This window comes from Gracilinanus agilis, chromosome 1, assembly GCF_016433145.1.
Source record: "Gracilinanus agilis isolate LMUSP501 chromosome 1, AgileGrace, whole genome shotgun sequence".
NCBI classification, from domain to species: domain Eukaryota; kingdom Metazoa; phylum Chordata; class Mammalia; order Didelphimorphia; family Didelphidae; genus Gracilinanus; species Gracilinanus agilis.
This window is the reverse complement of record NC_058130.1, coordinates 391083737-391153610: the sequence shown is the minus strand read 5'-3', so window position 1 is coordinate 391153610 and position 69874 is coordinate 391083737. Positions and strand designations below refer to the sequence as shown.

Here is a 69874-nt window from a genome sequence, read left to right as displayed (position 1 = left end):
AGGAAGGAAGGAAGGAAGGAGGAAAGAAGGAAGGGAGGGAGGGAGGAAGGAAGGAATGAAGGAAGGAAATAAAGCAGATGGTTAATTCAGAGGAACAATTTTATTTTTGTAAATTCCAGCACCAGGAAGTTCTATGTACATGGACTCCCCATTTTCTCTTTCTGAAGCCTGAAGGCAAACCAAGATGCTATGTCAATTACAGAGAAATCAATGAAGATACTGTTCAGGAGTCCGTTTCACCATTCAGTGCGGATGATATCCTTCACTTTCTAGCACTGATTCATTTACTTTCAGCCTCTCTGGGGGCTGCTGACATATTGCTATCTCTGAAGAATCTGAAGCAAAATCTGCCTTTGTTTTTTCCTACAACTTGTTCCACTGCACAGTTGGTTAGACCAGACACTGCACAGCCCCAGAAATCCCACTCTCCTTCATAGGGATGAGAGTCAGGACTTCCCAGAGCAACTTTTGGAAGGAGGCCAACTAAACTGGTCCTTGGAACCTTTCCAAATGACACCTCCAGTAAAGTATGTCTCCCAGGCATCCAGTGCCCAAATATTTCTTTGAATCACTCATCCATCATCCACTTGGGCTCACCCTCCCTAGAAGGTCCAGTGCTACAGATCTTTTCTGATCCCTGCTTTCCCCCTTCAAATGTATCTATCCTGTGTTCCATTCCCTCAGGCCCTGTCTCTGATGAACTGATCCATGCTAGTATGTTGTTCTTTCCTCCTAATGATTCCTTGTGTCATGCTCTTCACATAGTTTGCATTTTAGCAGGTAATCTAAGACACAGAACAGCTAAAACTCAATAGCATTACTCTGATGGTGAAATTTTCAGGCACTAGAACTAGGCCAGTGAAGGATATATTTGAGGATGATGTTATTCATAGGTGAAGTAAATTGTAGCTGGTATGATTTGAAGAATGACAAAGAGATTCCCTACTCAAAAAAATCCCTTCTTTGCTGGCATCTTATTGGTAGATATTATTTAATTCCATAGGGTTAAACATCACCTCATTTCATTCCCCTTTGAAAATTCAAGTCCTCCTAGAATACCTAATAATATCAGTGCCTTAATATGAATGAATATGAGGCTATATCCTGTGGGTCCCTTTTTGGTGACAGGAACCTCTGTTTAGTGAGAAAAGGAGAAGTTGTTAAAAAAAAAAAAAAAAGGATGTAAAGGAACAGAAAAAGGATGCAAAGACAGTGGGGTAGAATCCAACCAAAGAATTTTTTTCCAGTTTTACCATATTGCCTGTGGTTTGTCCTGGGTGGAATATGAAATTTTTCCCCATGCTCATCAATTAGGGCCATAGTAAAAAACTTAGTACTAATGGGTTCCCCAAAATAGTTACTTGGCATATAAAATGGGAGATCTCTATCTCTCTCTGTCTCTATGTCTTTCTCTTTCAGTATAGTATGTCTCTTTCTGTCAGTCTATCTTTCTTTTCCTCCCCTCCATCCCACCCCTCTTTTGTCCTCCACATCTCATCTCCTCACTTGCCTGCTAAGCTGTCAATCAGTGTCAGGTTAACCAGAGACAATTTTAATTGGTTGTTCCTGACCTCATACTCATAAATAATTTAGTCCCTCAATGACAAGAGGAATTAAGAAAACTGAAGTATACTAAATGTATCTTCCTGCTTCTTGGCCTCTGTTCATTCAACCCAAGTTTAGAGAATTATATGAAGTTGATAGCCTGGAAATCCCAGAATTCTCAGCCCATTACTTCCCCTTTCACCACTTCATAAGTAAGTGGGGAGCAAGAAATTTCACCCTGGAGCCAAAACTACCTCAGATGCCTGAGCATGTTATAATGCTTCTCTCCAAACAGATCAACAACACAGACCATTTTCCCCTTTACCCAGGCACCAACTGAGCCAAGAATACTGGATGCAATGAATATGATACACGGCTTCCATAACATGAAGATGAATCTAGATGCATTGGGTTTTCCTTCCCTTTTTTCTAGGTCCCCTATAGTCTTAGGGGCTGGTGCCCAGATCTTGGAAATCTTTCCCTGATCTGTGCCCAGAGTGCAAATGACACCAAAGTACAATGTTGCTTGGCAGAAGGAGAGAGAAGCAGAAATTTCACCCTTAGGAATCAGCAGCCAATAAAGGCTGTAGACAGGATTGGGTTTCCTCAGTGAAGTAGGGTCAGACTCTGTTACTGCTGCTTGTCTCCATATTGCCCATATTCATGCGTTCTTAACCCCTCTTCTCCCAATTATTTTGCATATATTTTCTCTTGATTTATTTATTTTCATGTTGTTTTCCCCAGTACAATATCAGCTCTTAGAGGACAGGAACTATTTTCATTTTAGTCTTTGTATCTTCCACGTCTAGTAAAGTGCCTGCCATACGTTAAAAGCTTAATACAAAATTGTTGAATTTAATTGAATCTTCTGTTTCTTTACCAAGCAAGTGATATACAAGATAGGAGCAGATACTACCTCCCAGAGTTTAATGCAATGAATGTAATACTTTCATTAGCTACAGACAGTATAGTGCCTGGCAGACAGTAGGTGCTTAATAAATGCTTATTGCTTGCCTAAGAAAAGTCTATTCTCTGTACATTACTTTAGAGGACTATGGCCAGGCATCCAGGGAAGTGGACTTAAATAAGAGAACAGGGACCATTCTGGATTCTCTAGAGAAGAAAGGGGACAATAACTGCATTCAATGCTCTCTGCCTTTTTGCCAGACATAGTAATAGTGGCAGGTATGTGACACAGTTGACGGAGCACTGGGCCTGCAACCAGAAAGACCCATGTTCAAATCTGACCTCAGACATATACTAGCTGTATGATTCTGGGGAAATTTCTTAATGCTGTTTGCTTCATTTTCCTCATGAATAAAATAAGCTGGAGAAGGACATGGCAAACCACTCCAGTATCTCTGCCAAGAAAACCCTAAATGGGGTCACAAAAGAGTCTGGCACAACTGAAAAATGACTACAGTACAACAACTAGTAATAGCATGTCACACTACATCGTGTTTAAAAAATTTTTTTAAATTCATTTACCTGAAATAAATAAATAATAATTTGCCTGAGGTGAAATAAATATTATTGTCCCTGTTTTACATATGAAGAAACTGAGACTCAGAGAAATTGATAACTCACTTGATAGCACACAGCTGCTATATATTAAAGGCAGGATTAAAACCCAATCTTCTGGTTCCAGGTCCAGTGCTCTACCCACTATTTCATCTGACTGTACCTACGATGACCACTGCTAGGCCCACCCTATCAGTACTGTTGAAGGTAAACCAGACTAAAACTATTATTTGTAAACCATCTTATATATTGCCTCTTTTGAGTGCCAACCATGGTGCCTTATTTGATAAATATTTGTGGAATAAATGAATGAATTATAGACATCCCTCCCCAACATGTATGTACAGATGAAATCTGATTAAAAAAACATCAGAGCAAATTTTGAGGGAGAAAGGAAGTAAAAGTTGTCATAAATGGGTAACATGCTAATTGAGAGGGTGCAAGGTTGGGATAGGGCACTGCCATTGTCAATTAAGCATCTATCAACCAATCAATCAACATTTATATGACTCATATTGTGTGCTGGGATTGTGTGTATATGAGCCTTGAGTCATTTTTTTAAACTTCATTTGGTTATACCACCTCCTACTATTATCTTCAGCTCAGATAATTATTTATTTCCTCTACAACACTTCAGGACAATTAATGTATAACACCCAAGGAATCCTGTTTCCCTGAGTCAAGAAGGTTTAGGTTCATTTTGGAAAGTAATTTGGAATCATGTCCTAAGAATCACTAACTGTGTATAGTGTATACCCTTTGGCCCAGCAACACTACTACTAGGTCTATAATCCTAATGAGATTAGAGAAAGAGGGAAAAGATCAAGATGTACAAAAATATTCAATGTAATTCTTTTTTTAATGTCAAAGAATTGAAAATTAATTAAATTACTGAGGTATTTACAAATTGAATGATGGCTATGAATGTAATGGAATACTATTTTGCTGTAAGAAATGAGAAAGAGGACAGTTTTCAGAGAAACATGGTCAGACTTGTATGAACTGATGCAGAGCTAAGTGAGTAAAGTAAAAAAAAAACCTGCATTGTAAAGATGAACAACTTTGAAAGATTTAAGAACTTTGATCAGTCACACTAACCATTAATAACAATGGCCAACCATGATTCCAGAGCATTCATTAAGAAGAATGTTACCTACCTACTGACTGAGGGATGATGGACTCAGTGAGTAGAATGAGGCATACCTAGGGAAGGGTTTTGCTTCACCAGGTATATTTATTACAAAGATTTTATTTTTCATTCTTTTTTCCAATATGGAGTGGGTAGGAGAAAAAATGGATTTTTATTCTTCAGAAAAACCTAAAATTTAATTAAAAAAAGATTTGGATTCAAAGCCTAGCTCTGCCATTATTTAACTTCCTATCAAATTTTGAGTATGTCTCTTCCCACTTTCATCATCTGTGAAAAAGAAGATTAAACAAAATGATCTCTAAGGTCCTTTCTAGATCTAACACTCTTAAGATTTTACTCACCTTCCATGAGGACAACAAAAAGTTAGGGATAATAAATTATATTAGTGTAGGATTTTAAGTTTCACCAAGCAGCATAACTAACCTGTTGCTATTATTGTTATCATTATGTTGTCATTTTTCAGTTGTGTCTGACTCTTCGTGTCCCCATTTTGAGTTTCTTGGCAAAAGATGCTGCAGTGGTTTGCCATTTCCTTCTCCTGCTCATTTTACATAAGAGAAAATTTAGGTAAACAATGTTAAGACTTACTTAATAGTTACTTATCCATCTTATATAAGATGACCTCAAAAAGTCTAAGGATGGGCTCTAAACATCTCTCATATCTGTAATAAAACAATGGTACTATAGTCCAGGATGTACATAAAACATTTGTCACTGTTGTTCAGTCACTTCAGTCCTGTCCAACACTTCATGACCTCATTTGGAGTTTTCATGGCAAAGATCTTGGAGTGGTTTATTATTTCCTTCTCCAGTCCATTTTAGAGATGAAAAAACAGAGTTAAGTGACTTGCCCAGAGTCACACAGTTATCAAGTGTCTGAGGCCAAATTTCAACTCAAGTCTTCCTGACTCCAGGCCTGGTGCTCTATCCATTGCACCACTAGTTGCTTGCATCAATCTTTTTCTGTTTTCAGCTTATTTCACTTAACATGGTAATGAGTTTCATAAGTAGCCTGTACAAATAATACACAAAAAAGACCACTTAACAAATTGGGTACCTTGGTACAATCCTGAATAGCTCACAGCTATGAGAATTTTCAATGAATCTGAATTCTTTAAAAAGGTCAGCCTGGTTTAATCATCAAAATAGGAAGTAAGGTAGGGTGAGAGATTTAAATGCATTCAGTCAACTGTGGATGTATATTTGGAGGTGCATTATTAGAGAAACATGTGTGCTAAGGGAGAATGTTGTTTTTTCATGGAAAGTACCTATACCTCTTAGACCACAAGAACCCTGGAACTGAGTTCAGGAATAGAAGCAAAATATAGAAGTGAATATAAGAATATGGCAGAAAGGGTACTCTTTTGGTAATGAAACAACCTAGGTTTGGATAATAATTCTGTCTGGATAAGTCTCTTAACCTTATTCTGCTTCAGATCCTTCATCTATAAAATGAAGGAGTTGGAAGAAATAACTGCTGTGGTCCTTTCCAACTTTAAATCTATGCCCTTACAACTTAGAAATGCCTGCACTGTGTGGTGGATCCTAGGGAAGGTGCAGTGAAGTTCGAGACATGGATCTGTCTCTCAAGAAGGTAGTCTAGGGAGTCTAGGAAGTTTCATGAGGTTGAGTATTTCCATTTGGGGGCATTTGGAGAAAGGATAGCTGTTTACACATCTCTATGTTTTCTTAAATGCCCATTATACCCTTATGGAATATACAATTACTGAGACAATTTCACAAGTTTTCAGTGAGTGACAACTTGTTAATCCTCTAGACATGAAAATTCCTTTATAACAAAGGCAAGGGTGTATTTTTGGTACTTTTTTTTGTTGTTGAGTGTTTTGCTTTATACTTTTTTTCCAAAACAAAATTTGCCAAGCCCAGGAGCCTGAATGTGGAAGGAGTGAGTAGTGTTGTCTTACTATGAGATGCTGGAGCTATCCACAATGTAGGTGCTGATGGCTTTGTTTTTTAAGTAGGGATAATATTCAAAAAGGATGAGAGAATCTTTATTAAAATCAAATGCGTTGGTGTTATGCAAACCCTGTCTCTGTCTTCTTTTCCTCCTCATCTTATTATTTCCTTCCTCCTCCCCCCTCCCAAGATAGAAGTTTTTTGAACTTTTTCCGTGTACTGTAAAAGGTTGCTCTAATAATGGTTGAAGTCTGGACACATTCTCAGTGTAATGTTTTTAATATGCATAAAATCAAATATATAGGATTATAAAGGAAACAAATTATAATGAAATTCAGTTATCAAAATATTTTTGCAAACAAATTCACAGATCCTAAGCTAAGAACCTTTGCTCAAATCCCATCCACTTCCTTCCTCTTCTTATCTCTCTCCTGGGACATAGTTTACCTTGCCTGGATAGCAGCAATGGAGATGATCAACCAAGCTGGCATTGCCCTACTCTACCTCAACCATATGATTTCTCCCTTGGGGGCCCAGAGAACTGATGAGTTATACCACTGTAAAAACAAATACTAGAATTAGTATGATTGGCCTTTGGCACAATATCATAGATTTCATTCTATTCTGAGTCATTAAAGAAGAGACAGAAGCAACTCAGAGTGATCTGGAGAAATAATTATGTGAGCTAACATTGCCATTTAGTCAAAAAATTATTTGAACCCTATCTGAACACAGTTATTGGTGTCAATGTTAGCTTTCTATCAATCATCTATGTATTTTAGTTAGCATTTGAGTTTTTATAGCAAAATCTCTTTCTGACATACTGGAACACATTTCAATGTCTTGTAAATTATTTCTACCCCTACTGATTAAGTTTCTGACAAAAAAGGGTGTCTTTGGAACACATCCTCCCCATTAACAGAGATATTACTGTGTTGGGAAAGCCATTTAGGAAACTGCCAACCACCACAAAGTTTTCCATCCCCAGTGAACAATTTTCCACTTGGATTTCACATAAACTTTGATCAAACTGATAATCACTAATAGTTGAGAAGGACTGTAAAAAAAGGAATTTTTCCCAATCCGGTTCAAGGGTTTGAGTTTATTTGAACTAGATTGGAGAGTTGAGCAGATTGTAATTCTATGATTCTCAAAGGTACCTTAGTCATATACCCTCTCCTTATCTCCTCTTCCCCCAACTATAAAACAGACTTCATATTTATGTTCCTTCCTGGCTTTGGTGAAAGTGGAAATTGACTTGGAATGAGTATCTCTCCATGGCAATCACAGAATTGTGTACCCGGGGAAGAGGAGTTCCCAGAATCCTACCACTAGGAGTTCCTGGATACATACCATAGATCCACCAGACCCTTATTATTGGAAAATCAATCAGATCTTGCCCTGAATCCGACCACTCTGTAATCACTGGAAGCTTTCAGAACCCCAGCTAGTTCCTGAGATTCTAAATTTACACAACACTCAATAACCTAAGAAAGCAGCAACAAGACCAGCTCAGAACTTTCTTCTGAGTATGTTCCTCACCCAAGCCCAGTCCCCAGTGTCTTCAGACCTCTCTATAACAAACTTGGCTGGACAAATGACTCATTCCCAATTTCTGGATTTTCCTATCAGGATTCAATCTAGTGCATTTTCTAGATTTGTTTAGAGAAGATTTCTGGAAGGGAGCTTAGCCATAGTATTTTCTACTACTCCATCATCATGGCTTCACCTCTAAGCTAATTTTTTAAACAACCAACAAGTTGGCATCTACTATGTGCCAAAGCTAGTTTTAATAACAATGGAGGAAACTGAATCTTCAGGATATCATATCCATATCAAACTACATGATCAATCATATGGTTTTCTTCAGTGTTTCTTCAGTGTTTCTGCAACCACAATTCTTTCTCTGGTTGTGTATAGCATTCTTTCTCATAAGTTCCTCTCAAGTGTCCTGGGTCATTTCACTGCTACTAGTAGAAAAGACTATTACATTCAATTGTGCCATAATGCATCAGTTTCTGTGTACAATGTTTTCCTGGTTCTGCTCCTATTTCCTGGAGGTTGTTCCAGTTCATTATTTCTTTTAGCACAATAGTATTCCATCACCATCATATATCACAATTTCTTCAGTCATTTCCCCAATTGATGGACACCCCCTCATTTTCCAGTTTTTTTGCCACCACAAAGAACATGGCTATAAATATTTTTGTATAAGCATTTTTCCTTTTTATCTCTTTGGGATACAAACCCAACAGTGATATGGCTGTGTCAAAAGTTAGGTATTCTTTTAAAGCCCTTTGCGCATAGTTCCAAATTGCCTTCCAGTATAGTTGGACCTTTGACTTTTCAAAAACAAGCAAACTGGACATATTGTGGAAGATGTCTAGGGCAAAGAAAAAGTAAAAGTATCTATCCTACCCTTTCCCATAATCTCACACTCTTAGATTTTGACTTTGGGTTTACTCTCCAATTGCTTTATATACTAGAAAACCATCACAGTTAAAGTACCACAAAAACATACCTGGCCATGTTATTTCACCAGAAACAGGAGCATGTGTGTATCATTCTGCAATATGTCATTATCAGAAATTCCTAGAAAGTAATGGAAAAAAATTCCACCTTCTTCCTTGAATCTTGTGCTATGAGACTTTTGGCATCTACTGTTCATTACCCTCTACTAACATCCTCTGTTGTTTATTGCTTCCATGTCCAGATAAGGAGAAATCAGGCTGAGTTGAAAGTAGAAATGCACTGGAATTAGAAAATGAATACAAAGCTTTTGGACAACCAGACAACAATTATGGTCAGAAATATACTGAACTTCTTTGGCTGAACAATCATCTAAAACTGCAGATAATTTTATTATTTTCTAAATTGGTCAAAAACAAATTCTGTCTTTAGTTGATAGAGGGATTTTACTGTCTATATAAAGTAGAGGTAAAATGTAGTAATAGCAGCAGCAGCAGCAGCAAATCCAGTAAAAGTTCAATCAATCCATCATCCCTATGGTGTGGGAGGGGGAAAAAGTAATGGAAAAATAAAGAGACGTCAGTTACAGTGACGTGACAATGACATTAATATCCAGCATTTATAGAGTGCTTTAAGTTTGCAAATCCCTCTACATATATTATCTCATTGGACCTCACAATGACTTGGTGAGGTAGATACTATTATTATCCCCACTTTAAAGATGAGGAAATGAAGGCTGAGAGTCTAAATGACTTGTCTATGGTCTCAGAACTGTTAAATGTCTGAAACAGGATTCAAATTCAGGTCTTCCTGACTCCAAGTCCAAAGCCCTATCCACATGCCCCAAGGCTTCCTAAACTGTCAGATCTTTTTGAGCCCTAAGATCACTATGTGAAGACCTCAGTGTCCCTAAATTACCAACCAATTGGGCTCTGGATATTCAGTTGTCTTAAGAATCTAGCCAATAGGCTTCAGTTGCATCTATGAATCTAAGAAATAGATGAGATGATGTAGGCTAGCCCTATTCAGGTGATCAGTTTGACATGGAGGACAGCAGAATGAGTGGTGCTCCTTATTCTGGTACCATAAAACAAAGAAAAGTTCATTGGTATAAATCTGAAATATCAACATTTTGCCTGCTTATTTTTTTTACTTTCAGTCTTATTCATGCATTTTATATTTAAATTATATACATTTGCAGATTACTCTTGCTTTTTGAGTTTCTTGTAACAAAGTAAAGCAGTTGAGTAAACTAATCATAAATGCAATTATGTCATCTGAAAGTTCAAGCAACACATTTCACATCTGAAGCATATCCCTCACCTTTCACTTTAAAAAAAAAGTTAACAGAAACCTATTTTCTCTCCTTCTTTATTCCCATTGCTTTCAAAAAGAAAGGACTCAGGGGGCAGCTGGGTAGCTCAGTGGATCGAGAGCCAGGCCTAGAGACAGGAGGTCCTAGGTTCAAATCCGGCCTCAGACACTTCCCAGCTGTGTGACCCTGGGCAAGTCATTTGACCCCCATTGCCTACCCTTACCAATCTTCCACCTATAAGTCAATACACAGAAGTTAAGGGTTTAAAATAAAAAAAAAAAAAGAAAGGACTCAAAATTAAAAATGTAATAAAAAAGAAAGGACTCTAGGAAGGAAGAGTAAAAAAAGCAAATTTCTTATAACAAATATACGTAGTAAAATGGCTATGTACAGACATATGTATGCATATATATGTATACTATATATATATATACATATATATATATAATGTGTGTGTATACACATAGATGTTTCTTAGTCCACACCCTAAATCTATCACCTCTCTGTCTTCAATGGGTAGTCCTCTGCTTAAAATGTTTTTATAGAGATGGTATTGCCAACTAAGGAGGGCAAACCACAAGAATGCATTAAAACTGAGGTACATGCAATATTTTTGTTAGGTGCCCAGTACACATCTTAACAAGATTGCACACAATCTTACCAATTATAGGCAAGGGCTTCATACTGTCTTTTGCCAGTGATAGCCTCAGCTCCAAGTAATGAAACAATGTATTGCAGATCAATGCAGGGCAATCATAAGAAATAACTTAATTCCTAAACCCATATTAGATTAAATGAAAGCAGAAATTGATGAGTTCCTTAACTTAGAAGAGAGGAAAAACTGAAGGCCAAAAGACACTGAAAATCTTCATCTGAACTCCTGAAGACCTGTTTAATAATGAAACAGATGGCAAAAATAATATCGATATCCAAACTGATTTTGAAAAGCAATTGAACATACTTAGAATGGAATTCCGAAAGGCCCTTTTTGATCTTCTGTTATAAACAAGCCAACCATGCCCAAATAATGCAATTCAGAAAAGGTGGATAGGTGCTACAGCTATTTTGAATGAATGAATTTTTCCACAATACTTGACAGACAATGTAAAAATTCCAAACCTACATACCATAGTATATGCTTTAGACTTTGTCAGAGAATGAACCATCAGAGAAAAGGAAGAGCTCTCTAGAAATGCCTTTTTTAAAAGGGATGAAATTAAACCATTGCATAAGAAAGAGAAGACAGTGGAATATCTGCATACAGACATTGGTGAATTATAGAAATATCTAGTGGGGACTTAACAGTAGAAAATCTGACCACTAGGTTCTCAACTGAAGACAACAAAAAGAACATATCAGGAATTTCTGATAATGAATCATTGAAAGCAAAGGTCAAGAGGCCAAAATGAATACAAAGAATAAAAGCAATGAAAAGAAGAAAAGAACAGTTCAATATCAATAAAAAGTAAATAATAGAGTGTTGACAAACAGAAATTAAAGGAAAGAGAATCCTTAAAGAAGAGAGACATGAAAAATTTGTGGTCATCTACATGATCAAATCAATTAACATGCATTTCTCAAGTATTTACCTATGCACAAAGCACAGTCACTGCTTTCATAGAGTTTACATCTAATGGAGAGATTTCTGTACTTATGAATATCTGTAAAAATATACAAAATTATTTCAAGGCAATTTTGAGAAAGGTATCCTTATAGCTAGGGGAAAATGAGCCAGGCAAGAGTTTATAAAAAACATTACCTTTTAAGCTGAGTATTGGGTACTAGACGGCAGCTAAGTGGCATACTGAATAGAGTACCTGGCCTGATCAGGAAGACTCATCTTCCTGAGTTACAAGCTTGCCCCAGTACTTATGTGTGACCCTGATCAAGTTGTTTAACCCTGTTTGCCTCAGTTTCCTCATCTGTAAAATAAACTGGAGAAGAAACTAGTAAACCTCTCCAGCATCTCTGCTAAGAACCCCCAAACAGGGTCGCAAAGAGACATGACTAAAAAAATGCCTGAACAACAACACTGAAGACAACAAAATATTCTAAGAGGCAAAAATGAGAAGGGAGTGTATTCCAAGTACGGAGAACAAGTACAGAGGCACAGAGACAGAGAGACTGGAGAGGTGGAATATTTTGTGTATGAAACAAGCAGCCCAGTATGGCTCTCACATCGAGATCAAAGAGGGAACAAACAAGAAAATGGAAAGGTATAAATGGTCCAGGTTGTGAATTTTAAAACATTAAATTGAAGAGTTCACATTTGATCCCAGAGGCAATAGTGAACTGCTGGAGTTTGAGGAATGGGAGAAGGGTTGACATGATTAGACCTGCACTTTAGCAAAATCACTTTGGTAGCTGGATGGAGGATGGATTGAAGCGCAGAGAGCCTTGAGGCAGAGAGGTGAACAAATTGTCATATTCCAGGTGAGAAGTGATGAGAGCTTGAATTAGGGTCATGGCTGTGTGAGTAGAAAGGAGGGGACATTTGAGCAGTTTTGTGGAACAAATGGCCAAATTATGTAGATGTGTTTTCAGAAATAGAGGAGTTTATGGAAAAGATTCAGAATCAGGTCTTTGTGACCAGAAATTGCAGAATGATTATTATTAAGCTACCTGGATTTATTGATCAATGCAAATTAAGCAAAGAAGTGGTAGAAACCGTGCAACATCACTGAAGGTTGCAAAAATAGAGAATCTACTGCATTCATAGAAAGACATTCTCAAGAAGCCAGAATTATAGCACAGAATATTGCTGTCATTTATAAAGCAATAGACATATATAAAGCCCCAAATATCCTGAAATGACCAACATCTAAGGTATACTTGAACCAGAGCAAAAATCCAAAAGAATTATTGCCCACAAGCACTAGCCAGGCACGATACTGAGCAAGCCAAAACAAACAAGAAAATTTTTAGAGGTCACTATACTCATTCGATATCCAAACTTCATGGAATAAAAAGCTTTCAATAAATAGGAAACTAGAAGAAACTAAAACCACAGGGGAAGAAGATGCCACCCATATGATCCTTTTTGTTCTGTCTACTACTGGTATTACCAAGAAGCTTTTAATAAGTCTATAGATGATCTTTATTCCAACACTTCTAGTCATTTACCAAAAAGTAGTGATTTTCTCCAATTGCACGCTAGGACCCAGAACATTAAGAACAGAGTTCTTGCTTTATGACCATTTTAATCTGAAAAATAACATGCTTATATTGACTTGAATCCGCCAGTCAGTCAATGAACATTTAAGTACCCACTCTGTGCCAAGGTCTGTGCTAAGTACTGAAGATATGAAGAAAGAAAGTCCCTGTTCAGAAAAAGCTCTGTGTCAAATAAAGAAATATCATACCAACAACTATATATAGACAAAATACATACAGGATAAATTGGAAACAATCAAACAGGAATTAGAATTAAGGGGACATGGGAAAAACTTCCTGTAGAAGGTAAGATTTTAGCTGAGATGTAAAGGAAACCAGGAAAACCAAGGTTGGATTTGAGGAAGGAGAGCACTCCAGCCAGAGAAAATGTGTGAAGTTGGGAGGATTGTCTTGTTTGAGGAAGAGCAAGGAGGTCAGTGTTACTAGATGGTAGAATATTTAGAGGGCTACAGAGTGTAAGAAAACTGGAAAGGGGATGAAGGACTTTGAATACCAATCAGAGAAATTTCTGTTTCATCCTGAAGGTGAAAGGGACCCACTAGAGTCTATTATGTAGAGAAGGTGACATGGTCAGACCTGAGCTTCAGAAAGATGACTCTGACAGCCAAATGGCAGGTGGACTGGAATGCAGAATGACTTGTGGCTAGAAGATCAGGCAGCAAGCTATTGCAATAATCCAGTTGTGAGGTGATGAGGGCCTGTACCAAGGTTGGGAGAAGTGTCAGAGAAAAGAAAAGGGCATGTGTAAGAGACATTAAGAAGGTAAAAATGACATGTCTTGGCAAAAGATTGGATAGATCTAAAAGAGCAAGCAATTAAAGATGGCACACAGGCTGCAAGTCTGGGAAGATGTTGGTACCTTCAACAGTATTAGAGAATTTAGAAAGAGGGGAGGGATTAGGGGAAAAGATAGTAAGTTCAATTTTAGACATACTGAATTTAAGATGTTTATGAGACATCTAATTTGAAATGTCTAATAGGCAGTTAGAGATTCAAGACTGGAGATCAGTAGGGAGATTAGGACTAGAAAGGTAAATTTGAGAGTATTTATCCCCATGAAGATGAATTAATTAGTCTTAGATATTTTACTTGTGCTTTACATAGCTGCCATTAGGAAAATGCTGGTGGGTGGGGGTGTTTATATATGTGTGCTGGGGGAGGAAGGGCTTTCAGGAAACAGATAAATGAGGAGCAGGGACTTAACCCAAGATATAATCACTTATACTTTCCCCACAAAAATATAATTCTTCATTTTAAAAGTATCAATTAATTAACTTGTGCTTTTGTCTGATAAATAACATGTCATTAAACCGTTATAAACTCTAATTGGCTTAATATTTCCTTTCTATGATGCCAACAGAAAAGCCCGATCACCTCTGAGGTTGCCCACAAACTATTTCAAGCACTTGACCCTTTCTATTCCAGTCTGATCCCAACTGCTTTTTAGAAGAAAATTGCTCATTACTTCCTTTACACCCCCTGTTAATCTGTAAGCATTAAATTGCGTTATTTCTCTCCACTGAGTCTGTAATAATTATAATAATGTAACAGCAATAACAACTTGCATTAAATAGAGCGTTGAGGCTTACAAAAAACACAGCTCAAAAAATTCTGACATCAGAAAAGCTTCAAGTTTCAGTCTCTCCCTTTGTCTCTCTCTACCTGTCTTTTCTTCTATTTCTGTCATCCTCTCTCTGTGGCACCAGCTTTCTCTTTCTGTCTGTCATCTGTCTTTCTGTCTCTGTCTCTCTATGTGCCTCTGTCTTTGTGTGTGTCTCTTACATACATACATACACACACACAAATCCCTTCACAAAACGGAGGCATTTAAGTTCTCAATTGGCTGCTAGTCCATCATTCAGAACTATTTCTTTCTGGTGAATGGCTAAAACATTTCATATTTTTTTTGTTTTGGGGTTTTTTTAGGATCAAACTTTTATTTCTCAGCTATCAAATAAAACGAAGTTCATGTCTTTTCATGGGAATGTACTTATACTTATATATGCCCACTTAGAAAGAGCAGTTTTCCTTACAGTTATGGCTGACCACAGAGTATGGTACAGATGGAGAATAAAGGAAATAAGAAGGTAGAAGTTCCTTGGCCCTAGACCATAAGGAGCATCAAATTCATTTCTTAAAGGAAAGATGCCAACCTTTTTATCCTAGAAAAATCTCACCACCGACCACTTTTTCTTGGCTCTTAGAAAATACAATTCAATATCATAGGGCTCAAAAGTGCATTTTGTTGGGGGGAGGGAGTACAGCTAGGTGGCTCAGTGGATTGAGAGCCAGGCCTAGAGATGGGAGGTCCTGGGTTGAAAGCTGGCCTCAGGCACTTCCTACTTGTGTGGCTCTGAGCAAGTCACTTAACCCCTATGTCTAGCCCTTCTCACTCTTCTGCATAGGAACCAATACACAATGCTAATTCTAAGATGGTAGGCAAGGGTTTAAAAAAATTAAGTGCATTGTCTGGTGAACTTCAAAACAAACAAAAAAAAACTCAGAAACAAGAGCAGTATTTGAATAAATTTCTCAAAACATTATTTTGGGAAGATGCTAAAACCAAGGTGTGGTCAATAGCAAGATAAGACCGACTAGGCCTGACCAGTACCCACAAAAGTAGAAACGAATCTTGGAAAGTCAGAGCAGCAAGAATAGAGTAAGAGGAAGTAAAGTCAAGAGAATACAGCCTGGCCTGCACCAATCTGGCAGCAGGACAAAAGCTGTTGTTAGAGAGGTCCAGCTGAAGGAATAAGGAACCCAAACACTGGCACTGGGTAGTCGGGACAGAATTTTCCTTCTTTGAAGACTGGAAGCATTCTTCCCATCCCAAGAGAACTGGGGCGTTTGGCAGAAAACCAAGGGAGTGACTCAGACTATAGGGGAATAAGACAGGTGCCCATTGATTGAAATTGGGAATAATTTCAACAATTTTAATGTTTAACATTTGAAATTTCAACAGTTTCAATCTTACACAACAATGTGTAAGTCCAGTTACTGAAAATAGTGCTGGAAAGTCAAACTGGCACCAGAAGAAGGAATAACTCAATGCAGAACAAGCAAACTAATGACTCATTCAATAAGCATTTATTAAGCACCTACTATGTGCCATGCTCCTTATATTTTTCCTTTCTTAGAAACAGATTGGTCCCAGGAAATGAGGGCAGGTAAGGATCAGAAAGCTTCAAAGGGCAGGATGCCAAGCCAGTCATTGCAGGCAGTCCCTACTGTTTCCTCAGTGAAAATGGTGCCCACCAATAAATAAATGAGCTGCCCTTCAGTTTTTCTTCTTAAATAATACTAAATGATGTTACATTCAGATAGTGTTTTAATAATATTGTTATAATTTCCCCAACAAACCAGAACTATTCCTGCAAATAAAGATACATAGTTAACAAAGTTGCAGAAACGGAAGCATCCTACAAGGCCCAACTGAAATATCACCCCTTCCAAAGAAGCCCTTTCTGACTACTCCATCCTAAATGCCACAAATGGAAAGAAAAAGAACTTTAAGATAAAGAGTAAGATTAGAACCTTTTTTTTTAGAAAATCGTTCAGCTGACAGTATATAGGTAATGTACTATAGCTACCTCTAAGGCACAGATGATTTCTCATACTCAAATTCAGGGCAATAAAGAAATACAATAAGGCAGATGAATGCTTTAAATTGAAATCATAATGTTTTCAGTGGCTTCTCCACTCATTCAATAAGCATTTATTAAGCACCTACTATGTGCCATGCACCTTGGTTTCTAGAAAAGTAAATGCCCTCAAAAACTTGGGGGAAAAATGTCTTCGACATAAGAAATTCCCAGGGACAGCCTAAAAGATTAATATAATTAAATAAAAAATAGCTTCTTCAAACATTTCCCTTGCATTGGTCCCCAAGTCATCTTGAGGTAGTCTTCCCTGATCCCCCCCAAGTGTTGCCATTCTTTCTCTCAAATATTCATACCTAGAACAATTTAATATTTCATCTTTTCCCTTTTACTCCCTACCTTGTCTAATTTTTTAAAATGTGTACTTGCTCTATCATCTCAGTATCTCTACCCTCCTTGAGGGTAAACAAAGGCTTTCATTTTTGGCTGTATATCTGCAATGCTTAGCAGAGTAGCTTACATACAACAGATGTGCTTAAAAGTCTATTGAACTGAAGTAATATATTTTAATTTTAATAAAGGCATCATGAAGATACAATCCTTCATGTGACATAACTAAGCATTACTTTTGGGCTGTCACTCTTTTTGTTTTTCAGCCTCCCATATCTACTTATTGCCTGCAAGCTGCTTAATCTGTCATTCAAAGCTTTCCATAATCTAGACCCAAACTACACCTCTAGTCTTGTCTCCCATCATCCCCCTATGAATTCTGCTTAAATTGGTCGTCTTTTCCCCAAAGTACCATTTACACCCTTTCCCAATAAAAGGTAGGGAGAATTTTGGATTTTGACTCCAAAAACCTGAACCAAAAGCTGATATCTGCTACTTACTATCTGGATATACCATTTCTCTCTCAACAGTTTCCTAATCATAAAACAAGTTAATTGGACTAGATGGAAGTACTTCTAGGACACTTCTCAGCTCTATATTCTGTGATCCTTCACTATTCCCTCCACCAGTAATAACCTTTTCCATCCTCTCAAGCCCTAGAAATTCTATTCATTCTACAAGGCCCAAGTGAAATATCCCTTCCAATAAGCCCTTTCTGACTACTCCATCCTAAAGTGTTCATTCCCTCCTCTGAACTTTTCATACCTCTATTCTCTCTACTAATCATCTGACATCTGTCATAGACTGCTCTGTGCAATTGTCAATCTATGCATATCTGCCTCCTTGAACAGATTGTGAGTTCCTTGCAGGGAACTATTGCTATTCTGTGCTATTCTGTGAAAAGGGGTCAATCTGAAGTGTGAAGATTTGTCTTTCGAGTCCTTTCACTTTGATTTTCTCTATTTTGTGACTATAGCTGTCATTTAATCTCTCTTGTCATATTTTCTCATCTGCAAAATAAAAGAGTTCACCTATCTGCCTGGTAGGGCCTCTTCCTGTGCTAAAATTCTCTCAATCTGAGGAACCAAGTATTATGCTTATTAGCATTCCCCAGAGAATTCAATATACTATAAACATAAAAGATGCTCAACAAATGAAGGAGTGATGCTAATAGTAGGACTTTTTTTTAGCATACTAATAGATTATTAGAGTAGACAGAGCATGGATAAGAGACCTGTTAATAGATTAGGAATCAGAAACATGGTTTCTAGTCAAAGTCATTCCAGCTTGATAAGACCTGCCAGAGTCCTAGCATAACCTTCAAGAATTTACTGTCACCCCCCTGTTATTATATGTTATTGTGAGAAGAGTCCAATAGAGGCAAAGTCCTCCACTTAATTCTTGCAAAAAGACAATGTATTTGTTTTTAGAATATAGCCCAAACAATAACATGTGCATTAAAGAAATACATTAAAAATAAACCTTCATTTTTTCATTTATTAAAATTATATTTCTTGGATTCCACTGCTCTCCACAGCTGTAAAAGTACACAAAGTGACAAACTGAGTAGCTTTCAGAATTACAAAATTTTAGACCTGGAAGGGACTTTAGAGAGGATCTAGTCCGGCTCACTCATGTTCTAGAAGAGAAAGCTGGAGCTCAGAGGTTTGAAGTATGTTGTTCAGGATCACATGATAAAAGTGTTTTGACTCTGCAGGCCAAAATTCTTCCCACTACACATTCTTATGTAGATTCATTGTGGTGTGAGCATTATTATTAATTTTTATTTCTCCTGCTTATATTTAAAATTTTCTCAATGCCTTTTTCTTTTCCAGAAGAAAACCTATGTTAAAATTTGAGCTTCAGTTATCATACCAGTAATGTGGGACTATGTGGGACTAAAATGCCATGGGAAAATCATTTAGGAAAATAAGAGAGAATCAGAAGCCTGTGGAGAAAGAAACATTTTATTGTGATAGTCTTATCCCATTTCCTACATCTTGATATCTGAGGCAAGAAATTCCTTATTCTGTTCTTGAAAATGTAGAGATTCATTTACTTACTATGTGACCCTTGTCAAGTCACTTACTCCCTAAGTTTCCTTATCTATAAAATGCAGGAATTGTATTCATGAACTCTAAAGTCTCTTCCAGCTCAGAACCTAGGATCCCATCACCATATTTTATATGCTATTCAACACCATCAAGGTGCCTTTTAAAAAATATTTACTGAGAATCTGTGCACTGGGGCTTATGGGAAACAGAGATGAAGCCCTCAAAGAGCTTATAGTCTAGTTGGGGAGGTAAGACATAAATAACAATGCCGAAAGTTATAATGTGATGAGTTCCCTAAGAGAGATACAAACAAGGTATTATGGGAATTCTGAAGAGAGCACTTCTGCCTGAAATACCTTAGATTGCTTTATTGGAAGAAGGCCTTTACAGCCAAATTCTCATCTCCAGCACTCTTATATTAGTGCTAATTGACCAAAATTGGAAGGTAAGACAAAGAATCCAGCTAGTGTGCCAAAGGTCTTGGGCTTAGTGCAAAGGGATGGATAATCCCTAGAGTTAAAGGTAATGTGCAAGGACTTCTGAACCCTCAAATGTTCAATTAAAAGTGATTTAAAGTATGCACATGTCTTTGACTCCTGAGATAGAGGGTTTAGTAAAAGAGAAAAGGAACAAAACTAGAGAAACCAAGAATGAAATCACTGCTCTGGCTCAGGACTTTGGTAGTACCAATCTTCAGTTCAGACCCTGTAGTAAGGTATTGCCCAGTGGGGATGAAAAGAAGTACAAACTAAGATCCCCACCCTTAAGTAAAAGGAAAAGTTCACTAACTTTACTATTTTACCACTATTTTATGTTCTAAGGTGCTGAATGTTTGTTTCTGTTAATGGGGAGGGGAACACCAGTTATTTGGCCAGTGGGAGAGTTGGCTGAAGCTAGCCCACACCATAGAGGGGACAGGATAGGCTCTGGCTAGGCACTTTGGTGGGGGCAGAATAACAGTAGTAGTTGGCTGTCCACTTTTCCGGGGCTGGGGGCATGGGTTACTGGGTGGTGTGTGGGTGATTTGCTCTTGGTGGATACAGAAGCTTTTAAGTGCATGCCTCACTAATACTATTCTCATTACATATATGGGAAGAGCACAGCTGGTGTTTATCCTCAGAGGCAGCAAATCCTGTTATTTATCTCTCTATTCTGCGATTTATTTATAAAGTTATGAATGGTCCATTAAACTAAGTTTGGGTGTCTGTCTCCCCACATTCATCCTCCTTCTAGCTTTATCCAGCCTGGTCGTGAACAGCCCAGTGCTGTGGACTGATGCATTTTTTCCTTAATTCCTCTCTCTTAGCCCCCTCCTTTTCCCTTCCTCGCCATCCGCCCCCCCCCCAAGGTTATTTGGGAGATTAGAGTTCATTAATTAAATCCTGTGCCTAGATCGAACTGTAACATTATTCCAATCACATTTATCTTGCATCCGCGGAGAGGGATGGCAGCCCCACTGGAAACGCGCGGTGTAGAATGAGCAGGCAGCGGAGAGGAGACGTAGAACGCAGCCAGCTGCCATTTCGACACCGCAGCTCCAGCCTTCCATTTTATTTTTAATTCTTCATTGTCCTGGCTCTCCCTTTCCTTGGGGGTTCGGATTCTCTGTCTACCCACCCCCATCCTTTCGCTATTCCCCCAGCTCAGAGCCCTCCCCCCCAATCACGCAACACACACACACACACACACACACACACACGCACCCCCACGCTCGCCACCGCCGCCCCCCCTTCCCCAAGCAGCCGTTTGCAACTCAATGGACCGATTTCTTGGGTTTCACTGACTCACGCCTTCCCCAAGATGAGAAATTGCAAAATGGCCCGGGTGGTTAGTGCACTGGGGCTGGTCATGCTCAGCGTCGCCTTGCTGATTTTATCTCTGATCAGCTATGTGTCCTTGAAAAAGGATAACATCTTCACCACTCCCAAGTACGCCAGCCCGAGGGTGCCCCGAATGTATATGTTCCACGCGGGATTTAGGTAAGTGTGGCCATTTATTTTTCTCACTCTCTTTCCTCTGGTTTATTTATTATTTTATGGTTGGGGAATTGGGAAAGGGAAGGTTTGGAGCTTGGTGGTGGCGGGGAACATAACATGAGCAAGGTATTTTGGCATCTCAGAGACACTTTCGCCTAGATAACTGCGTGATCATCATCGCTGTTTATTATTTACGGGGGTGGGGGAACCTACCCCGAACTCCTGGCCAAATCGATCTGATTGCCTTTCTCTGAGTTTTAAGTAGCCATGTCCCCTTCCCTCTCCCCGAAATAGGATGGTGGTGATGAGGGAATGAGAATTGCTGCGAGGGAACGAGGGTTGCTACTTGGAAGGGAAAGAGATGATTATGTGTGCCTTGTGAGAGCATTCTCCCTACCCCTGGTCTGCAGGGTTCGACATGGCTGTGGTGACGGTCAGTCCAGGGGCGATTAAATGGCGCAGGCGCTTTGCTTATCCCCCTCTCCTTTACTCCCCCGCCTCCCTACAGAAATTATGGAGGGGTTTGTTCGAAGGGCTCCCTTAGGGTTTCTTCTCTCTACCCTTCCTCTGTTAGAAAACCCCCTTCGGGACTACAACCCAAAGTCCTGCAGTCCTTCTTCCTTCCCATCACCTCCCAGTAAGCAGCCCACAGGCTGGAAATAGACATCCCCAACCCCAGATACCCAGTCCAAGTCAGTAGGGACAGGACCTGCTCCTTAGCTCTTTAGCTTAGCTCCTTCCTTATCCAACAGTTTTTGCTTTTCCTAGGTATTCTGGCGACTCACACCTCCGCTCTCAGACCCCTCATTTTTTCGTGTGTGTGTGTGTGTGTGTGTGTGTGTGTGTGTGTGTGTGTGTGTGGTGGGGGAGGGGTGATCTTGCACAGTAAACAGGCCCTGTAGATAATTTGGGGGAGGGGGATGAAGGGAACAAAATCCTGTGGCCAGAACCTGGCCATTAGATGTAGATGTTGCGCCTGAGGGAAAGCTTTGCCCAATGCCCTCAACCCATAAGATTCCCAGACCTGGATTAGGCGCTAGGAAACCTTTCCCGCCCAATCCCTCAAGTAGCTCAGGGCTGCTCCCAGACCTCCACAGAGTCTGTGGAAGTTGAGGATATGGGCCTCTTTTGTGAAGGAGTCAGGAAATAGTGAGTTAAACCAGAAACAGATTCGAGATGGAAGAGGTTAAGGAAGGGGACCACCCTTTGCCCCCTCCCCCATCTGCACTCTCCTCTGCCTTTCCCTTCCAAAAACAATTAAGTCAGGCCCTGGAGTGTTGAAGTTGTTTGGATTTCTGCCTGGTTTTGTGGGCTGTCGCCTGTCCGTGGTGCTGACTCCTTGAGTTACACTGGCTAGGTGCATGCTTTATATTTAGTTGCTTCCTTCAGCCCGGTCCCCCGTTCTCTATGCTTGACGGCCATTTTATGATTTTCCCAGTAGCAACGAGGATATTAAGGGTGTGTTTGTTTTTACTCATATTATCTTTTTTTAAAAATTAAACTAAAGAAAGTCAAAGGAGAGGGGACTGTGACAAGAGTAAGGAGGAGACTTTTTAGCTCGGTGTCGATTGGATCAGCTCCGTTGAACTTTAATGGCCTTCTGGCTCTAATAGCAGAGGCTGATTATTTTGCTTATGTACTCATGATTCTTTCCAGGTCACAATTTGCACTGAAGTTTCTAGACCCATCATTTGTACCCATTACGAATTCTCTGACCCAGGAACTTCAGGAGAAACCTTCTAAGTGGACATTTAACCGGACAGCTTTTTTACAGCAAAGGTAGGATAGGAGGAAAGCACAAAAGTACAAAAAGAAGTGTTTCTGAATACAAGAGTTTGAAACAATCATTTCCCCTGCTGTTAGGACACGTGTAGTGTTTTTCCTTGGCCTGTACAAAGTAACAACTTATAATTAACACGAATACTGTGTGTGCCCTCATAAACTGAAAACAATGGCATCAGAATGCTAAACAGAGGAAAGGGGCTTTATAATTTACACCAAATTCAATGAAATGTTATTTTAAATATTCTCTTTCTAATATGACCTTACATTAAAATCACAGCTTAAGATCAAAGTACTAACGAAATAGCATCTAAACAATCAAAAACTCCAAACAATATTTTAGTCATAAGGTATGACATCCAAAGTAGTTCCAAGACAAATTTGAGGGTAGGAGAATCCCACATTAAATTCATAAAATAACATTTATTGTCTTGCTGAAATGTAATTTACATTACATGTATTGTTTAAAATGAAAAGATAATTTTTCTGATTCACCACATAAAATTAGCAAGTAAAACTAACAAATATATGTGTATACATATATACACTTGTATGTTCATGTATATATGTACTATGCATGTATGCCATCTGATTTCCTTTAAAAATTAGACCCTTGTAGCTTTTAACATATGGGAAAGTGAATTCTGGGTTATTCTTATTAGTGATACCTTACATCAGTCATCTCATACTTATTGAAGAAATAATCAAGAGAAAGATTGCAGAATTTATTTAAAATCATTTATTCAAGATAGAACTTAAATCTTCAGTACTTCTAGCCTTCCTAAGCTGAGCTGCATCTTTAATGAGATTATTATACTGCCAAATGGAATGTGAGCCATCTAGTGTGCTCATTAGGGGTGTGGAGACTTGTTTTCACAAAGCCTTAAATCTAGGAAACAGTGAATAATGTTTATAGCACCTACACAGCTCGGGCATGTATTTTTAACATATTGACCAGAACAATATTCCATCAGAAACAATATAGGAGATTCAATTAAACTCCTCAGTGACATCATGCATTGTCCTAAACTAAAGCATCAACCTGGGTTACTGTGATCTTAAAAACTCAATACATAGATATTGAATAATAAAATATATTCTGTAACAAAAATTCCTCCACAAACCAGAGATGAGTTTCTATCCAATGTTTTTGGCTAATAACCCAGAAAACTTTAATGGGAGGTACTAATTTTCAGCTAGCTAGGTTCTATACCAATTACTCATCATATTTCTGATGTAATACAAGTGTTCTCTCCATGTGATTTTTAAGCTTAAAAAAATATCTTTTTCTGTAAAAACTGTCATAGAAATCCATTACTTAAGTAGATAACATAAAAATGAACAAATAACAGAATATCTTTTCCCTTTGCCTTTGTGAAATTACTTTGAGAAGCACTAGGTTCTGGATCACATATTTCCCCTTATACAGATTTATAATTTGATAAATATAATAAAGCTAACATAATCAAATGAAGTGCCTAGAGATGTTTTCTATAGCATCTATTTTCACTTCTGTTCTTAAAATTAGTAACAGTAGGGATTCAAAGCAATTGAGTATTGGGGTTTTTTCTCATTTTATTTTTCAGTTAACAAGCATTTATTTTCTCTACCTTTAACTCTTGCACTTAAAAGAAAAACAAAATCCTTTTAACAAGTATGCATAAAGCAGGTTGAATTTCCACATTGTCCATGTTCATGTCATTGTGCATCTTGAATCTATCTATTCTCTTTCAGAATGTGGGTAGTGTGGATTATCACCAGACCATTGTAATTATGGTTCGTCACTGCATTAATCAGAGATCTCAAGTCTTTTAAATGTGTTCGTTGACTGGATATTTGTGTGGATATGACCATAAAGTAACAGGTTACTTGACTTTCTTAAGTACTTTGAATGATTGAGCAGTAGAGGATTTTTTCCTCAAAAATCATCATAAAAGCCAAATATTTAACCTATTTTCCCATTATATAATAATTATTTTTTCTGAATTTCAATTTTCTTCAGATAAGTTTTGTTTCTATAAATCAAAGAACAATATTCCCTAATTCTCTCTTTCATTATTCAGAAGTTCCTGATGAGATTATCATCTCATTTTCATTAAATATTCAACTATTCCCTCTGCTATTACCATTTTAATATTTCAATAACATATAATACTGTACTGAGGCTCTCAGATATTTGGCACTATTTTAGAAAAAAAGGAGTAGGTAATTGATATGCCTTGTACACTGATATCCAATAGCAAAAAAGCAGTCCCATGTAACAAAGACCGGGTTCCCAACTTAAATGAGTAACATGATTACCCAATGACAGATAGTAGCTATATCCTACTGGTTATTTTCTGGCACAGATTGGGCCTGGGTCATCTTTTCATTATCTATGTCCTCAATATCAAGTAGAGAAAAGGTATACAATAACAGTAGTTAGCATATTGTTTGCCCCAAATTTTATCATTGAGAAGGGAAGCCTCAGTTAGAACACTGGACCCAAAGACTAACACAATCCTATAATATGATGCTGGTGTCTTTCCAAAGACTGTGATAGCAATCAATAGTTTTTTTCCCATTGGTTTGAGATTCTTATTTTCTGAATGAAACAGTAGCTTAAAAGAAATAAGATTGAAAAATCAATTGTTTTGAATGGGATATGTATAATGAATTTCTTTTTATTTTAGGAAAGAGATTCTTCAACATGTCGATGTAATAAAAAATTTTTCTTTGACCAAGAATAGTGTTCGGATTGGACAGCTGATGCACTATGACTATTCCAGCCATAAATACGTTTTCTCTATTAGCAATAACTTCCGATCACTGCTTCCAGATGTGTCACCCATTGTGAATAAGCATTATAATATTTGTACTGTGGTTGGAAATAGTGGGATCCTGACAGGGAGCCAGTGTGGACAAGAAATAGATAAATCTGATTTTGTTTTCCGTTGCAATTTTGCCCCCACCGAGGCATTCCAAAAAGATGTTGGAAGGAAAACCAACCTTACCACCTTCAATCCTAGCATCCTGGAAAAGTATTACAACAATCTTTTGACCATTCAGGATCGTAACAACTTTTTCCTCAGTTTAAAAAAACTTGATGGGGCAATCCTCTGGATCCCTGCATTTTTCTTCCATACTTCAACAACTGTCACCAGGACGCTAGTTGATTTCTTTGTCGAGCACAGAGGTCAGTTAAAGGTCCAATTGGCTTGGCCTGGAAATATAATGCAGCATGTCAACAGGTGTGTATATTTTCCTGCATCTAATCCATCTTTTATTCAGATAGCAAATTAATCATTTGATCTATTGGGGAAGGGCCATTCATAATTAGCCATGGATAGCTTACACAAATGGTTGTTTGATTAACTTGTAATTATTGAAATCATTTTAGCTCATCCCCAACTTTGAGCCACTAAGCACCAATGGACAGATTGGTGACTTATTTCCATCGCCTTTCTCTACTCAATCCCTTTTCATTCTCAAAAGCCTTAAGATTGATAAAAAAAAAAATCCTAAATTTAAGGAACAGGAAGCCTCTTCCTCCGAAAATCTTTTTTTTATAAATGACAGTCAAGGGGCAGCTGGGTAGCTCAGTGGATTGAGAACCAGGCCTAGAGATGGGAGGTCCTGGGTTCAAGTCTGGCCTCAGACACTTCCCAGCTGTGTGACCCTGGGCAAGTCACTTGACTCCCATTGCCCACCCTTACCACTCTTCTGCCTTGGAGCCAATACACAGTATTGGCTCCAAGACAGAAGGTAAGGGTTTAAAAAAATGGCAGTCAATTCAACGTGTCAAAATACATGTTTTGAATGTATTTCTCCATTTTATCCAGTTAGTTGGGTGTGGCATCGACAAAGTGTGGGTGAAGCAAAAAATCCTGGAGAACCTATAAATTTTATAATTAACTTCAATATAATTGAGAGTTAGATTTAAACACAGGCAAAGAATGTATTGCTGACCCTCTTCTAACTCCACACTGCTTCTCCCATTAATGCCAAGGATGAAAAACTTTGTCTAAGTCAACATTCTCCAGGTACTGTTCCTAAATGAGAATAACTTATATGTGAACCCTTGTAGAAGAGAAGCCATAGTTTTGGTTTTAATGAATATTTGAATAATCATTTCATGTAGCTTCTCAATCTCTTTCCAAGATTTCTACCTGCATTCACAAATACCTACACCTTATAAGCTATATGAGTAAGCCTAATAGGAATAAGGTGTTGATTAATTCATTAAACATAATCCATTTTCAAGTCATTTACTATACTAGTGCCAGAAGCACTAGATTTGGAAAGGTCGATGTTTTGTAATAACATTGTCTTTATATTAACTAGAGAGAAAAAATATTAAGAGGTAAACCAACTAATTCTCTATTGAACTAAATAAATGAAAACATCCAAAGTGGTTATGAAGAACTACATGAATATATCTTCCTTTCCTAGGCAGAAGGATTTTGTTCATTCTAAATTACCTAAAAAATTGCCTCAATTTTCTGCTTGTCCTTCTTAATTGACTTGTAAATGTCTAATGTCCTACTTAAATATAACAGTTCATTCACATTGTGAGGCAGAATAGGAGATTAAGAGAAAAGGGACACTGAACATTTCAGTCCGCACAAAAGATACCCTACCTCTGGTACCCTGAGAGTTTTTTAATTGAGGGTACACTTAGCTGTCAGAGTCTAGCTCTCGTTAGCTTCAATGACCTCAGTGAAAGATGGAAAGCAAATCAAGGTCTTTAGTTGTAGTTATTAATATTTATGTAAAATCTTTGATTCTAAGATGGAAATAAAAGGGTAAATCTTCTGACACCATAGGTAGTATGTAAAACATCTCAAGGACTCAGGAACTCCAACAGAAAGACTATGTTATATTCTGGCTGAATTCTCTATAAGGTGTTTTAATGTAGTCCCATAGTAGCCCGGTCATCCCCAAAGTAAACACACTGATTTGACAAAATAGAATTTTGTCCACTGTAAATTCAAATTCACAAATAAAATGAGTACAAGAGTCACAGCCTAAAATTTAAAAATACAACTGAGGAATGAAATAGACGTAATTTAGCATTTTCCCTAAATTTAGAGGAATGTTGGTAAGCAGTATTTGCATCCTTGTTTATTAATGGCAACTGCTACTGGTCAGAAGATTTCCTGCTCCTGTCCATAACCACCACTTTCACAAATATTTCTTGGCTTGTCCAAACAATCTGGAAACAATAGCCAGGAGCCAGAATCTTTCTAGAACCAAGAGATTTAATGCATACATGTATGTATGTGTGCATACATATACATGTTTACACACATAAGCTTATTACAGTATGTAAATGTATATAGAAATATGTGCTTGTGTGTGTGTGTATTCCCATGTTACAGCAGAGAGTCAGGTGGCAAAGTGACAGGAGTCCTGCCAGCTTTCTGTCAAGTTTCAGCTACTATGAAGAATACATGAGAAGGAACTAACTAGACTCATCGAACGTAAGAAAATGCTAGAATGACCCTTTTGTATTAGGAGCACATGCATCCTTAGAGATGGATAATGTTCTATTCATTCATTCATTCATTCATCTATTCAACAACATTTTATTAAGTGCCTACTAGGTGAAAAGCATGGGGATGAGGGGATATAGGAGAAGAAGTCTGGAGTAAAAGTCAGGAAGACCTAGGCTTCAATTTTGCCTCTGACACTTAATCTTTGTGTAAGCTTGGGAATGTTACTTGACCTTTATGTTCTCCAAGTAACTCCCTGGGACTTGGCTTCTAACTCATATTGCTAGCTATCGATGAGTTGCCTTCAGAATTCATATTGAGCTCTGTCTCCTGCACGAGACCTTTCCTAATCCACCCCTTGCCCAGTTGCTAGTGCTCTCACTATAAAAATTTCCTTGTATTTTAAAATATATTTTTTCTATAGATGTATGTGCATACATGCCTCATTGGATAGAATGCAAGCTTCTTGAGAACAGGAACCATTTTATTTTCATCTTTTTATAATGCCTGGCACAGAACAGACACCAAAGACTTGTGGATGAACTGATTGCTCAGCACTGGTGGAGAGAGTGACTATGCCTGTAGTACCTCACCATGACAATATCAAATATTTGATAATAACAACAACAACAAGCATTTGTATGATGCTTTTAAAGTCCCAAAGGCACTTTATATTTGTTCTCAGTTGATCTCACAATAACCCTGTGAGATAGATTTTTATTCTGATCCCTGTTTTATGGCTAAGAAAAAACGAGGACAAAAGAGGTCATGTGACTTTGCCCTGGGGTTACACAAATAGTTAGTGTCTAAGGTCTTCCTGACTTGAAGCCTAGCACTCTATCCACCACACTACCTCATTGCTTCAGATATGGGCAAAACACTGTGTTAGGCATTACTGGCTTGCCATAGTGCTCTGCACATAGCAAGCAGTTAATAAAGGAAATGTAAAAAAGATGTTTATTTGCCTTCTCATCCACTAAGTCATAGAAGTCATTCTTTTGAAAGATCCTACGACATGGGATCTTAAAACACTTCCAGGACAGAAAACTTCATATTCTAATATGAATAGCCGACCTTCCACTCTCTGAAATCCACCTGTCATCTAACGAAGCTGAGGTATATTGGCCTGTCACGTTGAGACTTAAAGCCTCCATCTCTAAATCTGCATGTGCTTATTATTCTACAGGTACTGGAAAAACAAACGGTTGACACCCAAACGACTGAGCACAGGTATTCTTATGTACACCCTTGCATCTGCAATGTGTGAAGAGATCCACTTGTATGGATTTTGGCCATTTGGATTTGACCCCAACACTCGGGAAGATCTTCCTTACCATTACTATGACAAAAAAGGAACCAAATTTACGACCAAGTGGCAGGAATCCCACCAACTTCCTGCTGAGTTTCAGCTATTATACAGAATGCATGAGGAGGGACTGACCAAACTGACTCTGTCACATTGTGCCTAAGAACTTCAAACTCAAAGTGCCAAATGATTGTTTTAAAAGTGCCCCAAACCAAATTGAATATTCTTCAAAAGTAGAGCCCTTTTAGGGCCATATGTTTACTAAAACTATTTTCCACAGCTTAAAAAGTCAAGATGTTCTCTATTGCCCTGCCCACTGGTCTGCAAGGATCTTAGCACATTTAGCAAGACCAACAAAAACTACACTTTTTTGAGCTGTAAGAACCTTTAAGGAATTGATGAAAGAAATTTTGCATTTATAGCTATGCTATTAAATATATGTTTTAAAGTATTTTCATATTGATATTTTAGCAGCAGAGAAACTGCTATCCATTTGGAGCATTCCATGCTAAGTAGAACTAGAGATGGTGCTTTCCTGAGCTCTGTTCAGCCTCTAGGCAGAGCTGAGACAAGGCACCTAAGGAGAGATTTGAAAATGACTCCCCTCATTCCTTCACTGGAGAATTACAGCCCTCCACCCCCATTCTCCATCTTATTGTGTACCAAGAACTTGGAACCACCAGGGTAATACATGGGATTACTTTACACAAAATAAACACCTGCATATCATGGAGAGCAGAGTTTTCTGTGATTCCAGGTATATGCATATATAAAAACTGATATAAAACAATTTACCTTTGTGCCCCTCCCTTCCCTTTATGTTCCCCCCTCAATGGGCCCCTTTCCTACCAAGATCCACAATTTCTAGTGCTAATTTAAGGGAGATCTCTGTTTAACATTATGTTCAGACTCTTTAAATTGGTAATAGAAAAAAAAAACAAACTGATTTTCATAGCCTACCTAATTCCCTCTCTCTTTGCTGTGTGGGATTTTCCTTTGCTTATTTAATTGCCTTTTCCACTGTGGGTTGTATGTTTGCTTGATGCATTCATGACATTGAGTAACTTTGATGCTTCCATCCAATTTCTTTTCAAACTGAATAAATTATAATACATTTATGTTACTTTATTTTTCTACAGAAAACTCTTACTAGAAGCTCACGACCTGGATTCCACTGCAGGTCAAATCACTCTCAAACTGAACTGGCATACAGCATGTCTCTCACTATTTAGTACACAGGAAACTAAAGTCATGAGTGGCTTTTTGTACATGGTTGGCCACTAGCATAATGTCAATCAATTCCTTAAGGAAGGGTCCAAGAGCATTTAAATGTGGGCTCCATTCATTTTAAGCCAAACTGGATAGTGGTTCTGAGAGGTTCTCAGAACATAGTCACAGTTGTATTTGGAATTTAGGCCACCTTAGAAATACAAGATTATTTATTAGCACACAATTGGTCCAATGACCAATTCAACCTAAACTGCTTTGTCACAGGAACTGCCTTCCTCAGAGGCAAGAAGGCCATTCGGATGATGTTGTCTAGAACAATAGAGCCTTTTGGGATTGTCTGATGCCTCTCCCAAGGCCATCTCAGGCCTGGGTCCTGAATATGCAGTGTTCAAACTAATGTCAGTTCTATGTACTCTAGTTGACATGGCTATCATCTCATAGGTGACTGTTTTGTCCCAAGAGAAGTATGAATTCCTGGTCTTTCTTTTCCAAGAGATGTGTGAGTTCTGAGTCTTATACTCCTCTTTCCAATAGATCCAAATCATATCTATTATAGCTATAATTTATTAATTTTCCAGGAAGAAAAGCAATTGAGTAATTCAGGCAATCCCAGGATCTTGGACAAAATTATCTTTCTGTGTAATGCTGTATAAACTCTACCATGGATTTGACCCTCCAATTTTTTCATTATTTCAAACTGAGGCATAAAAATCATCATCACTCTCGATCACTGGCTTCTATCTGAATGGATCTTAGTCCTTTGAGTCTGAGCAGCAATCTGGTCAAGTGGAAGTTAAATTTTAATATGATATTTCTTCCTTCTTTCTGAGTGCCAATCAAGCACATTTATAATCTATACAGGGGAGACAGTTCACTCTTTCCTATAAATCGCATCTAAATCTTTTGCATTCTCTAGCCTACAATGTTAAAAATATGAATCAAAAATAATTGCTGAGATGGGAGAATCAAATCAGGGCCCCTCTTTAATGTGTAGGTTCTATCTAAAAAGAATTCCAAGTTTATCTATGAAAGTTACTGCACATACACTGCCTGAGCCTAGAGAAATAAGCTGTTTGGGTTTTGTTTCCTCTAGAGAACTACCCAAAGCCATTATGATCAAACCCCTTTTTGCTTGAGATAGAAATTCACCAATAAGTGTCTGAGAACAAGATGACTTTATTGAGAGAAATATAATTATATATTTACATAACAACATACATTTTTATGGAGATAATATAAATGACAATCACCTGACTAGTTGAGAAGAAAAAATGGTTAGATGTTTCAGGATAAGAAACAACAAGAACAAAAACTTCTTTTGAAAAAATATCCATGCTTTTTTTCTATCTTGACATACAGTTTAGTGAACTATAGAACCATTCCAGGAAGCTGGCAGAGATTTAGCCTGTTATTTTATCTGTCTTGTTCAAATTGGTGTCTCCCTTACCACATTCTATGGGCCAAGTTTCACTGTGCAGCCAAGATTGACAGGAGACTTCTCCTACATTCCAAAATGCACAGTCCTTTAGTATATGAATAAGGGAAAAGAATCAATTCTCACATGGGCCAGAAGATTTTGATACTGATGTTTTGAACTCCAGTATGGCCAAAAGACTTTTTGACATAAACTTAAATTGCATATACAGGAAGCTACATTGGTCAGAATTAGTAAGAAATCTAATCCTGACCATAATCAATTGGCAATCACTGTAGAGTGGGTCATTTAAATGTTTTAAGAGATTTACTTTGGGGAAATGTAAAATATTCTATAAGATTCTGGAAACGTTCATTTCAACCATGGTCCCATCATTCTCTCAAATTAAACTACTGATGGAATTGTATCAGTTCAACTAGACATCAAAATGTAGATGGAAAGGCTACAGTCATAGAATTCTAGGACCAGAAAGGGCTTGAGAAAACAAGTAGACCAGAAGATCTTAAACTGACAGCTAAGTCTTTGTTTTTAGAATTTTGTTAATGTATTTCATATAATTAGTTTCCTTGGCAATCCTTTTTCCCCTACATTTAAAATCATTCTAAGAAGGAGTCTGTAGGCTTCACCAGCATCTCACAAAAATCTTAAGAATCCCTGAACTAGACTACTCTGTGTCTGGGAAAGACTATTCTAGCTATTCCAGAAAAACAATTATCTACTCTCTTAAAACCCCATAAAGAAAAATATTTCATCGTGTTCCTTTCTGCTTTCTTCATAGCTTTGTTTCAGGAAGTATGTCTTGGTGTCCTCTCAACCTTCTTCCATCCCTAAAATTTAATCACTAACCTCTTGAACTGTATATAGACTATGACAACAAAGAAAAGCTGTTCATCACCACAAAAATAATGTCCTTTTATTTATTTAAAGACTTACAAAACCTGGGTCTAACCAACTATATACAAGTCATTCAAATCCCAGAATACAATGGCTACAAAAAGATCCTACTTGGGAATTTTGGAAAGGAACACTAAGGGCCAGTCCTTCAGGGTCCCTGATTATTTCTCAGTTTACATATATTGAATTTACAATGAGACAGATAAGAGAGATTTTTCAATCCCTATCAATTTGGGGTAGCTATTTACACTCAGATTTTGTACTTCCTTTGCCTTCTTTATCCAAGACTAAGTCACTCCTGTTATTCAATCTTTTCCTTTTTAAAGAACCCACTTCCAGATCCTGGGTCAGACTCTACCATAGATCCACCAAGATTTTTTTTTATCTGATGCTAATACAACTACTTAATTCAGGCCAAAAAATAAACAAATCAATGAAACTGGCATTCAGTACATAAAGCAGGCAAATAATTTATTGTATTTTTTTCCATTTCAATAAGTCCTTTGAGTTGACATGGGGATAAAGTCATAGACCGAGAATCTGGATAGAGTTCTTAGTATGTACTATCAAAATATTCATTCCATTAAAACCCAACAAACACATAGCTTAAAAACTCTTTTTTTTGATCAGCCAATGCATTTATTATGTCATCTTCAGCACAATATTTGCAAATCTTGGTAGAATAATACAAAGTCTAGTGTGATTGTTGTACCATTTCTCAAATCAACCCAAGTATATAGCACCAGACTACTGTGCTAACAAGGGTACACAATGAAGAGAGGGATATGCTGGGACTTTATTGTACTCAAGACAATTAAGAACCCACTGAATGTATGAAGAGTAAGCTAATGTTCATTCTGGAGACAAGACAACTAGATTTTTCTCTTTATAATTTACCGATGGCTGATAGATTCATACTGGTAGATGAAAAAGCATTTCCAATGTCTTTAGGATGGACAAACATTAGATGTCATCTCTGCTAACAAAGAGATACTAAAGATGCACAAAGAGGGCAAAGAATATCTTAAAATCATAAAGTATTTAAGGTTAAAGGATCTTAGATATCTTCTAGTCAACTCCATCATTTTATGTATGAGGAAAATGAAGCCAGTAGGGGTGATTTGATTTGCCCACAGTCAAATAGCTAGTTAATGTAGTGTTGCAGTAATTCCAGCTGGAACAAGTATTGAGATATCTTCCCTTCCAACATGAAGAGAGGAAAAGCCTTTTATTATGTAAAAAAAAGCACAGGACCAATGAAAGATGACCTTGGTTTAAATCTCTGAAATATAAGAAACAAGAGGAGAATGAGACTTCACTGCTGTTTTTGTGTTGGTATTTTTAATTTTTCTGCAAAACAGTACTATAGGAGAACTGTAAAAGTTGAACTTTTGAATATGATTCATTTATATTTTGATCAGTTTCCTAAAGAAAGAATTGCCTAGCAGTATTCTGTGCACTTTCCACTGTGAAAATATTCTTTTATTGAACAGTGTTGAACATTTCTAGTATAGTTTTCCAGGTACACAAGAGCAGAGACACATATGTAATTTCTTTGAGAGTCAATCACGCTCTGTACTGAAAGAAAAAATAGGCAAATTAGGTAAATTACTATTGTAGAAAAATATTTGTTTGTTACAATTTCAATTGAAAGCTGAGGACTTAATTCTCTGTTCATTTTAATAAAGCTTTGCTATAATTTTAGTAATACATGTGAATAATATGGATGGTGAAAACTGAACATGGTTTTGTGCTGACATCACTATATGCTACTGCCAGTGGCACCTCTCAAGGGTAAGAAATTACTCTTATCAATGCCATTCATGTTGTAAATTTTTTTCTGGAATATATGTTGAATTGACAAAGAGAAATGTGTAATTCACACTTCCTTAATCTACTTGTTGCATTATTATTTGCTTTTGACAAATGAAACTATGAGTGTAGGCTCCATTGTACAAAATATTCTGAATGTGTAGGCCCTGTCCAATGGATCATCAGGAGGGGTATTGGCTGTGTCTACATAGAAAGAGTAACCAGGCTGCAGCACTGCAAATCCTGAGAGGCCAGTGCAACATAGGCAGTCTGATTAATCAATTTGGATGCTCTGCAGCCAGATCAATCCCAAAGTGACCTGGCTCAATCATGACAATGGCTAAAGCAGCCAATTCTGCCTTCTTTACTCAGGTCCTTCCACAGAAATAGACTTTAAAATGCAGAATGTTTCACAATGTTCTTGTCAAAGGGAATTTGTAATTCTTAGTTTTTATATGGCTACTTATTATTGAAAGTTTTTATGTTAAAATAGATTTTGTTTTACCTTTACTAATGCCCCATCATTTGTTGACCTTGCAACAGAATACCAGTGAGAAATGTCATAGAATAACTAATTTCATGCTAAGAGAGGACAAGAACCATGTCTCAATGATATGTGTAACTCCCTCAGCACACTGCTTTATATATATGTGGGACTTAATGGATAAGTCAATATGAAGTAATGAATTATAGTCCTTCACTGAACCATTCGACAACAAATTTCTTTACTATTTTAACATTGTGTCTATATACAGACATATAATTCATGAGTTTTAAATTTTTAGTTAGTAAATTGCCAGCTAAATTAAAATTGTCAAAACATTTAGCAATATAGATCCACCAAAATAACGCAACTATTTTGACTGTGTGTGTTTTCTGAACTGACCTGTCACTAATGGACTCATAAACAATTTGGAATTGGTTCAATTCTGCCTGAATAAGTGTATGTTTAAAAATGGCCCAAACGTGCTCTATAACTCTAATGTGTTTGTTCTTGACCTTGTATTTCCTTCATAGGTTTGAAAGTATTTTCCAAATGCTTAATGAAGCTTCCAGGTAAGAGGAAAATATCTTTAGGCTTCTGATGAAAGGGTAAATTGAGATTTGTGGAAGCTAAGTAGTTCATAAAATCATAAGATTTTAGAGTTAAAAGAGACAAAAGGAACCATTTAGACCAAACCCCTCAATTTACAGATGAGAAGCTACGGCTCAAAGGTTAAAAACTTTGCTAAAGTCATACAGACAGCTAGTAGCAAAGCCAGGACTGCAAATGAAATTTCATTAAGTTAAATCCGCGACATGATGCTATCTCATAATCTTATGCTAAAGACACAATAATTTTAGTGTAGAGTTAGTAATGGTAGGTTCAATGGCAGATTCTTCACTGTGATTCTATTACACGGTCATCAACATAAAAATGGGCTTTGTGAGGACAAAAGTATCTACTGAAATATCTCCATAAGTAGCCACCTAAAAAAAGAAAAAAAGGAAAGATGCCCAATAATTCTATCTCCTTGAATTCAATGCAATTTTAAGTTGCAAGTCAGTCACAGAGCCTAGAATCAGCTTTCCAAAACATTATTCCTCATTGTGCAAGAATATTCCTTAAAAATAAAAGTCCCGGTATCAGAACAGAGACTTTCAGAAAGGTGAGTTCAAGAAGCTTAAACAGAAACAGGGTAATCCTAATACAGGGTAAATGTGGTCTTCGTTTGTATTAATTAAGTTGTACATGCAAAATAACTTACTTCTTTGAATTGGTCCTAAGGAAACCGAATGTTAGATGAAACAATAATATGGAAAACAGGTAGTTCCAGAAGGGAAAAAAATGCTTAAAAATGGTAGTTGCCTAAATAACATTATAATATGGGGTTTAACCTAGTGGTAGTATATGGTTATGATGTATATATAATGAGGTTTTCATCAAATGAGAGATAGTGTGGCAAGGTGGAAAGTGCCATGAATTTGGAGTCAAGAGACCTAAAATGGAATTTCACCTCAGATACTTCCTAACATGTATATGTGATCAAGATCAAATTACTTAACCCTCTGAGCCTCAGTTTCTTGAACTGTAAGATATACCACCTGATTCATTATGTAAATGTGAGTTGTTATTAAATGAGGTTGTCCAGAACAATGTTATGTGAGTGAGGCCTGACTGGAGAAAATAATAAATATCTTTAATTTCCATTTTTAACAACTTTGTTGGACAGTCCTGTTAAAGCCATGAACATGCAAAAGCCCATCTTCACCAGAGTCACTAGAGGCTTCATTACTTCCCCTAAACCAAATTCCAGGGACAATTCCCATCAATTTGTGTGTGCGTATGTGTGTATACTATACATATATGTATATATATATATGTTTATATGGTATGTATGTATGTATTGAAACAATTTCAAATAAATGCATATGAGCCAAGAAGAAACTGGTAAAGGAACTAGGAGCATCACCATCCTGTTCTTGGCTTTCTCCATAGTCCTTTTCTGATTCTTCAGTCTCTTCATCCAAAATTGACAAAACGTTATAAAGTCTTAGTTAACTACCAAAAATGGCATCCCTTTGAAATCTGAATATGTCAATTGGCTCCAAAACAGAAGCGGTATTCATTAGGCTAAAGATCTTACTGTCTTCAGATGAGTTTTGGTCAAGTTACTCCTTTGGATTGATGGGTCACTTTCTAGTCTAAAAGAATGGCATTTCCTAATTAAAATTCTTCCCTTTCACTGCCAGACACAACCAACGTAAGAAACCACAGCATAGTAAATGAGAGTCGTATTTGGACTATGCTTCTGCATGCTTCTGCATGATTTTTCTTTCATCTGCATATATTCATCTCTAATTTTCCTCCACTCCAATGGTCTTTTTTTCCCTCCTCACTCCCCCCATGGAGATTAAATACTTACCTATGAAAGAAAAATCCAGAGGCATCTAGAAAAGAGAGCCCTGAAAGGAATACAAAGAAAATTCAGCCCACAAGCAATACTTTCAACCTCATGACCAGGTTCTCCATCCTTCTAGGTTCCAATTTGGACTCAGCATCCTTCATTTTTCCTACTCTGTGGAAAGCCACATTAAATGAAGACCATTCTGGATGAAGCAAGTTGTTTATTGAAACATACAATGTTGAAAAGGCACCATTTGGTGACTCATCATCATTAGCTTTCCTTAGAGATGGGTTCATTTTGTCATCTTCAATGGAACCTGAATTTGTCATAGCAGCTCTCTAGACCCTGGATAATATGACAACTAGTCCCTATCTATCTCTTTTTTTCTGCTAGTATGGAAAGGAACAGCTTCTACATACATATGTCCAGATTCCCTATTGAGCATTTAGAAAGAGACATCCTGGCAACTTAGGAACATAAACTCAATTTTTCAAATTGAAAAAAAATTTTAAGTGAAACTCATTCATAAACTTGTTTTAATTAAATGTTTGTGGAAAGCAATGCTAGCAATATCACATAATTCCTGAGATATGATGACTGGCCAGATTTCTCATTCTGTGTATTTTAGATCAGCACAAATGAAGTTAAAGTTTTTAAAAAAGATTTAACATGATTTCTGTGCTTGTATAAATAGAGAGTATTGGATTCTATAAGCAATTTTGGGGAGATTGTAAGAAGTTCTTATTTAAATTAAATTCTTCTGCTTAAACAAAGCACATTTCCTAGTTATATTTTAAAAATAAGAGCTGGTTTTTACTAGTTGTCTGGGAGGAAAAACTAATACTCAAAATGTAAGGATTTAAGAGGTTTTTTTTTTCCTTTTCTTGACCAAATAAGTTGTACAAGTGCTTCATAAATGCCTTATATCTCTATCTAAAATGATACAAAGACAGCTTCTAGTCTTTGTAATTGTTAAAACACGGATTTTTAGCATCTATGGTACAGATACCCAATAAAACCTTCACTATCTGTTCACCTCTTCCCATCGACCAAAGGGCAAGCTCTGTGTGTAGGATTTTGGGCTTGGACAATTAGGCCTATTCTTTCAATTACCCATTGCACAGAAAATCACATCTTCAAGATAGATCGCCAATGAGCAGGACAAGAGATCAAGCTAGAAATTAGGAATGTGTATTAGTGGGTGAGGGTCTTTGCCTTTGTAAAGAGCAATGGTAAGGCACTTCTGTTAGCTAACTCCTATGTTTCTCTCAAGACCCAGAATAAATGATTTACGTAGTGGAAGGACTCTTGGTTTTTTCAAGGATTCTAATTCTTAACTTTTATTTATATGGAAAAGCATCCATGTCCTTTTGTTTGTGTATCCAAGTTCCAAGAAACTCAAGCATCATATTAAATAGAATATAAATGAGAAATTAAATGCATCTTAAAATGGGATCAAATAATTCAACAGCATAGGAAAAGTTACTTCAATAACCTTTTCAAGACTAAAGAAACCATGTAAATTTTTGTTCAACCACCTAATTTTACAGACAATACAATCAAGGCTCCCTGAAGTGAAATTATTTGCCTGTGATCACACAGCTATCAGTATAAAGGCTAGAACTCAAGCCTCCAGTCTAGTTTTTGTACTAATACATTACTTTTACTGTCTTGACATCTCAGTTTGGATAACATGTTGTAAAATTTCAGTATGCTCATTTTTCAATTACACTACCTTTAGACTAAAGTGAACCAACAGATTCTGTGTAGTATGTTGTAATCCCAGAAATTTTAGTTGATTTCTTGAATAAGAGCTTAACTCTTAGGAGTTCTTTTTATCAGGTCACAGCACTTGGCAAATTCAGAGAGTATCTGGGAAGATATTTACATCTCAAATTAAATTTAGTAGAATATAATTAGCATTTGTTAAGCATTAAGTATATATACAATATGCAACTATTCAAATTGATTGGATTCTGTTTCCTTCTCTTCCAAGAAATTCTGAGTATAAATGTGTTGCCATTCATTGTATAATTTGTTTGTATTAGACGTGTTGTTTTTTATTTCTATAATCATAGGATATTCAAAGATGAAAGGAAGTTCAGAGATCATCTGGTCAGTTCTTTCATTTTATGAATAACAAAAGTCTCAGACATTTGAGAGTGATAAAGAAATTAAATGAGTGGCTAAGTGGCACACACCTAGTGAATGGGAATGACAGGACTAAAACCCAGTTCACCATTACTCCCAAACCAGTGCTCTTTTCATTTCTATGTCTACTTTTTTATCTATTGTTTTTCACCTCTTACTTTCTGTCCTAATAATAATTTTATAGAGCAAGGATGAGGTAAATGGGGTTAAGTGGCTTGCCCAGGGTCACATATCTAGAAAGCCTCTGAGGTCAGATATGATTCTAGGTCCTCCCAGCTCCAGGCCTAGCTCTCCATCCACTGTGCTATCTAACGGTCCCCTTCTCTATTATTTTAATGGAATGTTAAGATAATCTTTTTATGAGTACAGAAAACAAAAGGGGGGTATTTTGTGTTCTTTTCCTTAAGTAATCTTCTTTAGCTTAACTTCTTTTTTTAGCATTTTTTGAAGAAATGTTACATGGATGAAGAATCCAGGCAGGAGAAAGTGCTTATAAGACAATTATGTTCTTTCTCCCTTTAAAGTTTTAGGTAGCAGTATTACCAAAAGACCAGGAGTAAGAAAACAATAAATGTAAGTTGATAATGAAATGAAGAAGCATGTCAATGAATGGGAAAATTTTGCTGCTATTATCACACTATGCAGCTCATTTATTCACGGAAATTGTTTTTGAGAATAGCATTTGAGAAACTGCAGAATGACACTAAGGATTTCATCCTTCTACATCACATCAGGAGGCCTTTTTTCATTTGGAAGAGCCTGAGTCCCTTTGGGATCAGAGTCTCATCTCAGGTGATTGGCAGTCAAAATTGCCCTAGAGACTCTTGGTGCCCACATCACTCATAAGACTTTAAGGTCTGCATGAAGTAGCCAGTGGGGCTGGACTACATCTGATGCAGTGTGATATACACGTGTAAATATTTGGTCATTTTGGTGATCAAGGACTATTTTTCTTATATAGAGATAACTGTGTGTGTGTGTCGTGACTGTAGCTTGTGAAGAAAATGCTATTGGATTCACTTTGAATCTTTCCAAAATATAACTGTTGAGTATGAATGTGCCTGCAACATTGCCTCATGTGCCAAACACACAGTACTGGATGTGGTGTTTTTAAATAAACTGTTTTATTGTGCATTGGAAAGTAACCAGGTGCCCTGTTCTTCTTTGGGTTTTTGTTGTTTTCTTTTAAAAAATGAATCAACAACCACAAATATCTCAAGAAAGGAAAATCAGGAAAGACAATAAAAAAGTGTAAGCTCCTATAAGCAGTGAACTATTTTTGTGTGTGTGTATATATATATATGTGTATGTATATATGTGTGTGTTTATCTGTATATACACGTATATATGATCATATGTATATAAGCTTATAATGTGTGTATACATTTGTGTCACACAAATGCATAAGACACAAGTGTATATAAACATGTATACGCTTACGTACATATAGATGGATAGACAGATAGACAGATGGATGGATGGATGGACAGAAATAGATAGATAGATGATAGATAGATAGATAGATAGATAGATAGATAGATAGATAGATAGATAGATAGATAGAGATAGATAGATAGATAGATAGATAGATAGATAGATAGATAGACAGACAGACAGACAGACAGACAGACAGATAGATAGATAGATAGATAGATAGATAGATAGATAGATAGATATTGAACTAGGTAGAAACAAATTGCTCTATTTTTGACCCTTTAGGGTCAAAATTTTTTACCATTCTCTTCCAGCTTTTAACATACTTTAATGATGTCCTTTTATAGTTCAAAAATCTATCATGTGAGGGCCTGCTTTTTGCCCACATGCCCACTGTTTTAAGGTTTTCTTGATGGGGTAAATTTTTACAGTTCATTGTATTACTGGTTACTCCACAGAGCCTTGGCTGGCTATATGCTAGTAACAAATAATAAATCAAGGAGAAAGAAGCCATTATCCCAGAGCTGAAATACATTAGGTAACAAGCTTAGGAGGAACCCAATTAATTGCTCTGCTCATTCAAATTTCCCTTTAGTCTGGCTTTCCCTAGAATCAGTATTTCTATTCTATTCAAATATTTGAAAGCTGCTAAACCAAAGCACTGTTGGAGAGACAAATGTGAAGAAGATATAGTCCTGCCCTTGTGGAACTTATGAACTAGTAGGAAGAAATTACAAGAACACAAATGCCTGTGGTAGAAGGCAGAATGTGAAGAGAGGGAGCCATGAAGGACTCCAGAAGCTATAGATTAGATAAAGATTATAATATATTGAAGGCATCAGGGAAAGCTTCATGAAGTAGGCAATGTCTGAACTAGACTTTGAAGGATTGAAAGATTTCATACCCAGGTCAGGGGTAATGAGGACCTAATTTAAGGTGGTGTCAGATAAGACTGGAAAAGCAGAGAAAGAATGCAAGAAACATTTCAGTAGAACTCAATCATTTTGGGTTGATCCACTTAATATGGAAACCTGGCTAACATCATCTTTGAAATATACTCTACTACCCTCTCCTTAAACACTTTCAGTGATGGGATGCTTTCTACCTCATGAACAGCTCATTTTATTTTCGGCTTGCATTGAATATTATTAAGTTCTTCCTTTTGTAAAAAAAAAATACATATATGCCTTTTATACGTGGACAGTTGCTGAAAGGAAAGGAAAAAGGAAATTCATGTAAGATAATCAGCTTAAGGCAATTCTGAGAGATTGAGAGAAATGACTCAAATGAATGTATTGAAAGGATATACATGAAAACATATAACTCAAAAATTAAAAATTCAAACACACAAGTACTGACTGCTGAAGGTAGGGATGGCTACAGTACATTGTTGTTGATCAACTCAATTACATAGAATTTTCAGATTTTTGAAGGATATAGCTGAGAACATAGAAATCAAAAACTGTTTGGGGGGACTCTAAGAAAACATGTGTATTATCTATACCTGGTAAAACTGTGGACTTGCTTTCTTCCAGCTGAGTTAGATATGGGTCACTATCCATGAGGAAGCCTGATTTCAGGCATTAGAAATAACCATATGAGGAGTTAGAGGTGATAAGGAGAATGAGAAATCAAAGGTTTGGTGAAAAAGAATACATGGAAGCTGCTATAAGAGAAAAGCTTGTAACTATAATGGAATATTACTGCACTATAGAAAAGGGTGGAGGAAACAGTTTCAGAGAAACCTCAGAAGACTTGTATGATCTTATGTAAAGCAAAGTGATCAGAACCAGGACATAGTAAAAAAATAAAGAATTTTTGAAGACAAGAGCTCTTGTTAGTATAATAATGAATTATGGTTCTAAAAGGTTAATACTACCTACTTCCTGAAAGAGAAGTAATAGTTTTGGGGTACAGAATGAGACACTCATTTATGGACATGGTCAGTGTATTTGTTTTCTTTTTCTTCTTTTTTCTTAAATAGGAGGAGTATGTAGGGGAGAGAGAAGAAAAACACATGTTAATTGAAAAAAGTTTAATTTAATCTAAAATAGAGAGAAGCTGATAGTAAATATTTTCCTGTGTTGTTTAAAAGAAGTGAAGCAAAGGAGAATAAGAGTAGTTGTATCCACCATTGTTACCTGAGAGAACTGTCTAAAGATCAGTAGGATACGCAGCATTTGGTGCTCATTGGAAGAGAATTGAATCCTTCTTCCATGTGACAAGCTGACAGAGCTTATTGCCCTACAACCTTCAGACTCACAGAACAAAAGTCCTTTATGAGGTTGGCTACATTGTTCTCTCCTGCTCTATCTGGCTTAGGAGTTGGGGAAAGAGGAGAGAGAATTTTTCAGAGGCTACTAAGCATAAATGAGGAGTTTTGTAATTCTCCAACATAAGTGAGTGCTTGTTATCAAAAGAGTTCAATATTACTTCAGTGGCCAGCCACAGAGTCATATCTTGAAAGCTGAAAAAAAAAAAGACTTAGGGCTTTATTTCATTAGAAAGTGTAATACCACTTTGTTATTGAAAGAGTTTAAGATTGTTTCCATGACCCATGAGAAGCAAAGAAGCATCTTTGTCTAACACAAGAGCTATATGGACCAGTGTGATACAGAGAGGGGGGCATAACAAACTGAAAAGAAATAACAGAGAAGTAGTTTTGCCTATAGGTAGCGCATAGTGTAGGCTGTTCTCTAAAGAAACCAAGGACATCAAGACCTAAAGTCCAGCATAGTGAGTTGCTCTAGGTATATAAATTTCCTTACTTTTGTTGTCCTGATTAGTTTCTTTAAGTACATGCCCACTCTAGCCCATGGACACTATTTACATTGGTAGGAGAGTGTGACCCAGATTATCAGATAAATTCTTTTGATTATTCCTGCTTTTGCCATCTATTGAAAAATTGTTTTGATTATTCTTCATTTTGCCTTCTTGTTTAATAAATGTTATTTTTAAGAATTGTCATGAAGACTGATTTTTATATGGAAAACTCACCACTGGGGATGCAAGAAAGTGGTGAGTAATGGAAATATACCTACCACCACCCCCACCACACACATACACCAGGGTTGCCCCTAAGACCTAGAATGTGACTTATAAGCATATGGTCATGCCCATAGTCCACAGCAGGAAAGTCTCCCCCCAACACAAGATCTACCAGCATGAATGCATGATGGGATGAATAAGTGAACCCAGAAAGTATGAAGGAGGACATAGGTGTCACATAGACACCACAGCCCTGGGCTATATTGTTGATCTGAGAGGATCATGTAGGGTTCCTCTCCCAGATTACTTAAGTAATATAAAGTGAGCCAAAATCTGCTTCTCTTAAGTGACAATTATTTGGTCTTAGCAACAATCATATTTCTACTACCTACTACATTTCACAGATTGATAATCAAATGAAATGTGTATTTCTAAAACTTTGCAGACCTTAAAGTTTTATATATGTAATCTAATAATTATCCTAAAGTCTTATCTGTCTTCCAGGATTCTTTTTTTTTAAACCTTTGTACTTCGGTGTATTGTCTCATAGGTGGAAGATTGGTAAGGGTGGGCAATGGGGGTCAAGTGACTTGCCCAGGGTCACACAGCTGGGAAGTGGCTGAGGCCGGGTTTGAACCTAGGACCTCCTGTCTCTAGGCCTGTCTTCCAGGATTCTTATGGAAGAACTGTTATACCCAACTTCCCTGCTTTAGTCTTATTTTCTCTACTCTAAGCATCCTCGGATCCTTCCATTATTCTTAATACACAGTTTCCTTTCACCAATCCAACTATTCTTCTCTCCTCCCACATGTAAACATCTTTCTTAAAAACATGATTCTTCAAATGGAACACAGAGTTCCCAATGTAATCAAAGACAAAGCACAGTAGGACTAATATATTGCTCTCTGATCTTACGCATTCTGACTGTTTGATTTTTTTAACTGCCTTGTCCCCCTGTTTGAGCTAGTTAAAATTATCCATGAAAAGTTCTTCATAAATCTTGAAATCCTCTAGAAATGTAAGTGATCATTGTTATGAAAATATAGGCTATTATATTTCATTTTCTTATTTAGGGCTCATTGTTCTTCTCTGATGAGATCATCAGAAAAATTTACTTTTGTCCTTTAATCAATTAGCCATTATTCATAATTTTGTGTTCCCTGCAAGTCTGATAAGTATGCCAACCATGTTTTCATCCAACTCACCAATAAAAATATTAAATAAGACAGAGTCATTTGGCATTTCACTAGAATTGGTTTCAATGCATACAAGCATACATGTTTCCAGTATTCCAACTATGCTTTAAGGCAACAGTTCATCCCTACGAGCTCACTACAATGTTCCAAGGAGTTCACATTAAAAATTATTTAATGGCACCTTAAGCAGTAATTGCCTAATTATCTTATAAGTGTATTTTTCCTCTGTAACAACAAGCATAGACATGTTCAAAATATTATATTTGTTACTACTGTGATTCTGCCATTATCATACACATAATTTTCATGTTTGTGCAGTAATTACATCAAATGCTTACCACTTCTGACAAAGTGCAACATATTATTGTAGTTTCTCAACCTGTTATCAAATTGTTTCCAAACAATGATTTGATATTTGAGCACAAATTCATAAATAGATAATCAGATACATGTATATACCCTCAGCTACATTCTGTATGCTACTCCAGAGTAATTTCCTCATGCCCTTCTTTTATCCTGTAATCATATCTCATCATCTCTATAATCATGTGATCGATATGTTACATTTGTAGTCTCACAGTGCGAATGTCAGGTTGTTTGAAAACCATGATCATAGGCAAACATGTTATAAATCATCTTAAAAGCCTCACACAACCTCCAAAACATTCTGCAGAAATAAATCTTATAATGAATCTTATTGAAATCTTAACAGTGTTTTCTGATTTTAACTTATTTCCCAATTTTTTAATATCTTTCTATTTGGGAGATTTTCAAGTGAACTTGTTGGCAATACTAGTTAATAGAGTTTCTGTGAGAGAATATAGCCATATACCAGTGAGAGAAGAGAAGAAAATCACATGAGAAGAAATTATTTCCTTACAAAAGTTAGTGTATACACTTTGCTCAAAATGAAACAATTTTTGCAACTGCACCATTAATACATTTACCACTTAATAGAAGGTTTGTCATCAGCCAGTAGAAAAACAAATATTTTATATCATTACTAGCTATTAACATTTATCCATTGTTTAGTAGTCATCTTCCAGAGTTCATAGATGCAGTTAATGGTGATATTTAGCTATATCACAATACTTGCTTGTTGCTATGAAACAAAGTTGCTTGGAGGAATACATGCTTGCATCAATTGTACTAATGCAATATTATTATATATTTAATGGGTATTGAGCATAAAAATTAAATTTTAAAATTATAGCAGCCCCAATGGATTATTGAGTAAAGACTAGAAGTGTATAAAAAAGATTATTGAAAAATATGTTAATGAGGAATCTCAAAATATTTATTTAGATTCAGTACACTGTGATCAGGAAATGAGTAAAAGTCATTAGGTAGGTCACAATTTTGAAAAAATACATAATGTTCAAGATACTTGAAATAAGAAATATGAAAAATAAGAAATATGTTGAAGAATACATTAAATTTAGTTTTTATCTCTTGAAGATATTGAATATTCACAGCTGCCATGTGTGATTTATAGAGTTCTTTCAAATAGCATCTCAAAACTTTCTCTTATGTCTTGACATTTAAAAATCAAAATATGAAAGCTATGTTGATTTTTAAGTGGGAAAAGCAAGATCTGACAACATGAAATATTGATTCATCTATTTCTGTGAATAGAAATAAAGTAGAGAAATGATTAAAACTTCATATTTAGTAAGTTATCAAATTTCAAAAAATGGGGAAGCTCATACTATTGTAGAAAAATTAATTTGTTTCATTTTCCAAAGTAATTGTCAAGTATATGCTTAGAGATGATTCTATTAAAAAGTTTATAATGATGTCTGGTCTAAGAGTACAATGTCTCATTAGACATACATGTCTTATGATATTGAATCAGTTATAGAAAGAATTTTAAAAAGTGACATTTACACTTTGCAATTAAATAAGATAAATGATGTGTATATCCTAGAAATTTTAATTATATTTGTAGGTATCTGCATGATGGTGAAATGGAAGAGAGTATGCTGCTCTGTTGTCAGCTAACAGGATGTACAACTGGAGGAGACATTTTTAATCTAATTAACTCATACTTTGAAGGAAAACAAATCAATTTGTTCCCTTGTAGAATTTGCACAGATGGAGCAAAATCAATGACTGAGAAATTTGGGGGGTTGTTTCATATATCAAAAACTTAACACAAATATATCATGGACACATTGCAACACACACAGACAAGTTTTGTCACTAAAGAGAATGCCACAAAAACTTAAAAGAATGTTGTATTCACTGTCAAAATAATTAATTTTACAAGACCAAGATGCACTAACTGTTGATTGTTTATATTATATGCAGCAAGATGGTCAGTGAACATGTTACACATCTAACACAATTTGCTCTTAAGTGGCTTTTCCCATGGCAGTTACTATTCATCTATTTGTATTGAAAAAAGAATTGCTTGTCTTCTTCACTGACCATCTTTTTCACCTGAGTGAGTGTATAAGCGATATGACATGGCTACAAAGATGAGCATATTTACTAGATATCTTTTCAAAATTAACTAAGTCAGCACATTACAGGGCATAAATAAAAACATATTTCATATTCAAGACAAAGAAAAAATTAAAATTAAGAAACTGAAATTTTAGAGCCACACAAGTGAAAATAGTATTGAGTGCCTCATAACATTACATCATTTCTTGGCATAGGTGGCACTCTGGATCCAACACTGCACCTAAAGATAGGAAGGTCTGAGTTCAAGTCTAACCTTAGGCACTTGCTACCAGGGTAACTGTGGGCAAATTGTTTATATCTCTCTAGGTCTCGGTTTTCTTATCTTTAAAATGGAAATTATAAGCATCCTCTCAGGATTGTTGTGAGTATAAAATGAGATAGTACTTGTAAAGCATTTTGCAAACTATTAAGTATCATATAAATTCTAGCTATTATTACAATTTTCTTTTTAAAAATGAACTATCTTGGTCCAACATTCTGGAGGGCAATTTGGGAACTATGTGCAAAGGGCTTTAGAAGAATGTCTATTCTTTGATTCAGCCATAATAATAATGATAATGAAAAATACTTGTACAAAAAAATTTATAGACATGCTCTTTGTGGTGGCAAATAATTGGAAAATGAGGGGGTGTCCCTTGATTGGGGAATGGCTGAACAAATTGTGGCATTTGATGGTCATGGAACATTATTATGCTGAAAGGAATGATGAACTAGAGGAATTCCATGTGAACTGGAAAGACCTCCAGGAATTGATGCAGAGCAAAAGGAGCAGAACCAGAAGAACATTATACACAGAGATGGATACACTGTGGTATAATCAAATGAAATGGCTTTCTCTACAAGCAGCAATGCAATGACCAAGGACAATCCAGAGGAACTTATGAGAAAGAATGCTATCCACATCCAGAGAAATAACTGTGGGAGCAGAAGCACAGAAGAAAACCATATGATCAATCACATAATTTGATATGGATATGATTGAGGTTTTGATGTTAAAAAATCACTCTACTGCAAATATCTATAACATGGAAATGGGTTTTGAACAATGATAATTGTATAATTCAGTGGAACTACTTTTCAGCTCCCGGAGAGGGGAAGGGAATAGAAGGGGGATCATGAATCATGTAACCATGGGAAAATATTCTAAATTTTAAAAAAAAGAAATGAACTATCTTTGGATTAGGCTGTCAAGAAAGAAATCAATGATCATCTAAAATTTTAAGAAGTGACATATAATGAATATTTTCCTGAAATTTCCAATAAATTAAATTGGATGCAATACATTTGATATATTATTTACATCTTTGGCTGACGAGATGACAATTTAATTGGCATATCAATGGATTTTTAACTAGAAGCATCATTCAAAAATGAAAGTCAGATGAAATTTTGGCTAAAAACTTGAAAATAAATTTCATTTTCATCAAGAGAGCTTGTAAGACGGGAGGTCCTTGGTTCAAATCCAGCCTCAGACACTTCCCAGCTGTGTGACCCAGGGCAAGTCACTTGACCCCCATTGCCCACCCTTACCACTCTTCCATTTAGGAGCCAATACACAGAAGTTAAAGGTTTAAAAAAAAAGAAAGAGAGAGCTTGTAAGATTCTCCCACCATTTTCTACAGTGTATTTGTGAATGAATATTTTTATTTTATTTTTGCTTTAAATCAAATACAAAAATTAACTAAAATGATTAACAAGATTCTAAACTGCGCAAAATCTATTTCATTAGACTGTTATTTGCATTCAACAAAAATTTGTAAAATAAAGACATTTATTATTAAATCCCACATATATTAGTAAAGATGTGGTCTTCCTGGACTATTTCTTTTAATTCTTAAAGAATGACTCATAAAATATTTGCAATTTTTTTATAATACTTTTATTATTTTATTTAGAGTTTTCATAATTATAGGTAAAACAATATTTTACTATTGTAATTATATAATGTGTGTTTTAATTTGGAGCTCTTTGGAACAAAACTTATCATGATAATTATTGTAAGCAATAGATGAATGATCAAAAAGAATATTGTGAGTAATATATTAAATTACCCTGTGGGTTCACAATATATTTTTAGTTATTGTTCAAAAAGTTCACAGAAAAAAATATATTGGGAGATACTGCCCTAAAGTATAGCTTTAGGGATTACTTTTCAGACTATTTCTGGGCCAACATTAAGGAATCTCCCATTGTATAATTTAGCCCCATACATTCACTTGAATACCATGTAGACACATGAAAGAGGTAAAAACACATTAGAATTCAATAATGTAACATTCCTAAACATACCATTTGCCTTACATAGACACGGTCTGTATGTGTTTATTGGAGTTCTGTTTTGCTTATAGAATCAGACTCCCAGAGCAGAATGGGACCTTAGAGATCATCTAATCTAATATCCCTGTTTTGCAGAGAAGAAAAGGAGTGTTCAGAAGAATTGGGTGACCTGCCCAATCTCACACAGTGATGTAGTGGCAAGGCCTAGAGCAAAATTATTAACTGCTTATGGAATATTTGATACTAATGGTGCCCTTTAATCACTCTTCTCAATTGAGCATTGAAAGATTTAGGAAGAGGTTTGTTATCCATCCAGATTGGGAAACATGTGAATTTTTATCTGAGAGGTTAAAAAAAAATATGATCAAGCATCAACCCCATGCCCAGCACTGAAACAGGAAAAACGAGGACTAGGGAAGATAATTTATATACAGATGCAGATGCATTGTGGGAAGATGGTGGAGTAGGCATGAAGCTTTCTTGATTTCCTAATAACCCCCACAAACAACCAAAAATAACTCTCCAGAATCAAAGCTAAAAAGTGTGAAAATATACAGGAATCGGGAGTGAAAATGAATAGCCCAGGAAAACTAGGGAGGAAGGTTTCTGATTTCCCTGGCCTCAATCTCAGTCATAGGCCCTAGGGACAGGAACAGAGAAAACTTGGAATCAACAAAGTAACCCTTGGAGGTAGGATTAGCAACCTCTCCCAGTTTGCCTTCATTCCCAAGGATATTGCTGGAATTCTCATGCAGAGGGCCCTGAGAGCAGTCTTAGCTCCAGAGACCCCAGCTAGTCCATAGGTGGGGATTAAAGGAATAGGTACTGCAGAGTCTGTGTGAACCAGGGCCTGAGGGCAGCAGTTCAGGCCTCTGGGTTAGTGAACAAAGGACTTTGGAGGCCCAAGGATTGCAGCCTGGATACCTGCTCTATTCCAGGTTACAGCAGTAGGAGAGGAAAACTGAGGAAGGAGCACTCACTGGTGAATGTGGTTTCTGAGGGACTGGGGTTCCATCAGCTATAGTCACTTCCAAAACAGTGGAGTTTATTGCAAGGGGAGGGCAGACTGGCTACTTGCAGTAACAGTACCAAAACTACCCACTGGCTTAAGTTGAGGACTGGGATTACATCAGACTCTTGACTCTAAAAACTAAATAGGATCTAGATAAAAATAAATACCCACGGGGGCAGCTGGGTAGCTCAGTGGATTGAGAGCCAGGCCTAAAGACAGGAGGTCCTAGGTTCAAATCTGGCCTCAGCCACTTCCCAGCTGTGTGACCCTGGGCAAGTCACTTGACCCCCATTGCCTACCCTTACCACTCTTCCACCTATAAGTCAATACACAGAAGTTAAGGGTTTGAAATAAATAAATAAATGAATAAATAAATGAAATAAAATAAATAAATACCCACAAAATCCTGAAACCTAAGGTAAAATATTCTAACACAATAGGAATCCTGAAAGTCCAGCAAAAAGCCAGAAATTAGATCTATTGACCTGGTCACTAATATTTAAAAATAAATTAAAATAAGCAAGCAAATGAGAATGGATCTAACTATTGATAGTTATTATAGGGACAGAGAAGAGTATATCTCAAACTCATAGGACAGTGAAGTTAAAATACCTACTTCAAAAAGAGCAAAGAAATACAAAAAATGGCCACAAACTAAAAAAAAAAAAAAAAAAAAAAAAAAAAAAGCTTTTGGAAGATCTTTTAAAACATCTCTAAGGGGGCAGCTGGGTAGCTCAGTGGATTGAGAGTCAGGCCTGGAGATGGGAGGTCCTAGGTTCAAATCTGACCTCAGACACTTCCCAGCTGTGTGACCCTGGCAAGTCACTTGGCCCCCATTGCCTACCTTTACCACTCTTCTGCCTTGGAGCCAATACACAGTATTGACTCCAAGATGGAAGGTAAGGGTTTATTGAAAAAAAAATCTCTAAAACCAAATGAGAGAAATTAAAGAATACAAAATTAGGGGGCGGGGGGAATAGGAGCATATAAGAAAATCAAGAAAATTATAAAAGAAAGATCACCCAAATGGAAAAAAGAGATCCAGAAAGTCATGGAAGAAAATAATGAAATAAGAACTAGAATTGGACAAGGAGAAGCTATTGATTTCCTAAGATACCAAGAATAATAAAACAAAATCAAAAGAATGAAGTGATAGAAGAGAATGTGAAATATTTTATCATCAAAACAACTGACCTAGAAAATAAACCAAGGAGAGACAATACATAGTCCAACATTAGTTTTACTCCTGAAAAGTTATGATTAAAAAAAGAATTTAGTCATTATATCATTATATTCCAAGAAATCATCAGGAAAAACTGCCCAAAATTCCAATTAGAATTTATAATTATATTCAAATTCTTATATAAGGTTATATAAATTAAAATAAATTAGAAATTGAAAGAATCTACCAATCACCTTCTCAAAGAGATCCGAAGATGAAAATGCACAGGAGCATCCTTGCTGAGTTCCATAGCTCCTGGGTTAAGGAGAAAATGCTATAAGCAACCATTAATAAAACCAAAAACTTAAATACTGTGGAGCTACCATCATAATAATGTAAGACCTAATAGCTACAATATTAAAAGAATGCAAGACACAAAACACAGCATTTCTTAGAGCAAAATAACTGGGCTTACAACCAAGAATAGTATATCCAGCAACAATGAGCATAGTTATAAAAGGTAAAAAAAAAAGGATATTTAATGAACTAAAGAAGTTTCAACTCTTCCTGGGGGAGTGGAGGGTGGGTGGAGCCCAGCAGAAACTTAGTAGAAAAATCTGATCTTTAAGAAACATACGAAGGTAATGAAAGACTAATATAATCATAAATGATTCAAAAGATCAAAATGCTTGATTCCTGTATGGGGAAAATGTCATTTATGGCCCTTGGGAATGGCATCATTGCCTGGTTATTTTGAAGAGGCATATATGGAGGAAAGATTCAATGTTGAGGTGAATGTAATGGAATGAGCCAAAATAGTAGTGGAATAGAACTGGAGGAGTAGAATGACTGTCTCATTTGGATGAGGAATGAATGGAGGAACTACCACAAAGAAGAGGGGGAGGGGGTTAAGGTCTAGTAGGACTAGATGCCTACTCTAATCCAACTGAGAAACAACATATACAATTAGCAGAATAATATTTTTCTTAATATACAGAGAAACAGGAGGGAAGGGATCTGGGACAAGAAAGAGACTGGGGAGGGATGTACATATCAAAAGGAAGGGGGTTAGGTGGGGGGGATAGAGAGAGATTCTTAAAATAAGATTGGAGAGGGATTTTTAGAATTGAACTCATATCAAGAAGTAGGAGGTGGGGCAACTGGTTGGCTCAGTGGACTAAGAGCCATGCCTAGAGATGGGAGGTCCTAGGTTCAAATCTGACCTCAAACACTTGCTAGCTGTGTGACCCTGGGCAAGTCACTTACCTCCCATTGCCTAGCCCTTACTGCTCTTATGCCTTGGAATCAATACATAATATTAATTCTAAGATGGAAGGTAAATATTAAAAAAGAGTAGAAAGGAACAGTTGTGGGGATAAGGAAGGAATTTGAGGGGAAAGGGATAGAATAAGAATTAAAAAGTAAGGGGGGAGGAACAAGGAAGGGACCTCTGGAAAGGTGAGACATTTCAGAACTAGGAGGACAAAGGGAGAGGACAAGGGAGGATTTGTGGGAAGTAGTGTGAATTGGAGAGGTATTGGGCAAAGGAAGTTGGACATCTAAAGAAGAATATGATGGAAAGAAAGGAAGAGGGGGGCGGTAAGGAGGAATAGAGTAGATGGAAATGCACAACTAATAATTATGACGCTGAGTGAAATGGGATGAATTCACATATGGGAAGAAAATGGATAGTAGAAAGGATTAAAAAATCAGGACCTGACAATGTGTTGTTTACAAGAAAATCGCTGAAAATGAGACACACACAGTGTGAAAGGACTAGAGCAGATAAACTATGTCTCAGTTGATCCAGAGAAGGTAGAGTAGCAGTTATGATCTCCAACCCCCAGAATTGGGGATAAAATGGATACAATGGGAAGGGATGGACATGATTACTATATTATGTTTGGGGAGAGGGTATCATGATGGATAATGAAGCATTATCAGTATCGGACCTGTATGCACCAAGTGTTATAGCATCCAAATTTTTCAAGGAAAAAGTGACTGAGAAACAGATAGAAATAGATATCAAAATAATAATAGCAATAGACTTTCATTTTCCCCTTTTAGAATCAGATAAACCTTACCAAGAAGTAAATAAGAAAGAAGTTAAGGATGAATAGAGCCTTAAATAAATTAAATATTATAGCTCTCTGGAGATACACACACCTGCATGAGGTTAGTAGCAGAATTAAAGCTGAGCATACACATAATCCAAACATAGTGAGGCAACAATGGCTTAAACTGCAACATTGGCAAGCTTTTTAGAGATCATATGACCAAGCTGCACCTTCAAACTGCCTGTGAGCCCCCCACATTACCTTAGACGGTGGAAGGAAGAAGTAGTCACACTGGACTGCTAGATAGAGGGGCAGGGCATGTGAAAAATGTCTTCAAGCACTGTGGAGAGGGGAAAAGAGTAGTCCCCTCCAGCATGCCAAAGCATGCATGCCAGGTCATTGCCAACAAGGGCTTAAAGTGTCTAAATGTTCTGCAAAAGTATTACATTAATACCTGTATTCCTGAGGGGTTGTGGCACTGAACCAGAAGTTTCACTGCTATGATCAAGCTGGAAAAACTTGGTTTTGGAAAGAGTATGGTCCTGGCAACAGATTATATCTGCTATCTAAGGACCAATCTAGTTAAATATGGTCCTGGTGATATATATTAACTGAGAACCAGACAGACTAAAGTGATCAAATTAAACACTGATAGGAACACTGTGAGATGTTTTTTTAGAAAACAAGATGGAAATATATATTAAAGCTATTCATGCTCATTGACCTAGGGATCCCATTATTAGGGGTAGGCCCTAAGGGCATTACCAAGAGGACAAAAAGCTAAGTATGAAAATATTCATGTAAGATTTATTTGTTATGACAAAATAACTGGAAATAGCACAAATGCAACAAATGGGAGAAATGGCAGGCTATATTGTGATAATTTAATGTAATGGATTGTATTGTGCTATTAAAAATGTCAAATATTAGAAATACAAAGAAAATAAGGAAAATATATATGAAGAGTTCAAAAGAGAAGAAAAAGGAATAAGAATAATATGCACAATAATTAAAAACCAACAGCCACAAAATCAAGACAAAAAAGTATGCAAGTAAAACAAATTCAAAGGGAACTCAAAAACAGATAATGTTTTTATTAACATACATGTATATTTTATATATTTTAAATAAGTTGAAAAATGGGGAGTTTGTTATTTTATACATGATTTTATGTATTTATTTAGTTAAATATTTTTGTTAGTGATGGTGATTACTAAGTATATAATAAAAAACATTTTTAAGATAATTAATGCACAGTCTCTGCTCTCAAGGAGTTCTAAGGACTGGTAAGTGAAAGGGAAAAACAAGGTAGCCCACCTGAAACAATTAGAGAATACTGCCAGGAAGTAAGGAAGTGAGGAGAAAAATGAGAAATGACACAGCTGAGTCTTAGCTAGACCAAGTAAGCCTCATGGGCTAAATTAAAATACTTAGGGTCTAATCATTTCTGAAAAAAAATAATTTGCCATGCTGATATGTTGAAAACATAGAAATAGGTAGTGAATCTTTTTTTTAAGGCTTTACAAACTTCTGTAAAACATGGAATTGACACAAAGTTTATTGCATGCCCTCCTTGCCTCAGGCAGACTGGTATAAATTAAATTTTAAAAGTAGAATCTTTTTGAAAGAAAGTGCATCATCACCATTGTATCAAGACAAAGAGGATTAAAGGAAATGGAGAAAGATTAAGAGTTTGAAGGTATTCCAGGGATCATCCTATCCAAACCCTTATTGTGAAGATGAGGCCATGTGAACTTCCCAGTCATATAGCTTGTAAGATGCAAAATCTAGCATGTCTATCCTTTCTATTTAACAGCCTTGCCTCCATGTCAATGAGATTCCTACCCTTCTCTAAATCAGAAAGTGTTTATTAGGTAAAAATCCTGGGCAGTCTCCTTATATTAAAGTTTTTAGGTGAATAGGAGGTACTTTAGAAGGGCTTATATACCCATTCTCACAAGTATTATTGCCTTATGTTCAGGTATGTGATTGCTAGTAGGTACTTTTACACTTTTGAAATTGATCAATTACTCCATTTTTGTAGAAGATAAAAGAGACTGACAAAGACATTGTTATGTTAAGCAACACCAGACTGAAAATCAAAGTTCACAAAACAGATGGGTCTAAGTATTCATTTGACAAAGAATTTGCAAAAACAGAAAAAGAAAAGAAAGTTTTAGAGCTAAAGAGAACCCTTCTTGTTGTTGTTAAGTCATTCATTTGTGCCCAGTTTTTTGTGACCCCATGGACCATACTTGGTCCTTCTATCTTCCACACCTGCACAAGCACATATTTGTTTCCATAACATGATCTATCCATCTCATCCCCTGTCATCTCCTTCCTCTCAATTTTTTCCAACATCAGAGTATTTTCCAGTAAGACCTGTTTTCTCATTATGTGGCCAAAATATTTAAGTTTTAGTTTCAACATTTCTCCTTCCAATGAATAGTCTGAATTAATTTCTTTTGATCTACTTGGCATCCATGGGATTCTCAAAAATCTTCTCCAGCACCACAAATCAATTCTTCAGCAGTTAGCTTCTCTCATAGTCTTATAGTCTAATTCTCACAGCCATACTGGAGCTTTGGCTTTATGTACCTTTGTTGGCAAGAAAAAAGAAATCTCTGCTTTTTAGTATGCTGCCCAGATTTACCATAACTTTCATTCCAAAGAGCAAGTATCTTTTGATTTCATGACTGTAGTCACTGTTTTCAGTGATCTTTGAGCCCAGGAATATAAAATCTAAAAAGTCCATTTTATATAAAATATAAAAAGTCCCACCTCTAACACATGTCAACATGGAATCTAGAAGCCCCCAAACTTTCAGCCTAGAAAGATTGAATGACCCCCAGTTTACTTAGCTTAAAGGTGAAAGCCCCAGATTCAACCTTGTCACATGAGTTTCTCCCTGAGAAAGAGTCCAACTTCACTAGTCTTGGACTAATAAAAGACCTTATTTTGAGCTTGAGTGGGGATGATCATTCCCATCAGGGCCAAGCCAAGTAACTCTTCTTCTCTCTAGAAGCCTCTCCCAGAATATCACACCTTCCTTCTGACATGCTGCCTACTACTCTAAAGAGTCACTAGACTTGGGCTTGGCCCTGATGGGAATGATCATCCCCACTCAAGCTCAAAATAAGGTCTTTTGTTAGTCTGAGACTAGTGAAGTTGAACTCTTCCTCAAGGAGAAACTCATGTGACAAGATCAAACCTGGGGCTTTCACCCTTAACATAAGTAAATTGGGGGTCATTAAATTTTCTAGGCTACAAGTTTGGGGGCTTCTAGATTCCACGTCAATACACATAATTTTAATAATGCTATATGACCATAGGCAAGTCATTAAACCTCTCATTGCCTCAGGTGACTATAATATTATTTCTAGAAAGTTGTAGGGCAGGTGTAGATCTGCATTGGAAAATGTAGTTTTCTCACCAGGAATTTCCTATACCAATAAAATTAGAAGTCAGAATTTTTTTTGAGCACTGCAGTCAGTAGAACTGGGCTGTAATCATATATGTGCCATTAACAAACTGTAAGATCTTGGATAGATCACTTTACTCATCTAGAAAATTAGAGGGTTGGATTACACCTTGCATGTTGTTTTCAGCCCTAAGAGTCTACATTCTATGATTCTATAAATGTATGTATCCAAGAGAATGGTGAAAAAACCAAATTGTTCCTTTGGAATGCATTTTATAGATGCTTTAATTCAATTAATTAATTAATTTAAAGATACACTTAAATTATACTTAAAACAAACTACCATCACCACTTAGGCAAACTAATACAAACATAATTACTCCATAGTTATCCACCCAGATAATATTACTGAAGTCAACATCAGACAGAATTTGTATTGCCTTCAAGTCCCACATTCCCAATGCTACCTTCAACCCATTATCTGTCACCATTTCTTAGGTCTCCAGTTTAGCTGCAACCTGCTTTTCTTATCTTAAATGAGGTCTCATGATTATCCATGAGGAACTTTCCTTAATAATCAGATTGACCTTTTTGCTGTCACTAAACTTACTGTTTTCTGTCCTCTTTCCACTTCTGAAATGTCCCTCCATTTGGAATGTCTCCCTGACTTCTCTATGCCTATCTGCTTCCTACCCAATTTTCAATGTCCAACTCAAATACTGAAGATGACCCAAATGAAAAATGGTGTGGGGGGAGGGGTAACCTAGTTATATAGTATATCATGTTAGCTTGGAGAAATGCAGAACCACAAAAGTAGTCAGCAAAATCAAATATTTAATCAGGAAAGAGACAGGTCCTTAAATATCAGCTGCCACACAGAGCCCAGTGTAAATATCACACAGAGTCAAACCCTGGGTGCACTGGGGACAGTGTCTCTGAGAGGATCATGACACTAGATGATTCTCCAAAGAACAATAGAACTTGGGGACTTAGATGCCTTTTGGGGAACTAAGGACAGGAGAATATGATTGATTGACTTTACAATGGCTACAAGGAAATGAGAAGTCCAAGATAGGATTATCAGGGAGAGGTTGATGCTTTACAATGGATACTAAATAAAGAGTCCAGCCAAGGGTTGAGCTACCTGAGAGAGGAATTTGACATATGGAGAGAAACTTCTAAGACAAAAAGGATACTTAACATTTGATTATGCCTACTAGTCCGAACATAAGATCTTGAAAATATTCATTTTAAGGAAAGTAGATTAATTCATTTTGTGGATGACTTGTTTCTAGCTTCACCAAATGCTAAAGGATGTCAGAGAGATTGAAAACATCTTTTCATTGAGTTGTATAAGAGGGGACACAAGATCTCAAAGTCCAAAGTACAATGGTATATACCCAGAGTAGAATATCTAGGATTTGTGTTATCAGAAGGGTACAGATATATTTCACAGAAAAGAAAGCAGATATACAAAAACTTAGTGCTCCAAAGACCAAGAAACAAGTCAGAGAAACATTGAGTACCACAGGGTTTTGTAGGCAGTAGATTCCAGGATATGGGGAGATTACAAAGCCATTAACTGAGCTAACTAGAGATATTATTAAAAAGGCATTAACATTAACACCAGAACATTTGTAGACCATCACTAGATTAAAAGAAGACATTTTATCTGCACCTGTTCTTAGAATTTCTGACTACAAAAAACCTTTTGTCCTACCTATACACAAACAGAGAGGTATAGTGTCTGGTGTCCTCACCCAAAGTTTAGGACCACTCCAGTGGCCTATAGCTTATTATTCATCCCAACTAGATCCCATGTCTCCAGGGTTTCACAGCAACAGCCTTGTTAGTGACAAAAGCAGCTAACCTTGTGTTAGGATGTCCTTTGACTGTCATGTGTCCACATGAAATTGAAGCATTAATGTTACGACACAGAACTCAAGCTTCTAGACAAGCAGCTAAAAAAATATGAGATCACTTTATTGGGGAATGACAATATTACACTTAAAGGATGTAACAGTTTAAATCCTGCAACTTTGTTACCTGATTTACCTACACAAGGAGAGCCTTTACATGACTGTGAGACAGTAGTTCAGCTAGCAGAAAGACCGCAAGAACATCTCCCTGATACTCACCTAACCAACCCTGATTTGATTTTGTTTACTGATGACTTATCCTATATGAAGGAAGGCACAAGATACACCAATGCAACAGTAGTGACTGAATTTGAGACTCTATGGTTTGCTTCATTGCCTAGAAATTTGAGTACCCAAGCAGCAGAATTAATTGCATTAAAATAAGATTATGTTATTTCTAAAGATCAGACTATGACAATATACACTGACTCAAAATATGCATTGGACATATACCATGCAATTGGTTCTTTATGGCTTAAGTGTGGATTCTTAACATCTGCTGGAAGAACTATTGCCAATGAAGAAATAATTCATGAACTATTGCAAGCTTTGCCGCTTCCTAAACAACTTTCTATAGTGCATTGCAAAGCTCATAGTCACAATAATGATTTCGTTGCACAAGGAAATCATAGAGCGGATTTCACAGCTAAATTTGCTGCAGAACAAGGTTCTGAACTCATATTAAACCTCTCTGTAATTAGTAAAACAGATTTAGAAAAAGAATACACAGAGAAAGAGGTACAGAAGTGGAAACAAAATTTTAAAGCCCACCAACATAATGGTGTGTGGTTTGCCTTAGTAGGAAAGCCTATTCTCCCCAGAACGTTTTATAATCAAATCTGCCAAGCCATATATGCATAAGGTCACTTTGGTACGTAGGCAATAATAGATACAGTGAAGAAAATGTAGGTTACACCTAGAATTACCAGCATTACTTCAAAGGTCTGTTCATCTTGTTCAGTTTGTCAATGGTATAACCAGTATATTTTAAAAGCTTTTAGGGAATGGCCTCTAGCTTATACACCCTTTGAAAACTTACAGATAGATTATATTAACATACCTAAAGCAGGTAATTACAAATACTGTTTGGTAATTGTGGATCAACTAACAAGAAGGCCAGAAGTTTTCCCATCTAACAAAAACATATAAAGCTTTGTAGCAAAGGTACTGTTAAGGGAGATGATACCTAGATTTGTTATACCAGGGAAGATAGATTCAGATAGAAGTGCACATTTTAAGGACTTGGTATTAAAAACAAATTTAGGAAAATTTAGAAATAACACCAAAGTTCCATGTCCCTTACCATCCTGAGAGTTCTGGCCAGGATGAAAGAATGAATATGGAAATTAAATAAATGATTGGAAAGCTGTACACAGAAACTCATCTAAAATAGCCTGATATGCTACCATTAGCTTTATTCTATTTAAGAACTAGGCCTAGAGGTGACTTACACATTTCACCATATGAAATGTTGTATGGACACATCCCTATGCAGGCAAAAACATTTACTCCAGTTTTTACATCTATAATGGGAGGAGATGTAAAAATAGCTAAATACATTGAACTAATGAATGAAATGAGTAACCAATTTTATTTTTAAAAAACAGAATAAAATAGATAAACCTTTGGTTAATTTGATTAAAAAGGGAAAGAAGAAAAGAAAACTAGTAGCAAAATTAAAAGAGCAAATACAATAAAAATGAAGATGAAATTAAAGCAATTATTAGGATTTATTTTGTCCAATCATATGCCAGTAAAACAGATAATCTAAGTGAAATGGAAGACTATTTACGAAAATATAAACTGCCCTGGTTAACAGAAGAGGAAATAGAATACTTAAACAATCCTATATTTGAAAAAAAATTGAACAAGGCATAAATGAGCTCTCTAAGAAAAATCTCCAGGATCAGTTGGATTCACAAGTGATTTATATCAAATATTTATGAAACACTTCATCTCAATATTATATAAACTATTTAAAAACAGGTAAAAAAGAAGTCTGACAAGATTCCTAAAACAAATATGGTTTAAAACAGAAATCAGAAAAGAAAAATCCAGAAAGAAAATTATAGACCAATTTATTTAATGGATATTGATGCAAAAATTTTAAATAAAATACTAGTAAAGAAATCACAGCAATATATCACAAAAATTATATACTCTAATCTCATGAGATTTCTATCAGGAATTCAGGGCTGGTTTGGTTTTAGGAAAACTATCAGTATACTTGGCCATATAAACAATAATAATGATAACAAAAATTGGCTGGTTATATCAATAATGCAAAAAAAGTACAACACCCATTGCTATTAAAAACACTAGAAAGCATGGGAATCAATAGACCCTTCCTTAATAGGGTAAGTTGTATCTATTTAAAATTATGAGGAAGCATTACCTGTAATGTAAATAAACTTGAAACCTTTCCAGTAAGATTAGGAGTTAAGTAAGAATGTCCATTATCGCCAATATTATCCAATATATATACTAGAAATGTTAGTAGTAGCAATAAGACAAGAAATTGAAGGAATAAGATAAGGTGATGAGGAAACAAAACTCTTGCTCTTTGCAGATAATATGATGGTATACATTAAGAACTCTAGAGAATCAACCAACAAACAAGATGAAACAATTAATAGCTTCAGCTATTATTAGGAGTTATATTGCCCAATTATATGCCAGTAAAACTGACAATCTAAGTAAAATGGATGAGTATTCACAAAAATACAACCTGCCCAGGTTAGCAAAAGAGAAAGGGGAAAGGGCCAATTTGTGCAAAAAAATATTTAAAACAGTTATTTTTGTGATGGCAAAGAATTGGAAATCAAGGAGATGCCAATCAATTGGGGAATGGCTGAACAAGTTGTGATATATGATTATGATGGAATACTCTTGTGCTATAAGAAATGATAAGCAGGACAAAAATCTGGAAAGAATTATATGGATTGAAGCAAAATGAAGTGAATAAAACCAAGAGAACATTGTACACAGTATAGCACTAATTGTAAGGATAATCAACTATGAAAGACTTAGCTACAATAATCCAAGGCAATTTCAAAAGTCCCATGATAAAAAATGCTTTCTATCTCCAGAGAGAGAACTGAACTCTGAGTCCAGATTAAAATATGTTTCATTTTATTTTTTATTTTTGTATGTTTTCTTTTGCAACATGGCTACACATGGAAATAAAATTTGCATGACCTCATATGTATAATCAAAATCAAATTGCTTGCTTTCTCAAGAGGAGGGAAAAAGTAAAAGGGGTGACAGAATTTGGAACTCAAATTTTTTAAATGATTGTAAAATTTTATTAATGTAACTGGGTGACGTCTAATGAAATAAATAAAATCATTTTAAAGAGCAATTGCACAGGGTCCAAAGACAAGAGACTGGTACTAATGAAGGAGATATCAACATTAATAAGATCCCAAATGTGTACTCTCCTGTTAACTATGAGCTAGATGAGGGCAAGGATATGCCTTTGTCGGGACTGCATTCTGCACTTAGCATTTATTCATGCAATAAACATCTATTTGCCTACTATGTACCAGATGCTGTACTAAACACAAGGGATATAAAGACAAAGATTGAATATCCCTTGAGGAACTTACATTATTATATTGGTTTTTTTGGGGGGGGGGGGTTTTAAACCCTTGTACTTCGGTGTATTGTCTCATAGGTGGAAGATTGGTAAGGGTGGGCAATGGGGGTCAAGTGACTTGCCCAGGGTCACACAGCTGGGAAGTGGCTGAGGCCGGGTTTGAACCTAGGACCTCCTGTCTCTAGGCCTGACTCTCACTCCACTGAGCTACCCAGCTGCCCCACTTACATTATATTGTAAAACATTTTCATTAAACATGGTAGGTACTCAATAAATAATTTGTAAGTTGGTGGGCATGAGTGTAAATTGTCACATTATTTATATCTTATCCTTTGTGATTCTTTTTTGGTCTTTTCATGCCCTAGACAGGACCAAAGAGAAGCTCTTAGAACCCAGATAAGATATCTTATCTTAAGATATTGTAGTTCCTATGTTTCCTTATATTTACACATTTGCTATGAATCATTATTATTATGTTCCTCCTCATCAAACTTATTAGATATTCTCCTAACTTGGGAATATCTGTGATACATATTCACAAGGAATTCAGAACCCTACCATCTGGATCAGGGCTAACAAAACCTTAATTTCCATCATAGCTGATCTTTGCAGCTCCATAATGCTGTTCATCAGATATATAAGAATATACTTTCTCCTTGAGATTTTTCTAACTACAAGTGGTAGCCTTCTGCCAAGAATATAAAGGAATTGATATTGATTGCTAGAGAAAATCTGGATACATATCTTTCCTCCTTAGTATAACAATCCTTGTAAAATTTCCCACACTTCCACTTCTATCTATCCAGATAAGAATTCATATATAAAATCCAAGGGCAAAACTACAAATCCTTAAAAACAAAGATTCCACTATTTCCTATAAGGATCAAGCCTTGAGGACATTCACCCTCGCACTGATTAAGCTAATTATGCACACTTTAAATTAAAAAAAAAAACTCCTGAAGGTACTTTGTGTCTGCTTACCTATGTAATTTTTCTATTTTACCTTATATTCCTAAATGGTTAAAAAGACTTCTTGTTTCCAAAACCTCAAGAGCTCTGCTCAGCTCAAGTGTTATAGTGTTTCTGTTGTACCCCAGTCCATGTAGATAATAGATTATCACAATCTAAGCAGATATAAATTGAGACCTTCAATCCCATTCTCAACAATCCATTGAGCTGATCACTGTCCCCAAATCCCTAGGGTACTAGAAAATAGACACATCTGTGATATAGGTAAAAATGTTACCTTTTTTTGTAATAAAAAGGAAATGTTGTGATCCATTTTAGGAATTTTGAGTTGCAACTCCCTCATTCCATTCTAGCAGATTTTGGTGCTGACATCTCAGTTTGAAAACACCCTGGGGTCTTTAACTTATTATATATATAATTATTAATAATTAACAAATTATTCACTGTTCCCTCTTTCTTATCTCTTGATCTGAGACCATAGGTCTTTATGCTTCCTAGATTTCTAGTAGCAAACCAATATTTAGGGCTTCAAATCTCCCTGTAATCCCTGGGGATTACTAACTACTACTACACATGAGACATTTGGGGAGCTACTGCCCATCATACACACACACACACACACACACACACACACACACACACACACACTCATCTTTGCTTATCCAGAGACATCTATTGGACTACAAAAAAATGCCCTTCAGTAAAGCAAGTAAATCTGTTTCTCTGCCATTTCTTCCTGTGGCTCTGAATTCTACCTTAGTCTTCTCCCAGGCCAGTAAGTGGAAAACTTCCTCTAATATGTGCTCTGATGGAAACAGAAAGACCTGTTGACAACTACAAACTAAAGTTCTTTCCCAGATGCCTGAAAATACCAGAATTCAAATTGTTCTCATTTAGGACACTGTCAAGATGTAAGCACATCATAGAGGAGTAGCATGGAGTTAGCTGAATTTTTATTGTTTGAGAAGTTCAGAAACTTGAATTCTAGACACAAATCTACTTATTTAGGCTGGTCGGCATTTTAATCCCAACACAAAAACTTAGAAACAAAAATGAACACTAAAAAGGGAAAATACACAATGTTCCCAAATCTCAAATTTCCCTTCCCAAATATCCAGCACAGAATATAAGAACACAGAAAATTTTAGTAAGTAAATAATCTGCAGAGAAATTTCACTTCACCTTGGAGAAAAGAATGAGGAAGAGAAGAAATGTTACTATCTCTTTCCTGGTTTCAGGATCAGCAGAGCAAATTTCACCTAGTTTATAGTCCAGAGTCAGATTATCCTCATTGTTCTGGCTCAAGACTCATCATAACTACTTGCCCTGGCTAGACATCAATCTATCTTCTCACTATGGCTATGCATTCATGTCTTTTGTTTGGGATCACTTGGTGTTGGCCTTTCTTTGCCCTGACTTCCTGTTTCTCTTATCCACAAGACTCTTTCACCTTATGGGAAGTATCAAGAACAGACCCTCATACTTAGAGTGCTGGGAAAGACCACCATATCCAGCCAAACAGGTTTCTGAATTCCTCAAGGATCCAGAGTGCTAGAACTCTGAAGGTGGAGCTACAGAAGGGTTAGTTACCTTCATGCAGCATCATTTCAATCTGGTCTTTGCATGTGTTGCATATTCCTCTACTGGTGTGATAATTATATTTATATAGCATAATCTGTACACCCATTCTCCAATCAATGAACACCAATGTATTTCCAGTTTTTTACTACTATAAAAAGTGTTATGACTATGTTGGTATATATATATACTTATAGGACATTTCTGTTATTAACCTCCTTGAGATATATGCCCCATGGTGGACTGCTGGTTCAAAGAGTAGGAACAGTTCAATGACTTTTCTTGCATAAGTCCAAATTGTTTCCCAGAAAGTTTGGACCAAATTCACATGCCAACAGAAAGGCATTAATATACTTGCCTTCTCACAGCCTCTCCAACATTGAACATTTTCATCTTTATAATTTTTACCAATTTAATAAATTTGAAATGAAACCTTAGCATTGTTTTATTTTCTCATTTTCTTTTCAGCACTGTATAAGAGTTTTCAAATAGTTCTTGATCATTTGCATTTCTTCTTTTGAAAATAATATATTCTTAGCCTTTGACCACTTGTAGCAACGTTTATGGAAATTCCTTGTATCTTGGATATCTAACTTTTGTCAGAAATATTTGATGCAAAAATTTTCCCCACTGGACATTTTCTTTCTATTTAATAGCTCTTAATATGCATGTGCTAAAGCGTTTTATGTAATAAAATGTGTATATTTCAGTTTTTATGATCACCTCTATCTCACTTGATTTCTTGTTCTCCCCCTAATTTTAGTTATGAAAAATATTTCATTAAATTCTTCTCTAAAAGTTTTTACAAAATGATCTATTTGGATCTTATTGTGGCATGGTGTCAGATGCTAGTCTAACCCTGATTTCTTCCAACTACTTTCAAATTTTTCAACTCTCCTAAGCAAATTGGAAAGCCTTCCTTTGATAATATATATTCTTGGATTTCACAAACACTGGGCTGCTGAGTTCAATTGTTTCTTGGTCTTGGTTCTCTTGCCTTTTACAGATAACTCCAACTGAGAATGTGTGAGAGAAAATTTAGGTTTACTCTGACATTGACCCAATATTAGAAGACAGAGGATTTCAAAATATTCACAGAAAGGATAGATAGGGTACCATTGACTAAAATTCTATAGAAGGACTCATTCCAGGCAGCATAGGAAGCTCTAACAAATGAAATACTGAAAATACAAACAAAAAGAATTCCAATCGGGAATAAAAAGTCATCGTCTAATAAAAGACCAGTGTGGAAAGCACAGAGAATTCATTGAGCAATTTAGATTTTGAAAAAAACATGTTCAGAAAAGGGAAACAAGGGCAGATAATGGAACTGGCAAGTGAAATTATGGTATGGTCCTATAAGAATAGTGTCAAGAGCACTAAAGATTAGAATGAGATGGAGATGATGAGAAGAGCTAAGAACAAAAAGGGGATTTCTAATTTTTCTGGGAAATAAAGGTTTAAAGGCAGTATAGGATTTGTGCTCAGAGCAGATAGATCTATAGAGAAAAACTGATATTACTTAACTCTTATTTACTTATAATTTTTCTACCAATGGGAAATATCTTTGGACTGAAAAGGACAGAATAAAATTTGTAATATGAATTGATACTCAAGACAAGTAAGGTGATAGATGAATTCAAATCACCAAGCCCAGATTATCAGTAGCCCAGGATATTCAAAGGTCTCATGACTAGTGAGATACTTTTAGTGAACTTTGAGTGATTATGGGAATCAAGAGAAGTACTAAAAGACTGGATAAAGAGAAATTTATCTTAATTTTCCAAAAAAGAGAAGGAAGTAAAATATCTAGATTATTGAAATCAAATTCACTTGCTTATCTTTGGAAAATTCTCAATGATAATCTCAAAAGTGAATAGACTGGAGCATCTAGGTAACACAGTAGATAGAGTGGCAGACTGGAGTTGAGAATGTGAGACTGAGTTCAAATATGGCCTCAGACACTTTCTAGTTGTGACCCTGGGCAAGTCATTTAATTGTAATTGCCTAGCCTTGAACTCTTTTGTCTAATAACCAATACTAAGACAGAAGGCAAGAGTTAAAAAAAATGAATGCACAGAAAAGAAGTAATGACCATAAGGAGTCCACATAGCTTCATCAAATATAAGTCCACATTGTCTTTATTTCCTTCTTTGGTAGTGTTCCTAGACAATAAATCATAGAATAATGATGTTGTTTACCTAGATTTTATCAAAGCATTCAGCAAAGTCATCATTCTATCCTTGTGGACAAAATTAGGAGATGTGAACTATGTGATTAGGTCAATTAAGTGCTAGCTAGAAGGCTATTCTTCCCAAAAAAAGTAAGTTAACATCCTCCTGGAGAGACATCTCTAGTGGCATGCCCAAGGAATCCATAACTGGCCCTGTGTTTAACATATATCAGTGACTTAGATGAAGGCACACTTAGCACACTTATCAAATTTGCAGATGACAGAAAACTGGCAGGAGTGGGAACGTGCTGAATGACACAGATGGGGCAAGTCTAATAAGATGACATTTAGTAAGGATAAATACAAACTTTTACACTTTCATTTTTAAAAATTAAATTGAGTATAGCATTAAGAAAACATGTCTATTCAGAAGTTCAGCTACAAAAAAAAATCTGGAAGTTTTAGTATACCATGACTTAATATGAATCAACCATACAATATGACATTCCCAAAGTTAAAAGAATTGTGAATTGTATTGAGACACATTGCTATAGGACTAAGGAGCTGATATATTATTGTCTTAATCTGTTTACTTATTTAGAAATTATGAGGAAAAAACAAAACAGACTTCCGGTTAAGATGGCGGCAGAGTAAGGAGCAGCTGCTCCATCTCTCCTGACCGAAGCATACAGGACTCCTCAAGGGGAAATAAAAACGAGTCCAAAAGAAGGAAGGAACCCCACAACAGGGCGCAGCATTGAAGGTATGCAGAATCGGGGCATTTCCACACTATAAAGGGGTGAAACAGCTCTCACTAAAAAACGCGAGAGGAAGAAGTCCCTCCCCTGCCCCCCACACCACACACCTCCAACAACGCCAACGCACAAGTGTGAAAACAGGACTGGGGCAACCAGATAATCACTGGCAGCCCCAGGGCTTGTACCTGTGTGCTGCAAGAAGAGGGACCCCAAGTGCTGGGGGTACGCACAGACTTTGCCCAAGCATCCACGTAGGTGAAGGCACCACCTTGGGCCGGGACAAAGGCCTCTAAAACATAGCCTTTCCCAAGCACTGAAGGCATCGCCTCAGGTGCGAATAAAGATCTCCAACCCAGGGACTTTCACTACCTTCTGCAGGGGGTGAAGGCAGTGCCCTAAGAGCATCTGCGCAGGCAAAGGCAGTGCCCTAGGTTTGAATAACTATCTCCAGCCCAGGCTTGGACCTCCAGTGAGGACCCAGTGCAGACCAGAGCGCGGCAGTGGAAGCAGCCCCTAAGACTGCTGAAGGAACCTCGGGCAGAGGGGCAGACCGGGAACTAACAGGAGGCCTGACCCCTAGGACAAGGAGACCAGAGCCCACCCGGAGCTTGCAAGGCGAAGGCACACCCTGAGTGCAAAGACAAAGCTGAAAAAGGGTGCGGCTAACAATGGCCAGCAATAAGGAAGCCCAGAAGAAAAAGACTATCAAGAGAAACTCTGGAACACTGGACAACTTCTACACAGAGAAAATCCAGACAACAGAGGAGGGAAAACAAAAATC

General features: G+C 36.5%; 1 protein-coding gene across 1 annotated transcript; it reads left to right on the top strand.

The window, feature by feature from the left end:
- The first annotated feature begins 20790 nt into the window (after positions 1 to 20790).
- Positions 20791 to 29835, top strand: ST8SIA3 (ST8 alpha-N-acetyl-neuraminide alpha-2,8-sialyltransferase 3). The gene is made up of 4 exons (XM_044657802.1): positions 20791 to 21113; positions 22767 to 22889; positions 25565 to 26122; positions 29553 to 29835. The coding sequence occupies exons 1-4, from the start codon at positions 20935 to 20937 to the stop codon at positions 29833 to 29835; spliced, it is 1143 nt and encodes a 380-aa protein (XP_044513737.1). The 5' UTR covers positions 20791 to 20934.
- The last annotated feature ends 40039 nt before the right edge of the window (positions 29836 to 69874 follow it).

Coding starts and splice junctions, on each gene's coding strand:
- ST8SIA3 (XM_044657802.1), top strand. CDS start 20,935: ATGAGAAATTGCAAAATGGCCCGGGTGGTTAGTGCACTGGGGCTGGTC. Junction 21,114..22,766: donor ATGTTCCACGCGGGATTTAG/GTAAGTGTGGCC, acceptor GATTCTTTCCAG/GTCACAATTTGCACTGAAGT. Junction 26,123..29,552: donor ATAATGCAGCATGTCAACAG/GTGTGTATATTT, acceptor ATTATTCTACAG/GTACTGGAAAAACAAACGGT.